Source organism: Cryptomeria japonica, chromosome 7 (assembly GCF_030272615.1).
Source record: "Cryptomeria japonica chromosome 7, Sugi_1.0, whole genome shotgun sequence".
Lineage (NCBI taxonomy): Eukaryota > Viridiplantae > Streptophyta > Pinopsida > Cupressales > Cupressaceae > Cryptomeria > Cryptomeria japonica.
Window position 1 is genome coordinate 405,490,696 of NC_081411.1, and position 72,089 is coordinate 405,562,784.

General features: G+C 34.2%; 2 non-coding genes across 2 annotated transcripts; one reads left to right on the forward strand and one right to left on the reverse strand.

Annotated features, from left to right (window-relative positions):
- Positions 1–13,329: 13,329 nt before the first annotated feature.
- TRNAL-UAG (transfer RNA leucine (anticodon UAG)) lies at positions 13,330–13,409 on the reverse strand. The gene has a single exon. It is a non-coding gene; the product is annotated as a tRNA-Leu (tRNA).
- A 20,397-nt stretch (positions 13,410–33,806) lies between these two features.
- On the forward strand, positions 33,807–33,880 carry TRNAN-GUU (transfer RNA asparagine (anticodon GUU)). The gene has a single exon. It is a non-coding gene; the product is annotated as a tRNA-Asn (tRNA).
- The last annotated feature ends 38,209 nt before the right edge of the window (positions 33,881–72,089 follow it).

Here is a 72,089-nt window from a genome sequence, read left to right on the forward strand (position 1 = left end):
CAAAAAGTTCACTTGCCTTATGTATGCTTCCACATTTTGCTTGTAGAATTCAGACAATAAAAGTACATGTACTTTTTACCTAGGGAGAGAAGTCAATTCCATAAATTAAACCTTCAATGTCATGAAATAATAAAGATGCATCTCTAGAAAGCTATTGTAAACTAGGTAAAATCTGATCATACCTACATATCCCAATTTTTGTTAACAAATTGCCTTTGTTTGTATTAGATGTCAAAATGAAAACAAGTTACAAATCTGGAGAAAGCAGCTAATTCAAAGAAGGCGTAAGTGAGTCTAGGAATTATAATAATTATATCTATAAATTGTTGGATTTCATCCCCATTTCCTATTACAATCGTCAGACTTTGTGGTGCCTGTGGTAGCAGGAGTTGATAAGAGCTACCTAGAGAGCCTGGTCTTATGCACTTGGTCTTCTTGGATGAGCATGCATCATCAACATAAGAGTAACAACTTACTCCAAGCTTCAATACCAAGTTCCCATCAACATCACCCTCTTTTGTTGAATCTTTGCTAGGAAAGAAAGACAAAAATCACATCCTTCTATGATCATGATAAAATACCCACAACCTTGACGAAACACCCACTTCCAAAACTCTCAATAAATAGAAAAGTTGCACCAATACAAGGAAAATGCATGGCATGGGCATTTGAAAAGCCCTATTAAAAACAAACCAAGTCCAAAATCATTGGTACCACCTGGCACGTTGTGGGTGCAAAAATTCTTAGAGGTCAAGTGGTGAGAAGTTCATTGGACCCATCGATTGAATAAGACTCTGAAAATACTAGAAAAGATCCTATATGAAGGTAAGAAAATAGCTGGTGCATTTCCTATTCTCCTTGGGAAACATTTTATGAACGCCTTCTAATAGAAATCTTGGAGCATAACTAATTTTAAGCTACTATGTAATGTGAAGTGCGGTGAAGGTAATAACTGTTGACAGAAATTATCAACATATGATGATCTACCTTTTTTGTGAACAATAATATAGACTTTTCTCAAGCACTTAAATCTTCCAATAGAAACATTTTAGTCAATGTTGATCTGATTGGAATTCCTGGGCAAATTGAGAATGAACTTAAACCAAGATCCTTTCCTATTAGTCTTCAAATCATGATTTGTTACATGAAGCTTTCACCTCATTTTTGTATCTTTACTGCTAGTTATTTTCATGTGATACATTCCATATGTGTCGAGGATAAGGATGAGATTTGTATTATATCCAATAATGATAAAATACAACAAAAATGATAAAATATTTTTGTTTTAAATTTTATGAGCTGACATTCGTATGCATGTAAAATGATTATTGCAAAATTATAATAGATATTCATTCAATTATTTGCAATAAAATACCTTTTAGAATGATTGAAGTACCAAGGTAGCAAAACACCATGGCCAAATATTGCACCTCCAACAACTCCTAGTGGGAAAGATGCAGCTATAAGAGTTGTGATTGGAGTTACATGCAAAGATAGTTAGATCCATCTGAATGAAATAATATTTATCAGTATGAAAACGTGAAATTACATTCAAGGTCACATTACAAATAACAAGGCTTGATGAACTCACCAATTGTAGGAAAAAAGGATTTATCAGCTCATTTTGCAACAAATACTAGCAAAAGTGGTGATGACTGTATTTAATGGGCAAAGCTTGCAGGAAACAAAATGATCATTTCCAAATGTATTGCTTCAATCTTGAGCTCCCTCACATGTATACAAACTGGGAAAGCAATGATAATAGAGTCAAAACATGTAAGCTGCATTGCAAATGCCACTTAGCCACCATGCTGATAGTAGAGTCAAGACATGTGAACTACACTGAAAATGCCACTTGGACACCAAGATTTATTACGTGTAGCCTCCTACAGGTATGCTAAACCCCATAAATGAAAGCTCCAACATGCCTGTTTGTTTTGTCAGCCCTTGGATAGTCGTGCGGTCTCTCGCATGGTGAACCGTGAAGCCTCTACATCTTCCAATCATAAACTTACAAAATTATTTTTTAACAGTCAATAATTAAAATTTGATCGGTTTCTCTTATGAAAGATTATGGTATAATATACCACAAGGAACAATAAATCCATTTTGAACATAGCCTACAACCATCACATTCCATGACATGACATCTAGTTGAGGCATTTCTTTACAAAGATTTAGAGATGAGACCATATTTTACTGGGGCATTTCTTTGAAAAGCTTCAAATTTTTCATACGCATGTTGTAATGACGGAAATTGCAAACCCTACATCACAAACCCCTCTGTATAGTCATGTTTGTTTGTTTGTGCATATTCTGCTATCATTACATTCTATGAGACCACATCTCATTCAGACTATTTTTGAAATAGTTCGTATGCTTTTTTTATGCTTCCACATTTTACATACATGTCTATCAGGGCATTCATACCCATGACATCTGCCAAAAAAAAATGTTTTTTATTATGCTTTGATGGATGTGCATACCCTGTTCCAAATCTCCCATTTTGGCAGATTGGGAGGATACTGGAAAAGGTTGTAGAGTTTGGCTTAACACCTCCTGCAATCATTGAAGTCCATGAGACCACATCCAGTCTAGGGATTTTGCCAAAAAGTTCACTTTCCTTATGTATGCTTCCACATTTTACATACATGAATACAAAGGAACTTGCAACTAGAACATATGACAAAAAACCACTTTCGATTATACTTTGATGGATGCTCATACCCCAATCTAATCTTCTAATTTTGGCACAGGCTGATAGATGCTAGCAAGGATTGTGGAGTTTGGCTTTGAATCTGCAAATTTCACTTGCTTAAATGCCTCCAAGCCATCTTCAATAAATCCATTTTGAAAATAGCCTGCAACCATCACATTCCATGACATGACATCTAGTTAAGGCATAATTTCTTTAAAAATATTAATAGATGAGACCATATTTTACTGGGGCATTTCTTTGAAAAGCTTCAAACTTTTCATATGCATGTTGTAATGACGAAAATTGCACACCCTGCATCACAGACCCCTATGTATAGTCATGTCTGTTTGTGCATATCCTACTATCATTACATTCTATGAGACCACATCTCATTCAGGTAGTTTTTCAAATAGTTCATATGCTTTTTTTATTCTTCCACATTTTGCATATATGTCTATCAGGGCATTCATAACCATGACATCTGACAAAAAAATGTTTTCTATTATGCTTTGATGGATGTGCATACCCTGTTCCAAATCTCCCATTTTGGTAGACTGGGAGGATGGTGGCAAAGGTTGTAGAGTTTGGCTTAACACCTACCAATTGAATTTGCTTAAAAGTTTGTAAAGCTCCTACAACAAACTCATTTTGTGCATATCCTATAATCATTGTTCTCCATGAAATCACATCTTGCTGAGGCATGTTGTGAAACAGTTGATGAGATTTGTGTATGCTTCGACATTTTGCATACATGTCTATCAGGGTATTTGCAATTACAACATCTGACAAAAAATCACTTTTGATTATATTTTGATGGATTCCATCCTCTCTTCTAAAGCTCCCCATTTTTGCACAGGCCGGGACAGTGCTTGAAAAGGTTGTGCAGTTTGGCTTTACACCAGCCAATTGCATTTTCTTAAAACTTTCAAGGCTTCTTCTACAAACCCAGTTTGCAAATATCCTGCAATCATTGAAGTCCATGAGACCACATCCAGTCTAGGGATTTTACCAAAAACTTCACTTGCCTTATGTATGCTTCCACATTTTGCATACATGTCTACAAAGGCACTTGCAACTACAACATCTGACAAAAAACCACTTTGCATGATTTGGATTACCCTATGTTGGGATGGGAGGGGAGGGTAATGTTTGGATATCGGTCGAAAAACAAAGCCACTATAGAAAGAAAATAACACATTATTTCAGAAAATAAAACATTAGTTCAATTATATAGTAGTGAATTTGAAAAAGAATTGGCATGCAAAACTTCACAAACATGCTTGTTGGCATCTATGATGACATAAGGACAACAAAAACATTATAATATAAACAAAAAATGATATTTACAATAAAATAAAATGCAAAGAAGAAATAGTTTGGATAATAGAAGTCTACTAACAATTAAATGAACAATGTAGAAAGATGACCTTTTTCAAAGGGTTTTTTCCTTATTTTGACATGGCAATCATAGTGCTTAGCTTCTTACTTTGACTTGGCAATCATAGTGCTTAGTTGTTGACTAATTATACTTGTAATTTTTAAAAACTTTTTTATGTTTTGCGAGTGCTTATCTAAAAAATTAGATACTAGTCCTTTAAAAAATGGAATTTAGCAATTTTTTTTTGTGTTTATTCATTCTAATTGCTAATGATGATGTCATAATTGACAAACTATAATTTTTTATGTTCCAATTTATTTAGTTACAAAAATTATGATATTTTGATTTATTATCTACACTATTAGATATAATTATATTCTATTGATGTTGATTTGAGGATATTTTTAAATAGTAGATCTCTAAAATAATTGGCTATGTGAGTCCATAGATGAAATACGATTTAATATAGTATATGTAGAACATTTTTAATCATTCTACTAAGACTTATATAATATTGATCTCTCAAAATCGTGGTTGTAGAACTATCTCAACTTTTAATCAGAGCATAAAATAGATTCATGAAATACAAATTTAGGTTGTCTGCTTTCTGATTACAGCTGTTTGAAGCGTTTTGAATTTCCTATTCAATAGTTTCAATTCATTCATTATATATGGGAATTGATAAAGTTGATCTACTATCGAATGCTTGATATATATGTTTTCTTCTTTTGGCCTTCTCTTCTTTTATGACACATTGCTCATTCATTGAATGATGTTTTTCCTTGCTCTCTTTAATGTGTTTGGTTTCTTTCTTATGTTGTGTGTTCATCATATCTGATTTACAAGTTTTCTAGATCACAAAGCACACTGAGCATTGATAGAATCTAATTACACAAGGCATAAAGGGTAGGATACTTTTGCGCTTCTGTTGTGCATCGTACAATTTGAATGTTGCCGTCAAATTTGGTTAATTGTTTGGACTATTTGAGGCTTTGTGATTGTTTTAAAATCCTCATTAATTTAGTTAATGTTCTTAGATTACTTTAAAACAAACAACTTCAAGTCTGCATAAATTATCTGGACTATTTGAGGCTTTGTGGTTGTTTTAAAATTCTCTTTAATTTAGTTAATGTCCTTAGATTACGTTAAAACAAACAACTTCAAATCTACATACGCACGAATGTATATGCCAAACTGCTTTGTTTTGCAACAAAGATATAAATAAACTTTATGCAATATACTTTGTTGTTCAACAAACAACTTTATTCTTGCCTTTTTAAATCATGCTTGTCCTCCTCCTGCAATGCAAACTTTACTTTTACATCTTAATGTATGCCTCATCTTAGCTAGAAGCACTTTTCATTTTTCATGACAATAATTAGGAAATCATTATGCATGCTCCAAGATCGAGGGGCATGGCCTTTGTTGAGACCTTGGAGTTCAAATAGTGGGGTAATTGGCATGAATTTTATGAGTAGAATAATATTGTTGAACTTTTATTGTTAATCGTTTGGTCATTTCTCCATAATGTGCAGCATGGACCATAAATTGCAATCAACGAAACCATTAAAGAACATTATAGATACAGAGAACTATAAACCTTCTATTGTGGACTTGTCAAAAAAAATAATTGACATGGTATTGGGAAACAATAACATGTTTAGGGTGAAATCATTTGTATACAATGTAGGTGATTATATTTTTGACTCTTTCCAATTCTTGTTACACATGCGATACACTTCTACGGAGCTACGCATTGGAACTATTGACCATTTTATGAATTGCCTAGAAATCAATGATCATGATGCTTTATATTCATACGACCATGAGCTAGACCCCCAAGGATTGGATGAAATGTATGGAGTATGTGATGTTGACACTTATCTATGATGCATGCGGCTCCCAAGAATTCCACTGCCAGGTTGTAATGAGAATGGCCTTTGCGGAGATGCATTTTGTATTGGATGGCTAGCCAAATGGCTAAAAATTGAAATATGTGTTTGGTCTTCAACAAGAAAATCAAAGTACTTGCACTTCAATAAGAACTTACAAATAAATGCATATTCTATCCTATTCTATGACCAAAACCCTACCCGTGGATATTTTGAACCGCTAATTAACAAGAAAATGAATCTACACATGATGCAAATTAGATTACTAGACAATTCAAAGACGACTCCGACATCGACTACTAGTTTTGTAAAAGGCAAGTTTGCAAATACAGTGCCCAACTTGTGCAAAGATGCATTGTCAATGTCAGATTGTGGCGAAAAATTGTTCAATACAATATCCACTCTAACAAACAATGAATACGATGGCCCATCTCTTCAACGGTACATGGCTCAATCTTTTTGCAATGCACTACTCTGTAAAGACAATGTAGCAATAGGTTGCATAGAAACATATATCCATTGTGACCTCACGATGAGTTGTGGCATGTCAAGTTGGCAAGCATATATCGCAAAAATTGGAGATCCATATGAGCAAAGCAAGCTTGAAGGTGCAGATTTCTGTTTTGAGTGGCTATCCTACATCTTGCAAGTAAGAGTTAAAGTATGGTCAAGAGTGACCAACATGTGCATACAAGAATATTGCAAATCCTTAACACCTACCAAAGTATACAATATCACGAGTTACAAAGTCAACAAAATGCATACACACTATAGCCCATATGGAGTGGACAATATAGTGGCAACTTAGACTAATGTTGAACAACCACCTACAATGACATTGGTTCAAGCAAGACCAACAACTAATTTGCATAGGCTCAAAAAAATTATTCAGAACAATAAATATACACAAATCAATACATCTACACAATCAAAAAATGCTTTAAACAAAGCTATGCATGCATCAATGTCTACCGAACTGGAAAAAAAATCTACAAAGTTGTTCACAAAAATCACACATGACTCGCTTCGCAAAGTGAAACAACAAATATGTAAAGCAGCTGGATATCAGGGGATTTGAAACTCAACAAGAAGCCCACAAACAAAAATAGAACGTTACGTTGAAAAGATACAAGACACACCAAAACATGTCTATGCAATATATGTGTGACTCCATTTTAAGAAGAACATGAGAAATTAACACCAAAAATGATACAAGCATACCAACACCTACTACCAAACAAACAACACATTTCTAGTCAAAACATATGAAAGTTTTGTAAACATCAACTAGACCAAAAGATTAAACCATCATATGCAACTCCAGAACATATCAACACAAATAAGCCATTAGTACACACGTCTAAACTTTCAGAACTTGAAGAAAGATTAGTGTCACTCCAAATTGCATTTGCACAAATTTGGCAATTAGGACACAAAAGATCCGAAATTGGATTAACTGGAACAATTATTAATGTTCCAATGGATATTAATATTGTACAAGCAGCATTGCCCTGATCATCTGATGAAACATGGACAGTTGTCATTGCATTGAAGAGACATTTGCAATATAAAAATGCATATCAAAAAGGAAGAGTGCATTTGAACATTGTTATGAATTCTCTCAACGAATTGTGCAAAACAACATTATACAAAATGAAAAATGTGAAACTAAACAAAAAATGGCACGACTATTTGTACCCTTCACAAGAAGAGGCACCTAGTAGTGACTCTTCATCAAGTGTCAATGACAATGAAATTGGCAATGCCATGGAGGTTGAGATAGACACCATGATACATGTGTTCACTGAGTCATGAACTATACATTCTCTTCAAGACAAAATGATCGAAATCGCGCCTGCAACAGGGAAACAACCTTTGGGAATATTCGAGGACAAGTATCTAGAAGAGATGAGCTTTCCAACGTTATTTTTTGCGAACCACATGACAAAAAATTCCAAAAAAAAATTCATATCAAAGAATTGCTCAATGGGAATTGCAAAATTCAAATCAATCATTTGCATATTACACCACTAATTTGTTTTTCAAAGCTATCAAAATACTAATTCCTTAAGTGTTTTCTTGCATTTAGATAAGAATCCGCAAAGGAAAGTTAAAAAGGACGACCATTGATAGCAAGAGATGTCAAGTACAAACCAAACCTCGAGAAAATTATACAATCCGATATTGGATATACAGATCTCAAGAAGATAAAAAATTCACCAGACTATTTGCAACATCTCAAGAAGAACGTTTTTGCAATGATACGACAATTAGGAACACCAACATTTTTTTTGACATTCACTAGTGCAGAGCAAAATTGGGCGCCATAGACACAAACATTGGGAGAACTCTACATCACACATAACACAACCACAAGACAAATGCAATTTGATTTGTTGTATGACATTGACATTTCATGTTTTATAAAAAAAGATCCCGTCACTTGTACTCACTATTACAAACATAGAATTAATGCAATGAAACAATTATTTTGTTTAGATGAATTTTGTTTTGGAATTGTATTAGACTACTTCTCAGTTACATAATTCCAAAGCCGAGGAAAGGAACCTATGTAGACTTGAAGTTGTTTGTTTTAAGTAATCTAAGGACATTAAATAAATTAAAGAGAATTTTAAAACAATCACAAACCTCAAATAGTCAAGACAATTAACCAGATTTGACGGTATCATTTGAATTGTACAATGCACAACATAAGCACAAAAGTATCTTACCCTTTATGCCTTGTGTATTTAGATGATATCAATGCTCAGTGTGCTTTGTGATCTAGAAAACTTGTAAATCAGATATGCTGAACACACAACATAAGAAAGAAACCAAACACATTAAAGAGAGCAAGGAAAAACATCATTCAATGAATGAAAAATGTGTCATAAAAGAAGAGAAGCCCAAAAGAAGAAAACATATATATCAAGCGTTCGATAGTAGATCAACTTTATCAATTCCCATATATAATGAATGAATTGAAATTATTGAACAGGAAGACTCAATTTCAAAATTATTTTCAGAATCAAAGAATCTAGCTGAATTTTGTATAGGAGTGGCCTAGAAAACTTTTGAAAATTTATTTTTTAGTGTTAAGGATTCGCTAGATTCCTTGTTGTGTAGTGCAAGTAATGGAGCAGATGCTTATATCAATATTAATACATCCCTTTGGAAATCATTCAAGTCTTCGACAAAGTCATTTGAAAAACAAATATTTGGCCTTTTTGTCGAGCCTGATAAAATAGGAGGATTGACAATTAGTGATGGCATTGAAGCTACGAGTCTATTTTAGATAGGTACATTAGCAAAAAATATTGTAAAAAAGGTTGTGCTAATTGTGGAAGATTCTGTATGAGTTGGTTTTAAGTAATGTCCAGTTGTATAGCATAAATTTATGTCTACGAAGGCCTCACTTCCTTCTGAAGCACAATCATTTTTAGATATGTCAGGAGAGAAATCATCAACAATAATTCAACTCATTAGATCTTTTATTTGGCTAGTAGTGAAGAAGTTTATAAAATTTTCATGGTTTTTTAAAATATTTGGGAAAGTACATTTAAAATTTGAATGCACATACAACATTTTTAATTATATTTGATAATAATCTGTTTATTATCTGATCTCCACATTGTTTATTTGTCTAAACTATTTTAGAGAAGAGTTGTTGGTAGAACAAATGGTGATATTTGTGTTAGCATGTTCAGTCTTGCTAAGTTGATAGGTTTTTTTAACGTAAATTTTCAAAAATACTTATCGATTTCAGAATTATATCATAATGGAATTGTTGTGCTTGGTTTCTTATTTTGGGGATTTCGACTAATTTGTTTTAAATGTCTTTTTTGAATGCAAAATATAACAATAAACAGGTATGTCCTTGTTCTTATGATCATCTTACCACTTAAAATCAAATGTATCATATTGTCCCAGATATATAACAAGGCAAAAAATTATAGTTTCATTAGCATCTTGACATATTCTTATTTGGACTTGACTTTTTTTCTTGGCGGCAAACAGAGGTGAAAGACTTTGATAGTGAGCATGATAAGATAGGTTCTTTCCCTTGTTTCTGTTGTTGTGTTCAAAATGGTTCTAAATAATTGTTCGTATTAACAATTATTTATAATTTGATCTCATCTAGGTTATATTACCAAAACAACAAAGAGAAATCTGAAATTGAAAGGCGTATGTCTCAATTTCTCGGAGTGAATAATTGTTGCTTCCACAACCTAAATGATTATTTCCCTTGGTAGGAAAACATTTGAGCCTGTTGGGGGAAAGCCTTGACATTGTTCTCAGAGAACTAAATTAAACTACTTCTAAAAAACATTATGCAGAGATATATACTCATAAAGACAACCATTCTCTAGTTTTCAAGTGTTTGAAACATTAACTAGCCCCTTTCTGCAAACTCAGTCGTTGCATCCTTGGGCGGGAACTTCGCTACTTTGCAGCTCTTGTTCAATTAGACACGGTAAAAGTTGATTTGCTTATCTAGTATTATACATTATAAGGCTCAACAACACACCTATTAAGGAGTTTGTTATTTGAGCTTGTGTTAATATGATACATTGCAAAGTTAAATGTATATTGAGATATAAAATATTTTATGTATTGATTATTTTCCTCTTTAATGCTATCTCACCTACATTGTTCAATGTAACAGAATAGTGTTATTTCTAGTATCTACACATATAGGGTTAATATTTAGAAAAAAAAATATTTAGAACTTTTTATTTATTTATATCATGCCTTGTAACAATGATGCACATCACAATAAGACTAGTGGCAAGGGGAAATGTGAGGTGGGTTTTAAAACATGTTTTTATCTTAGAAATCAAGTTATTAGAAGATTATGTTGTGGTATGTGAGCATAGGGATCAAATTGGTGAGAAGGGTCTTAAGATCATAAAAAGAAATTGTTTAGAAGAGTTAATTGATTTTTCTTTTAATTTTGAAAATAAAATTGTATTTAATTTAACTTGAACTTGCATAAATCTTTGGAGATTTTTGATCTTGTTCATAGTAATGTATTTAGTCTCGTAGATGTGCTTTTAATAGAAAAATCACTATATTATATTTTTTTTATTCATGATTTCTCTTAGGGGTCCACTTGGCTCTATTTCCTCAAGCACAAATATAAGGTCTTTAGTTAATTAAAAAATCTTAAAGGCTCTTGTGGAAAATTAGATAAGTATAAATATCAAGGTGTTAAGAATTATTGATAATATTGTTCAATTTCATTTGATGGATTGTGTAAAGAGAGTGGAATTGCATAACATAAGAAAAAATCGTACACTACATACAAAAATAATTTTGTAGAGTGCATAATAGATATTTGATGAAGGGAGTGAAGAGTATGCTCAATGGGGTTGGTTTGGATTAAAAATGACGTGCAAAGGTAGTCATCATCACGTGTTAATTAATAGGTCTCCTTTATCAACACTTATGGATAAAAGCCCCTTTGAGTTTTAAATAGTTAAAATTCCTTCTCTCTAGCAGCTTTGAGTATTTGATAGTGGTGCATATGCTCATGCGCCCAAGGAGAATAAGTTAAACATGGATTATAACACAATAAAATGTGCTTTCATTGATTACCGAGTGATGGTGTTAAATAATATAAGAGAGATCTTGAATGTTATATTTAGAGATATTAAGGCTTCTTTTATAGTTGAGCAACTTGATGGGAGTGTAAAGTCTCAATGCAATTAGAACTAAAAATTGATATAGCTATAGCTAAGGTTGAACTAGAAGTTTAGGATAGATTTGATGAAAAGCCTTGTAATGATTGCTCAAAGAGTTTGAAATAATAACCTCCACCTCAAACTTTGAAGAAATCCACTTAATAGAGGAAAAAATCGCTTGATTTTATATGCTATTTTTCCTTGATTACTAACACTAATGAGCAATGAGCTATGAGTTGAGAATGGAGATGGATGATAAAGAGTCCTAAAGTTTGGTCATTGATGGTGAGATGTGATGGTGAGATGCCTTATTTACAAAAGAATGACAGGAAGAAATTTGGTTTAGATGATAAAGTTGAATAGTACAAGACTAGATTGATTATAAAGGGATATTCCCCAGTTAACTAAATCAAAATTATGATAAGAATTTTTTTTCCAAGCAAAAATCCATTTGTTTTATTCTTAACATTTGTAGCATCTTTTGATCTTAAAATTGAACAAATGGATGTGAAGATAGTTTTTCTACATGATGACTTGATTGAAAAAATCTATATGACATGACCTAAATACTAAATGATAAAAGGTAAGAAGTAATCATTTGTAGACTTGAAAAAAGCTCTCTAAGATCTCAAACCATCTTCAAAATTGTGATATCAAAATTTGATTCAAAGGATTTGTAAAATCCACATTTCATTATTTTATATATTTTAATGAAGATGGCACTCGTTTCATTGTTGTCGCTTTCTATGTGAATAAATAAATGGTTATCTTCCATTATACTTTCACATGAAAAAGTTGAAAGCTGCTAAGTAAACTAATAACTGACATAAGATCGTATGTTAGAACTTTTATGTGAAGAATACCTGTAAACTGTATTATATCAAAGCATTTGGAATACGCAAGCTTGTCTCTCGTCTTGATCAGTCTGCACCATGCATCAATGCATTTTGGCTAATGATAATTTGAGAGTTTGTCACTTTTAATTTTGTTTGAGAACTATGACATTGGGCTAGCAAAGGAATACCAGAGTAGGTAAAAACCAATCTCTATTTTTATATATTATGTACTTGAAATCCTTCTAACGTATTCTACTTAGCATTTGATAGAGCACAGATTTATGCTTTGTTCTACTAAATGGTGTATCAGAAATAAGGTGCATTCAATAATTGATAAGTTTGCTAAATGTAGCTTTCGATCTCCTGCTGTAACTAGACATGTATGCTCGTCTTAATTTGACATCATCTGAGGAGTAGTTGCATGGCTTATTGAATTTTCTACTGTCAAACAAGTTTTTTTCAATTTTCTATGGCAAATGGTTACTGGAATCTTTGCATAAGGTCTCTTTGATAAGCCTCTAAACTGCACATATGTTGCAGAAAACTGCGGCTGTTAAACACAAGGTCGGAGGTTCGACCCCTCCCTCTAGCGTTTGCCTTATACCACTGAGAACTGTACTATAGATATTTGTGGTTAAATTTTTCATTTTAACGTTATAACACTGTAAAAGTTAATTTTCTACGTTATGAAAGCATATTGTGCTGTGAAATGGATTGATAGTAAATTGGCTTTCTTACTCAACTTCTGTTGATCCAAGAATGATGATAAAAGTTCAACTGGAAAAATAACACCATATTTAAAATGGTCATAAATAAATTTAGCAAAACGTTTGATCAAAGTTGACAGCTGTGGGATTTGAACCCACGCCCTTTCGGACCAGAGCCTAAATCTGGCGCCTTAGACCACTCGGCCAAACTGTCACAATAAATTCTATACAAATCAGTTTTTATCCTTTTCCAAGCAGAAATCAAATAAATTTTGAGAAATGCTCTTCAACCCCTAACTTGGAATACTCTAAGATCTTTGGTTCTTTAAATCACATTAAAATGGAGATGAGGAGCTCAAGAATTTAATCAAATATCTCCATCACCATCACATGGCTTTTGTTGATGAGATCTATTATTTTTTAAATAGTTAGGGCAAAAGTTGACTAGCTTATCTTGTATTTTTGAATTAGAAGGCTCACCAAACTCTTAATAAGTAATTTCTTATTTAAATTTGTTTTATTATGATGCATTAAAAGTTGATTGCATGTTGCAATGATCAATTTTTTTATTTAGAAAGATGATATTTATGTGTACACCTAAAAATGGTCTAAAGATAGTTAACTAAATACGCAGATATTTGATTAATTCCCCTTCCCAATTAATTGAATTCACAAGCAATTTAATTAATTTTTCTACTCATCTACTAGTAAATAAATCTAAATGATTTATTTATATAGTTTATCTCACATCCCCCTTTGATTAATTAATTCTAAATTAATAAATATCTCCCCATATTAATCAATTCTTCTAATCCCTAATTAAGATTAATAAGCTCAAGTTTGTTGAGATTAATTACCATTTTCCAATTATTTGAATTTCTAAATTCAAATGAGCACATGGCTCCTAACTTTAACCACCCAACCTAACCATCCCCTAACCTAACCCATTCCACCTAATCCTAGGTTTAACTAACCCTATCCTATCTTGCACATTCTAACCTCCTTATCCTAACCTCCCATGGTGTGGATATTCTCTCCTTGAGACACATGGCACTTTTGCCACATGTCTCCTCCCTTGGACACTTTCCCTCTCATGAGAAAGGCTCCTTGACACTTGCCACCACAGAGATGACAAGTGTCCCTTCCTCCAACCTCTTCTCCAACTTCCCCAATCTTGGCCCTTGATATCTTTAGATCAGATCTGGACCGTCGATTCCTGCCACCTCAGCTTTGGCCTTGGAATTCCTATAAATATCCCTCATTTTGGAGCAATATGGATCCCATCTCATATCAATTTAGGCATCATTACTGTAGGCAATTTGCATTTTGATTATTTAGTAATTAGATTTGGAATTGATCATAGCATGTTAATCTAGTTTCTTACATCATGCATTTCATATCATCTCCATAGTCAATCATGATCAAATAGCTACTCAACTCTTAAGTTGTCACTTTGGAGGTCATTGCTCCGCTGAGAGCCCATCAATCCAACACCTTCAAGGTCCTCAAGAATAGAGGAAAATGGGACATTTCAAGGAAGGCTTATGGTTTGCATCTTTGATTTAGTTTTGAAATTAAGCTTTTCAATTATGTTTTTATTATCTCATTATATGTGTATGCCTCTTATACTAACAACATTTTTAGCATCACATTTATTGGTGCCCACCGTGGGGCGTAGCCCCTTTGATATTTAACAAGTTTGCTTGCAGGAAATTTCATTGACAGGTTGATTAGCTCTTTCGAAGTGCAGATTAGCTCTCTTGGGATCCCGAATCGCGTTTTTGGCATCTTTTGTGGCATTCTGGTACCTCAAATGACATTTATGGGAGATTCCTCAACTTTTTTTTTATGTTTTTCTGTAGTTTAGCACTTTTAGTCTGCACTTTAGTATTTTTGGTATGTATGGTGGCATTTTTGGCAAATTTGTCAGCGTTTTCAGTCTGTTTAACATCGTTTCTAGTTTGCAGAACAATGTTTCTGGTTTGCAGAGAAGCGTTTCTAGTGTGCAGAGCAGCGTTCTTGGCACATATGATGGCATTTTTGGTCAATTTGATGGTGTTTTCAGTTTTTTATTAATTTTGCAAATATTGTATGTTGCATTCCTCATTTCTGCTTCTGGGCTGTCATTTTCCTGAATCTAATTTGCAGATTGTTGGTTTTGCGGGTACTTATTTCGCTATGAAAGACCAGAGTCATAAACTATTTCGCCATCAAAGAATACAATATAAACTACTAACTTTGTTTGCAGCCGTAGGATTTTGCACTTATATTTGTTAAATTAGGCACATAGACTAATTACAATGGAAATTAACAAACATGTCTTATGTGTCTTGATGATAGGTGAGTATGCTCTCACCTTTCTTAGGTGATCAGAAAGCTAGACTCATCCTTTGCTTTCAATAGTGCATATCTTTAGCAGGCTTATCACAGTGGGAAAAAGTAATCACCCTGTGAGAACAACCCAAGTGAGTATAGCTGGACTTGAGCATTCCAACTCACTATAATAAATAGGCCTTTGATGATTAAAGTCTTAGAGGATGGAATTATTTGAGTTTTCTCTTTAAGATCTCTCATATCGGGCATTTTGTAGGGCCTCGCGGTCTCAATCACGTTTATGTGACTACAACTTGTTTCGGTATCTTGTTGGGCTATAGGCCTCAATCATGCTTACATGACTTCAAGAGGTAATTTCAAATGGAATTCCTGACTAAGAACCATAAAAATAGAAGCTACCCGATTCACCTCCGAAAGGGTGATAATCTTTGTGCAAGAGAGATAGTAACTCTCCCAAGACACTTGCCATATCGTGCCCCCATTAGCATTTGGAGTCAGATAATACGGTGTTGAGAATCCATTACGTGAGACTCAGTGGCCGTATTCTGATTAGCTATTGGGTGTGTACCTAAGTTAGCAAGCAAAGGTTTTCATTCTCAGCCAATCTCCTTAGGATAGACTGATTGGTGTGTTTTTAATTGTTAAAAACCTTTGAAACAAAAATATAATCTAATTTCTGTGTTTGTAAGTCAAGTCAAGATATCATCCATTAAAATACAACAAACATTGAAAACTCAAACTAAAAACTATCAAATTCGCAAGTTTTACAGTAGATTAGCTCTTTCAGTCCAAACAGTCGCATCTACAGTCCAAACAGTCGCACATACAGTCCAAACAGTCGCATCTACAGTCCAAATAGTCGCATTAACAGTCCAAACATTAGCTCTTTTAGTCCAAACAGTCTCACATATGGTTCAAATAGTCGCGTTTACAGTTCAAACATTAGCTCTTTCAGTCCAAATGGTCGCACTTCAGTCCAAACAGTCGCATTTTCAATCAAAAGGTCAGCTCTCTTGGTGTTAATGTCAAATTTCTCATATTTCAACATTAACTCTCAAAGGTTGAGCATATTACAGTGTTGGGTCAAAATTGTAATCTCCTAAGTTCAAACACTCAATTTGCTAAACCTACATATCATTATTTGAACTTTAGAGTCACTGTATAACAAAACAGAGTTCCTGGTCTATAAGTCAACATTTCTGGTCTGTATGTCAACGTTTTTGGTCAGTATAGTAGTGTTTTTGGTAAGTTTGTCAGAGTTTCTGGTCTAAACGACATCGTTTCTGGTCTAAACAACAGAGTTCTTGGTCTAAACAACATCATTTCTGGTCTAAACAATAGAGTTCCTGGTCTAAACAACCGCGTTTCTGGTCTAAACAATAGAGTTCCTGGTCATTTTGTCAGCGTTTCTGGTAAACTGCATCAAAATCAGAAAACAAAAACAACCCATTTCTTAAACAATAAAACATAGAGAGTAGGTCATCTTGTTGGGTCATTCAATCAGGTTATCTTTTGTTAAAGACAGATTTAAGAGCAAGACACACAAAAGTCTCAAGTATTCACTTCAAACAAGTTAAAGATCAAACACCTTAAAGTGTAACACCACATTGTCTTTGATCGTTCGAACATAGTTTCTCATCAGGATCTATCATCCTTTAATCACGAAACTACAATGATTGATCAAAATTACCTCATTCTCTATCATAGGATATATCATTCCTATTTGAACTTGGTCATATCAAAAATCACAAAATTTGCACTCCAAAATTAAGATCGAAAAACATGCAAACAAGCAAATACTTGAAAAAAATCATTTTCTCAACAATTGATCACTTATTTGGGCACATTAAGCAAGATTTAATCACAAAAACATTCAAAACACAATGCCCATTTTAATTACAACGTAGAGACATAAGATCGCTGAAACATTAGAAATACCTGAAGATCATAGAAACATGGCATACCAAAGCAAAAGACAAGAACACATAACAAGCCAACATATTGGAGAAATCAAACAAGTCCAGAATGAAAATCCAACCATGTCAAAACTTAACAAGGATTCAAATACATATCCAAAGAATGGTGGCTCTTTTATGAAACTATTAAAAAGATCCTTAAAAGATGATGAGAAAGATCACAATCACACACCTATATGTAGCAATGGTTCATCCCCCCATAAGCAAATTAACTCTCCAAAGGCATCTATTCTTACATTTCTTAAAAAAGTGCAAAAACCTTCCATACCATCCTCACCAGACAATACACCCAAAGATGATGTTCCCCAAGGGATATCCATAATGGCCATCAAACCTATTTCAGAGGATCCTATTCAAAACCCATCCACTTCATATCCAAGCATTGATTCCTTGCAACATCCCCATAGCGCTTCCTTGTAAATTGAAGTCCTCATTCATAAAATGCTCGTTAAACGTGTCCTAATAGATGGGGGAGCTAGCTTAAATATTTGCTCATTGAGTCTTGTCCGTGCTCTAGGTTATTCAGAAGATGCAGTTGATCCCCTGAAAAAGATCAAAATCAAAGCACATAATGAAGACGAGAATTCCTCTGAAGGAGTTGTGGTATTACCCATCATAGTGGGACCTTTGCAGAAGGACATAGCATGCCAAGTTCTAGATTTGGACCTACCCTACAATATACTCTTGGGGAGACCATGGATTCAGGACATACAGGCTATTCCATCAACATGTCATTAGTGCTTAAAATTTCCTTACAATGGACAGGAAATCACAATATCAGCCGACTTAAATCCAGTGCAGTGTGGTAATAAACTGAAATTAGATCAAGTGATCATTGTTTCACATAATAGAGAAGAAGCATATTCAAACACACAATCCAAGGAACAATCATTTGCATCAATTTTGTCAAACATGGAAGAACAACTGCAGCTAAAAGATCAAGGGAACAAAGAATATTCATTATCATGGAACAACAAACAAGAGAAACTTGAAATTGAAAGGGAAGAAGTAGATGTAGGTGTTGATGTAGATCACATGTATGCAGAACAAACATTAGGAACTAGCCTACTTGAATCAGAATCACATACGGTTGACATGGACTTAACCGAAGACGACCAGGATTTTCTTGTATGAGGTCATTCTGATGAGAATATCGTCCTAGACATGGAAATACCTACTGAAAGCTCTGACATCTCTATCATGGCTCCCAATATCTCTGAAACATATCAACTGGAAGATCCTTTATCCTTAAGCTATCCCGAACCTATGGACTGGGAAAATGAAGGACATACTGACATTGATACCTTACCTAATGACCATGCCATATCCTTATATCTTAATGAAATCAAACCTACAACAACTTTCACTAGGGATTCTGCTAATGTATCTTCAAGTCAAATAGGTGCCAAATCTCCTAGTCGCAAAAATGAAAATAAAGAAAACAATATCAGGTATAATGTTGAAAACCATTTATTGGCAACATTAGACCATGAAAAAGTAAAAATAAAGGATGCATCTATTGATGAAAACCTCCTCGAGGTGCTGAAAGATGGGAGATTTGACACCTTACATGTGTACTATCAAGAGAAGTCATCTATCCTAATAGAACTAGCAGTTATCATTGACACAATCTATCTACATCCAGCAGCAACTTCTCTATCAGAACTAGCAAGGCAGAATTATTTGGAATCCTTCAAAAGATGGCAAATCAATTTTACCTGGTCATATACAAACATTCCAGGGTTCAATCTAGATCTTATAATACATCACCCGAATATCAGTCTAGGAGCAAACATCAATAATGGAACACAACATGGATCAAGAGCAGACATCAATAGAGTAACACAACATAAATCAGGAGCAGGCATTCTATTTATCAAAATGGCTACAAAATGGAACATTAAACAACTTCAAGTCTTGGGAGACCCTCAGCTTGCCATTAATCAAATCAATGATGACTATCAAACAAAAGATGAAAAGTTGATGCCTTACAAAAAGATGGTGGATGATATCAAGAAGTAATTTGTTGAAATCACTTTTGAGCAGATTCCCAGAAATGATAACAAAGCAGCAGATGCCACGGCAACACTTGCTTCTTTATTACAAACATAGGAAAATCAAGAGCGTTATGAATTCCTGGTTGAAGAGTTGTCATACCCTTCTCATAATTGTCCAGATTCCCAAACCATTTGCCAACTTATTGGACATAATAATTCTTCCCGCTATGGCCAAACTTACACATACCTGAAAGACAACACATTACCTCTTGACCTATCAAACCAAAAGAGAAACTTTATTCGCCAATCCTCCCATTATACTCTTGTCGCAGATACCCTATTTAAATGAGGTCTAGACGGTACTCTTTTAAGATGTTTCGAACAAGAAGAATCTGAGAAGGCCTTAAAGGAAGTCCATAACGACATTTGTGGCACTCATTCAAGTGGTCTTACCCTTTCAAAAAAACTCATATGCTTGGGCTATTATTGGCTAACTATGGAACAAGATTCTTTTCAAATAGCTAGAACATGCAAACAATGTCAGATCCATGGAAATTTGATCCATGCACCAACACAAGAACTTCATGCTTTAGCAACATCTTGGCCTTTCTGCCGATGGGGACTTGATCTAGTACTAAAGAAAAATCCTCAAAACTAGTCAGATCGAGAAAAGAAAGGAAAATTTGAACCAAACTGGTTAGGTCCATTTGTGATCACAACAGTAATTGGGTTAGGGGCATGTATCAGCTATTGACACAAGATGGAGATCAGCTCGAGTAATCCATCAATAGCATGCATCTGAAGAAGTTTTATGTCTGAAAAATCCAAAAACAGTGAAAAAGAGAAAATCCAAAAACAGTGAAAAAACAAAAAACAAAAAAAAAAATCAAAAATAAGAAAAAGTGCAATAAAAACAGATGGTGAAAACCTGGCAGATAGATGCTATTTGTCGGCTAGCTCTGCCATCTATTGGTTTGCGCTTTCTTCTGCTTGCATTCTTTTCCATCAGTGCTATTCATATTCATCATAAAGCCTTTTGTACATATGCAGGCATCCCAGGTGATTTCTCGTCATGGTTTGGATCATTGACTATATCATAATAAAGGTTTGTTTCTAGGCTGGGGGCAAAATCCTGAACTTGGCTGGGGGCAAAAGGTTTTGATCATTTTAAGCTTAATCAAAGCAGGTAGAATAACAGTCAGACAATGCTTGTCAAGTGAAAAACTAAGATACATCCAACATTAAATATAAGATCACATTGTCAACCATTAACTATCACATATCAATGGATGATATATCTTGACTCATGATCTTAACACTTTGGCAATAATGGTTCAACTATTTTATTTGGATTTTCGCTATCATGATTTCTGAGTAACTCCAGGATGTCTTTGACTAGAGGAATGAGGAAGGAACATGATATTTTTCTTGTCTACTATCTGTAAATTAATCATTAATATGTGCAAAGTTGTCTAAGGAAATGATCATCAGAGTATCATGGAAGACATTTCGGACTCGCATATAGAAATGGTTAATACTGCCTGTTTTATGCAAGCAACACTCTGGTCATCTTGGTTCAATTATACCTTGATGCTTGTGCTAACTTGCAATATCAAAACCCAGGAAAGTAGTGCTCAGGTCATCATGGTTCAATTATACCATTGATATTTGCACTCACTTCCCACATTTTAGAGGCTCAATGATGAAACAAAGCAATGACTCCATGACCAGTCCGATCATCGCACTGCATTTCATTCGCATCTGCATTTGCATTTTAAAGTAGATTTGCATTTCATTTTGCATGGGATCACAATGCTCATCTTTTCCAAGTCCAAATCAAATCATCAGCAATCATCAAAAATTGAAAAGTCCAAAATCACCAATCATCAAAAATAAAAAATCATCATCAATTCCAAAAAACCAAAAAAATCAAAAAATTGAAAAAATCATCATCAATTCCAAAAAATTGAAAAAGTCAAAAATCGAAAAAACCGAAAAAAAAAAATTGCGAAAATTTAAAATTGCAAAAAAATTTTTTAATGGCATTTTAAAAATATTGCGAAAATTTAAAATTGCAAAAATGACATTTTTTTTTTTGAAAATTGCGAAAACCAAAAACAAAAATAAAAAATAAAATAATTTTTTTTTATGTATTTTTTTGGAAAATACATGCATGCATAAATAAATTTTTTTGGGAGGCGTATGGAATTTTTTTAAAAATCTGGAAAAACCCAATGCAAATCTTATGCTACTCCCCCAAATATGCCAACATCAACATATATATATCTTCCTGCAACATGATATCAACAAACTGCCAATTCTTTATCCAATCAATCTTATCAATCCTATCAATCCATCTTATATGATCCTTTCTATCAGGTATTATACAGGATGAATCCTTCCTGGAACCAAACGTTTTGATCAAGTCTTATACAGGATATATTGTTCCTGAAACCAGATGCTTTGATCATCTTTGTCTTATACAGGAGGTGTCATTCCTGAAACCAGACTTGATCTCGATCTCATCAATCTTATCAATTCAATCAAACTCTATCAATCATCACATCAAGAACCACATCAAAGTGATCGAAGAACTCGCACTTTCATCAACCACAGTTGTAGGAATCATCCAATAGTTTATCAGGAAATCAATTTCGCAAAGATCCAAAAAACTCCAGAGGTCAATTATCTCAATTGATCTCCCGAGGGGGCATCCTCGCATCAATATCTATCAATCAGCGTCTGGGGCATCATATCGACATCATATCATCTCAAGCATTGAATCCACATCATATCGACATCATATCATCTCAAACATCGAATCCACATCATATCGGCATCATATCATCTCAAACATCGAATCCACATCATATCATCTCAAGCATCGAATCCACATCATATCGGCATCATATCATCTCAAGCATTGAATCCACATCATATCGGCATCATATCATCTCAAACATCGAATCCACATCATATCAGCATCATATCATCTCAAACATCGAATCAACATCATATCGAGATTTATCATCTCCAAGATTGAAACAAAATCATATCGAGATTTATCATCTCCAAATCAAATCAATATCATTTCGAAACCAAATCTGCATCAAATCAAGATCAAATCTACATTCTATCGAATCAATAACATCATCAATCGAGCTTTCTTTGAACCAACGCGTCATCATGCATCGCTTCAAAGAGGGGCAAAATGTATACACCTAAAAATGGTTTGAAGATAGTTAATTAAATACGCAGATATTTGATTATTTCCCCTTCCTAATTAATTGAATTCACAAGTAATTTAATTAATTTCTCTATTCATCTACTAGTAAATAAATCTAAATGATTTATTTATATAGTTCATCTCACATCCCCCTTTGATTAATTAATTCTAAATTAATTAATGTCTCCCCATATTAATCAATTATTCTAATCCCTAATTAAGATTAACAAACTCAAGTTTGTTGAGATTAATTACCATTTTCCAATTATTTGAATTTCTAAATTCAAATGAGCACATGGCTCCTAACTTTAACCACCCAACCTAACCATCCCCTAACCTAACCCATTCCACCTAATCCTAGGTTTAACTAACCCTATCCTATCTTGCACATTCTAACCTCCTTATCCTAACCTCCCATGGTGTGGATATTCTCTCCTTGAGACACATGACACTTTTGCCACATGTCTCCTCCCTTGGACACTTTCCCTCTCATGAGCAAGGCTCCTTGACACTTGTCACCATAGAGATGACAAGTGTCCCTTCCTCCAACGTCTTCTCCAACTTCCTCAATCTTGGCCCTTGATATCTTCAGATCAGATCTAGACCGTCGATTCCTGCCACCTCAGCTTTTGGCCTTGGAATTCCTATAAATACCCCTCATTTTGGAGCAATATGGATCCCATCTCATATCAATTTAGGAATCATTACTATAGACAATTTGCATTTCGATTATTTAGTAATTAGATTTGGAATTGATCATAGCATGTTGATCTAGTTTCTTACATCGTGCATTTCATATCATCTCCATAGTCAATCATGATCAAATAGCTACTCAACTCTTGAGTTGCCACTTTGGAGGTCATTGCTCCACTAAGAGCCCATCAATCCAACACCTTCAAGGTCCTCAAGAATAGAGGAAAATGGGACATTTCAAGGAAGGCTTATGGTTTGCATCTTTGATTTAGTTTTGAAATTAAGCTTTTCAATTATGTTTTTATTGTCTCATTATATGTGTATACCTCTTATACTAACAACATTTTTAGCATCACAATTTAGATTATGTTTAAAATAATTAATTTGGAAGTTATAATCAATTATTATAGTATGAGTTTTCTACGATTATTGTTTTTTATTTAATTGTGTTTATTTTTAATCATGAACATTATGTGATAAAAGATAAGTAATTAGCTTATAGATTGAAAAAAAAACTTATATGATCTAAAATTTCATGTCTTGAGGTTGGTATCTATAAGTTCTAGATTTCATTTCATTGTTATTACTTTACTTTATATGTGGACAATATGTTGATATTACAGTAATAGTAAATGGGTGGTTTATGATCTAAAGTCTTCATCTCTCATTATAATTATAATTTGAAAAAATTAACAGACATAAGATTATATGTTATAAACTGTACATGATGCTAATGGACCTATAAATCTTTATATATATATATTTTAATATTGAGGAGAAAAATTGTTGAAACTGTCAGCCTACATCAGCCAGTTGGTTAGAGCATGTGGCTGTTAACCACAACATCAGAGGTTTGACCCCTCCCTCTAGCGCTTGTCTTATTCAGCTGAAAATTTTAGATATTTCTTGTTTGATTTCTTTTATTCATTGATCTAACACTGTAAAATGTTCACTTTTCAGTAAAATACTTCACACTAATTCCAAATTTATGATGTGCTCAGAATAAACTTGCAACAAAATCATACACAAACAAATTTGATGGCCACCCTTGCCTGTCATATAATTTTTTGATGACGGTTTAGTCATTCTAATGCCTTTCGTTTTACGTTTTAAAAAAAATGTTAAGTGTCAATTTTTTAAAAATTTGTGAATATTTTAATATAAATTATTTAAGCTTCATAGAATTGCTATGAAAAGAAATAATTACATGCAGAAAAAAGTAAAATTTTAAAAAACAATGATAAATTAGTAATGCACTAAAAAATCTTAAATTTACTTGCAAGTTTATAAATTCACACCCAAAAATCTTGTTTATTATAAAAATAGAAATTGTTTTAGATTTTTTTATTACAATATTTTTAAAAATTAGAAATGATTATATCTTATCATTTCAATTGTTAGAAGTTTTTATATTGATATTTAAGACAATCTTATAAAAATATTAAAAAATAAATTGACAAAGTTTCTAAATGTATATAAGAAAAAACATACTAAAAATTCATATAAAAATAATATAAAATTAGAAACAATTCTATCTTAATCCTACCATTTCAAAATATTCTAAATAAGTTCATATATTTATAATAAACATTGTAAAATAATATATATCAATATATATTACCTATTATAATTTTTTACATCTTATTAATAATTTTAAGTATCATATATATGGTTTTTGAAAGGTACACTAATTTTATTAGTTGTAATATAGGGTCTAAAAGTGCAAAAATAGCTAGGCCTGCTCCCGTATATGGCCGCGTAGTATTTAAATAGTCATAACATTTTTAGCATTTGTCATGACACATAACAACTATCTAAAGCAATTAAAGGACAAACTTATAATATGTGTCAACCCAAACTTTGGTATGTTAGAATTTAAAATAAAAAAGATAAAATGATGGGTGCATGCAACAATGTTTGGTGAAGGTGAGATTTCCCATGCGTGTTTGTTTTTTAATTGATTTATCAACATGAATTTCCCTATATTATGTTAATCGCAATCTATTTATATGTTTATCTGTAAATTAATAACATTTTCTAGATGTTACGTAAATGCTAATGACATCCTAATTTTGTTAATGTGACCAAATGTAGTAGGGCTGAGGATGCCAATGAAGACTATATTTCAATCAACAACAAATTTGTAAACAAAATTGAAATGCATTTCTCATATTCTTGATTATGTGAACTTTAGGATTGCATGCTTTCACTGCAATTAAGTTGTTTAATGAAATCCAATAAAATAAATGTTCTAACTAGTAGCTAACTGAAGAATCAATTGTGCTATGAAGATGCATGCCATTTGTCTTATTCGACAAGACTTATTTATTTGCGTGAAGCCCCCCATTCATCCTGCCTAAATATTTCTTCCACTCCCTCCCAAACTAGAGTAGATCAGCCAAAATGATCAGTTGAGCACGTAATCCTTGTGTTATTATTGTCTATGTGCTCTATTTGTATCTGCAATTGTATGTTTAAATCTCTTTTGATGAAGGATTGAAGGGGGAGAAGAAATAAAAGGAAACAATCGCAATAATTATATTGATAAAAAACAAAGATTAATTACAAACTCTCATCTCTGAGCTTTGGCTCATTCCAAATAAACACCATAGATTGAAACATCTCATATCATATTACAACTTTGTGGAGCTGGAATTTGCTAAGAGAGTGGATACAAAACACTGGCCCATACAATTTATAATAAACATTGGCCTATACAATGTATAGAAAACTAATTTGAAATGGACGAATAGTTATGTATGATATTATCTCCACTTCCATCTTACACGTATGACAGTTGTGGGATTTGAACCCACACCCTAGACCACTCGGCCAAACTGTCTACTAATAATTAATTTATACTTATTTTAGTGGCTTTACTGATGCGATTCAAAAATATTTTGAGCATCATTTGACAAATGCCCTTCCAACTTGGGCGCTCTTAAGTTAGAATATATTCTTCTTTTAATCAAAACCAAATTGAAGATTGATGGTCTAAGGAATTTCATCAAACATCTCTATCAAATCAATGTTATTCAATTAGACAGGGTAAAAGTTGATTTGCTTATCTAGTATTATGCATTATTAACTTTTCACTTAACTGCTCTTAAGCATAGGGCGGCTAAAAGAATATCCAAACTATCCTGCAGTAAAGGCATCCTAACAGAGGATAATGATATTAGGAAGGAAGCTCTTGAGCATTTTAGCTCCTTGCTGGGAGAAGTGGATAACTTGGATATCAGATATCAAAATACCTTTTTACAAGCAATTCCTTCTATCCCGACTAAAGTTGATAACAACCTTTTATCCAGTATTCCCTCTAATCAGGAAATCAAAAAGGCGGTGTTCTCTTTTCAGGGTGATAAGTCCCCTAGACCGGATGGTTTTCCAATGTTTTTTTTTCCAAAATTTTTGGCACATCGTGGAGGCTGACATTTGCAATGGTATTAAAGAATTATTTGGCTCTGGAAGGCTCCTTAAAGAACTAAATGCTACCTTCATTGTCCTTATCCCAAAAATCGTAGGTGCTGATTCTCTCAATAAGTTTAGGCCCATTAGCTTGTGTAACTCCGTGTATAATATTTTATCCAAGGTTCTGACTTCCAGGTTGTTGGATATTCTTCCAAGAATAATCTCTATCTAGTAGAATGGCTTTGTCCTTGATAGACAGATTTTGGATTCCATTATTTCCATTCATGAAAATATCCACTCCTTGAAAGTGGCGAATAACTAGGGCTTCTTCCTGAAGTTAGACATGGCTAAAGCTTTTGATAGAGTGAACTGGCAGTTTCTCCTTAGGATTATGAAAGCTTTCGGTTTTGGTGGCAAAGTTATTCAGCTTTGTTCTCAACTTATGGAAACTTCCTCATTTGCCGTTATAGACAATGGTTCCTCGTTCAGTTTCTTCAAAAGCACTAGAGGTCTTAGACAGGGGGACCCCATATCCCCTATCCTGTTTACTATTCTAGCAGAATGCCTGGGTAGATTTATTCTTAAAAATGTGGAAGATGGCAATCTTAGGGGTTTGAAACCTTCTTCTTCTAATGTTGTTTGTTCTCATGAACAATTCGTTGATGATTCTATTACCATGGGGGAAGCAACCATCTTGGAAGCTAAAAATATGAAGAATATCCTGAATACTTATGAATCTGCCTCTGGTCAAAAAATCAATTGGGATAAAAGTTCTCTGTTCTTCATCAATACCCCTGTCCAAAGGCAACTAAGGATTGGTAGAATTCTTGGCTACACCATTTTTGAGCTTCCCTCCACTTATCTGGGGCTTCCTCTGTGTCTCAAGCCCAAGGATTCCTTCTGGAATAAGTTGATAGACATACTTAACTCGAAACTTGCTGGTTGGAAAGGGGCTATCCTTAGTCAAGTGGGCAAAATTACTCTGCTTAAAGCCACTCTCCAAAATCTTCCTGTTTATGCTCTCAGCTTGTTCAAAATCCACACTAAGTTTTCGGAAGCCATTGAAAGAATCCAAAATAAGTTTCTTTGGTCGAGAGTAGAAGTCAAAAATAGAATTCCCCTTATTACTTGGAATAAAATTTGTTCCCCTAAGGCCTTTGGTGGGTTGGGCTTAAGAAATATCGGTACTATGAATAAAGCTTTATTAGCCAAGCAAATATGGAGATTGAAAGGAGAGGAAAGAGAATGGAACTCAATCTGGTAAAACAAATATCTTTATATGCAACCTTCTGAGGAAGAATTCCTTGATAATTCTTTCATTGTTGAAGGTTTGACTATATGGAATGCTGTTCAATCTACTAAAAGCTGGGTTGTTGCTGGTCGAACTTGGAACCTTGGGGATGGGAGGAGAATAAGATTTTGGGAAGATAGATGGATATTGGACAAACCCCCGGAGGAAGTCCCAATCCTTAAAACTAGAAAGACTGGTTCAAAAGAAGGTTTGGTGAGCTGGTCAGAGATTACTGGAGAAATGGGAACTGGATTGATTTTAGCCAACAATGTCCGGGGCTCAAGTTCCTTCAGATTGCTCTTTCTGCTAAAATCCCTATAAACAACAAAGATGACAGATTGATATGGAGGGAAACCCCAAATGGGAAATATTCTGTTTCCTCAGCTGTGGCTATTCATAATGATTCTATGGAAGAAATTCCTATCTGGGCTAAAGTTTGGAACGAGAAGTTAGTTCCTAAGGTTAACATCTTCTTTTGGATTTTCATCCAAAATAAGGTTTTAACCCTGGATAACCTTCAAAAGAGAGGTTTTTCCTAATAGGTGTTCTCTTTGTTGCAGGGAAGAAGAGATGGCTTGCCATATTCTCAATCAGTGCACTTTTAGTCAGGATATCTGGAAAATCATCTTAAGCAGGTGGAACCTAAGTTGGGTTTTCCCGAACTCCCTAGGGGATTCCTGGCAGCAATGGCATTGCCCTAATTCTAATCCTAAAATTGTGGAGACCTGGAGACTCACTCTGCCGATTGTTATTTGGAATATTTGGAAAGAGCGTAACAATAGGATTTTCAGGGATAAAAGGGCTATTCCTGAAGTGGTGGCAGATAAAATTTATAGGAGTATATTTGAATGCCTCTATGGCACTTATCATGGACTAGCTGCTAAAGATGACTTCAAAGACAGGTGGAACCTCTCCACCACTACTACTAGCAAGGAGAAAGGAAGAGAAGGTCTTGTTTGGTGTTTTCCTCCTCAGGGGAGGATTAAGGTTAACTTTGATGGGGCCTCAAAGGGGAATCTGGGTAAAGTTGGATATGGGGGCATTGTCAGGAATTTTGCTAGAAGTTGTTTAAAGGCGGTGGCTGGTCCTTTGGGGAATCAAACTAGTCATTTTTCCGAAGCCTTAGCTGCCCTGAACACCTTAATTTTAGCCAAAAGTCTTAATTATGAAAAATTATGGCTCGAGGGAGATTCACTTAATATTATTAAGTGTCTCAAGGGGGAGTCAGAGCCATCTTGGTCAATTGAAAATATTATCATGAAAGCTAGGGAGATCATTGCAAGTTTTAAAGAAATTATTATTCAACATGCCTTTAGAGAGAAAAATAGTGTGGCAGACTATCTAGCAAATATAGGAGTTTACTCTAACTCCCAATCGATTTGGCAAGGGGAAGATCTCAATTTAAACATGAAAGAGCTCCTTAGAAAGGACCGTCATATGGGGAGAGAAGGACAATATAATCATGACAGGTATTATGAATAATTTATGCCTTGATGGAAAGGTCATCATTACTTGGCAAAGTGGTAGATCCCCAACAATCTTTAATATTTTTCCACACGCTTTGTGGGTTTCCCAGTTCAAAATCTTGAGAAACTTTGGGAAAGAAGGGCTTAGTTTGCAGAGAAACAGAGCAGATAGTTCAAATCCGAAGATGGGAGGAGACCTAAGAAGGGAGGAACCAGAATATACATCGACTTGGAAAGAGATGCCGAAAGTGTGGGCAAAACTAGAAAAGGGTTCTCTCACAAGCTTCATGGAGAAGCTCGTGGACTATGATAAAGGTAGGGTAAACCTCGCCATTTCCAAGATTTCTAAAAATTGGTCTAATGGCTCCTTTAAAATCTATGGAGTTAAGTTCAAGTTGGACATTGGGCTCATAGCTATAGTGAATGGTATGCCCCACACTAGGCTTAATTTCTTTCGAGACCTTAAAGTCTCCAACAATGCGGTCAATCTGCTCCTGCGGAAAGAGACAGAGAGAGTTAAATTTGGCAAAGCCACTGGGGGCTACGACGAAGAAGCTAATATTAAGAAAATTTGGGGATGGGTTCTGAATGCAATTATGGAATACATCACGGTTGAGGGTCGATTCTCTAGGGCCCACACCTACCACTTTGTTCTCTGAAATCATTTCAAACATGAAAAAAAGGTATCTCTACCCTACTACTTTTTTAGGTCCCTTTCCATGTCCCTCAATAAACATAGTAAAAATCCCTCTAGCCCGATTCTCCACTGTGGGCTTTTTCTTCTCATCTATGAGCATTGTAAAACCCTTGCCCTACTGGAAAACAATAGGATATCCGCCTCTCCGAGTAAGAGAAAGATGGAGGGAGGAGACTCTAGCAAGGAGAAGGCGTCCTCTAGCAAAAAAGAAGAAGTGCCCCTGGGATGGAAACAAAGGAAATTGATAAGGAATGCAACGAAATGGAGACTGATGACTCCAATGGTGAAGATAGCTGGAATGATGAGGAGCTAGGTAATGAGGAAGAAAGTGATGATAATGAGCCTGGAAATGAAAGCCCTATCCTCAATGATTGCCCTGGTAAGGACAACAACCATCCTATGGAGGATGTGGATTTCAAGGATAATGAGGAAATTGATGTGAATTCCGAGAAGGAAATGAACAAATATTCTGAAAAGGACCTGACTAAGGACAGAGTTAGTGAGGCTAAGGAAAGTGCAGATAAAGGGCTTCTCTTGGATAACCTCAAGAGACTCACTGAGGCGAGAATGGATTATGACAGATGAATTCCCCGCTCCAGAAAAACCTAGAAAAAAGGGGAAAAACATGGATGAGAAGAGGGAGGAAGAAAACAAAGACTAGATAAATTGGAAGCAGAATATGGAGGATAAGGTTAAATTGCTGGAAGAAGGGAGAGAGGCGATGAAAAATCTAATGGGCGTTATCCTGAGTATCCTATCTGCTGTCACTAAAAACCTGGAGGATATAGCTAAGGTCATTGATCATACCAACTCTCCAAAACGGGTAGTGGAACTTGACTTGGACAAAGAGACTATCCAGATTGTTAGCGGTGAAGTTACTCTGGTTGGTGGCATTGCGAAGAGGACCAGGGCTAGTGTCAAGAAAGTTGTGGCTGCTTCTGCAAAGGATCTCCCTAATATCAAGGATAACATCAAAGAGCTACATGAAATTAGCAACACCCTGGCGAATGCCCTGGAAAAAATCAACTAGTTTCTCTCTTGGAGTCCAGCTAGCTTGCTGGCTTTGTGGGGCTTTTTCTGGGTTTCTTTGGTTTTCTGCTGGCTTTTTGATGGTCTATTCCTTTTTGTATCTCTTTGTTTTTTCTATTTAAGTTCTGCTTATAAAGGGTTTCGGGGCCCCTTCAAAACCTGCTTTTACCTTAATAAAAAACACACCTATTAAGGAGTTTGTTATTTGAGCTTGTCTTAATATGATGCAATGCAAAGTTAAATGTATATTGAGATATGAAATTTGTTATTTGAGCTTGTCTTAATATGATGCAATGCAAAGTTAAATGTATATTGAGATATGCAATATTTTATGTATTGATTATTTTCCTCTTTAATGCTATCTCACCTACATTGTTCAATGTACATAGAATAGTGTTATTTCTAGTATCTACACATATAGGGTCAATATTTAGAAAAAAAAGAATTAGCTATATCATGCCTTGTAACAATGATGCAAGTCACAATAAAACTTGTAGCAAGGGGAAATGGGAGGTGGGTTTTCAAACATGATTTTATCTTAAAAATCAAGTTATTAGAAGATTATGTTGTGGTATGTGAACATATGGATCAAATTGGTGAGAAGGGTCTTAAGACCATAAAAAGAAATTGTTTAGAAGAGTTAATTGAATTTTCTCTTAATTTTGAAAATAAAATTGTGTTTAATTTAGTTTGAGCTCGCATAGATCTTTTGAGATTTTGGATCTTGTTCATACTAATGTGTTTAGTCTCGTAGATGTGTCTTTATTAGAAATATCACTATATTATATTTTTTATTGATGATTTCTCTTAGGGGTACACTTGGCCGTATTTTCTCAAGCACAAATCTAAGGTCTTTAGTTAATTAAAAAATCTTAAGGCTCTTGTGGAAAATTAGATAAGTATAAATATCAAGGTGTTAAGAATTATTGATAATATTGCTCAATTTCATTTGATGGATTGTGTAAAGAGAGTGGAATTACATAACATAATTAAAAATCTTACACTACATAGAAAAATAATTTTGTAGAGTGCATAATAGATATTTGATGAAGGGAGTAAAGAGTATGTTCAATGGGGTTAGTTTGGATTAAAAATGATGTGTAAAGGTAGTCATTATCATGTGTTAATTAATAGGTTTCCTTTATCAACACTTATGGATAAAATCCCCTTTAAGTTTCAAATAATTAAAATTCCTTCTCTCTAGTAGCTTTGAGTATTTGATAGTGGTGCATATGCTCATGCACCCAAGGAGAATGGGTTAAGCTTGGATTATAACACAATAGAATGTGCTTTCATTGATTACCAAGTGATGGTGTCAAATAATATAAGAGAGATCTTGAATGTTATATTTAGAGATATTAAGGCTCCTTTTATATAGTTGAGCAACTTGATTGGAGTGTAAAGTCTCAATGCTATTAGAACTAAAAATTGAGATAGCTGCAACTAAGGTTGAACAAGACTTGTTTAGGATAGATTTGATGAAAAGCCCTATATAGATTGCTCAAAGAGTTTGAAAGAATAACCTCCACCTCAAACTTTGAAGAAATCCACACAATAGAGGAAAAAATGAAAGAGGTATATAGTTCGGTTGATTTTATATGCATTTTTCATTTGATTACTAACACTATTGAGCCCTAAGCTATGAGTTGAGAAATGGAGATGGATGATAAAGAGTCCTAAAATTTGGTCATTGATGGTGAGATGCTTTATTTACAGAAGAATGATAGCTTGGAGTTCAATTGCCAAAAGGTGGAAATCCTATTGATTGCAAATGAGTCTTTAGGAAGAAATTTGGTTTAGATGACAAAGTTGAATAGTACAAGACTAGATTGATTATAAAAGGAAATTCCTAAGTTAACTGAATCAAAATTATGATAAGAATTTTTTTTCAATTACCAAGCGAAAATCCATTTGTTTATTCTTAACATTTGTAGCATCTTTTGATCTTAAGATTGAAAAAATGGATGTGAAGATAGCTTTTATACATGGGGACTTGATTGAAGAAATCAATATGACATAACCTAAATACTAAATGATAAAAGGTAAGAAGTAATCATTTGTAGACCTGAAAAAAACCTCTCTAAGATCTCAAACTGTCTTCAAAATTGTGATACCAAAATTTGATTCAAAAGATTTATAAAATCCAAATTTCATTATTTTATATATTTCAATGAGGATGACACTCGTTTCATTGTTGTCGCTTTCTATGTGAATAAATAAATGGATAGTTTAGGATCTAAAAACTTATCTTCCATTGTACTTTCACATGAAAAAGTTGAAAGATGCTAAGTAAATTAATAACTGACATAAGATCGTATGTTAGAACACCAACATGATGCCTTAAACATGCTCTTTTGTGTGAAGAATACCTGTAAACTATATATGATGATAATGCAACTTCATTCATAATAGAATGTGAATATATTTTATTTTCATCTGATATTTTAAAATTAAAAATATTAAATATTTTGTAAAATGTCAGCCAACGTTAGCTGGAGTAGCTTAGTTGGTTAGAGCATGTGGCTGTTAACCACAAGGTCAGAGGTTCAACCCCTCCCTTTAGTGGGTTTTCCTTTTCAACTGAGAACTGTACTTTCAAATATTTGTGGCTTGATTTATTTTATTCACCATAAAATATTCACTTTTCCAAGTTACAAAAGCAAAATCATACTGTCCTATGAAATGGATTGATAGTATTGGCTTTCTTACTCAACTAATGGTGATTGAAGAATTGCTTCTGCTAAAAATTCTAAAATGCAGCAATGTAAGAATGTGCATCAATATAAGATGTACATTGTTAGTAGTTTTGTTCATTGAAGCACAAAAACCTGCAACACAAAATATGTATGTATAGTTAAGTTTATTTCGCCGAGAGGCGACCTACAATGGGATTCAAGTTGTTTATAAACAAAATAATCAATTTCAGATAAAATTTATGGTTACATACCAGTTTTCTAGATGTACAAAATAATAAAAAAGCCGTTACAAATGTGTTTGTGGCTGACATTGAATGTTTTGTGCCAGAGCTATTACTGTCGTGCCTATGAAGTGTGATACTGTAGCTGCAACACAAAACACTCAATAGATCATTACAAGCATGGTTAGAAAATAATAAGAAAACAAAGATGAACCATGACAAAGCAACCTATCGCTTCCTAAGAGATGCGAGTATGGATTTTCTCTTAGATCTGGATAAGTAATCTTAGTGACTTGACTACACCTAGACGAAGGATTTGAAATGATAATGATATGCAAAGATGAGATTGATTATGCTAGATTCATCCAAGAGACTAATTAAGCTAATGATATACATGATTAAGATATGATGATGATGCAAATAAGCTATAAAAGAGATTGATTAAGATACATGATTCAACAATTATGCTAGAAAATGATCAAATTAAACTAAATCTAAGATGCAATTGCTTATAAAAGCAATGCTCAAATGATATGCCTATCGTAACAATGCCTAAATTGATAATGAGACGGGATCCTTATTTCTCCAAAATAGGGGATATTTATAGGATTTCCAAGGCCAGGGGTGAGGTGGCAGGAATCAACGGTCAAGATTGAGTCTGAAGATATCAAGGGTGAAATTGGAGGAGGTTGGAGAAGAGGTTGGAGGAAAGGACACTTGTCATCTCTATGGTGACAAGTGCCAAGGAGCCTTGCTCATAAAAGGGCAAGTGTCCAAGAGAGGAGACATGTGGCCAAAGTGCCATGTGTCTCAAGAAGAAAATATCCACACCATAGGAGGTTAGGATAAAGAGGTTAGAATGTGCAAGATAGGATAGGGTTAGGCAAAGCCAAGGTTATGTGGAATGGGTTAGGTTAGAGGGATGGTTAGGTTAGGTGGTTAGAAGTTAGGAGGCATGTGGGTAATTTGAATTTAAAAATTCAAATAATAGGAAAAGACTAATTAATTCTCAACAACTCATAAATTGATTTATTTTAATTAATTAGAGAATTAGAATAATTGATTACAATGGGGGGGAAGATTAATTAATTTGAATTAATTAATCAAAGGGGACTATTGAAATGAACCTATTAAATAAATCCTTAGATTTATTAACAAGTAGATGAAAGGGATAAATTTAATCAAATTGCCTAAAGAATTCAATTAAATTAGGAAGGGGGATTAATTAATAATTGCTTATTTAATTAAATATTTTTAGACCATTTTTAGGTGTATAGATTTTGCCCCTCTTTGAAGCGAGGTGTGATGACACATTGATTAAAATAATAATCTCATTTTGATGATGATATTAGTTCGATAGGATGCCCGAGACATTGATTGATAAGTTGCGGTATGATGATGCCCCCTCGGGAGATGAATTGAGATAATTGACATTTGAAGTTTTTGGATCTTTGTGAAATTGATATCCTGATTAGAAATGATTTGATTTCTGCAACTGTGGTTGATGAAAATGCGAGTTCTACGATCACGGTGATGTGGTTTTTGATTATTGATAAAGCTTGATTGATTAGATTGATAAGATCGAGATTCAGTCTGGTTTCAGGAATGACACCTCCTGTATAAGACAAAGATGATCAAAGCGTATGGTTTCAGGAATGATATATCTTGTATAAGACATGATCAGAATGTCTGGTTTTAGGAAAGATACATCCTATCTAAGACATGATAGAATCAATTTAGATGTGATCGGCTGATAGAATTGATAAGGTTGATTGGATAAAGAACTGATAGTTTGTTGATATCAAGTTGCAAGAAGATTTAGATATGTTGATGTTGGTTCTGTTGAGGGTGGAAATATAAGATTTTTGCTGGGTCGATAATATCTGGAGAGAGACGAGTCATTATTCTGATTGCGTATACACCCATGATGATACATTGATGATTCCTGCTATAGATTTAACCTTGGATAGAATGAGCATGCAGGATCCCATGCAAGAATGAAATGCAAGCTAAATGCAAAGCCAATGTAAATGAAATGCAAAGCTATGACCGGACCAGTCACTGGGTTATTGCATTTTGTCATCATTGAGCTTTTTAAAATGTGGGAAGTGAGTGCAAACATCAATGGTTTAATTGAACCATGATGACCTGAGCACGACTTTATTGGATTTTGATATGGCAAGTTAGCACAAGCATCAAGGTATAATTGAACCAAGATGACTTGAGTGTTGCTTGCATAAAACAGATAGTATTAACCATTTCAATACGCAAATCGGAAATGTCTTCGATGATACTCCAATGATCATGTCCTGAGACAAATTTGCACATATTAATGATTAATTTACAGATAATAGACAATAAAAATATCACGTTCCTTCCTTGTTCCTCTAGTCAGATACATCTTGGAGTTACTCAGAAATCATGATAGCGAAAATCAAGATAGAAAAGTTGAACAAGCATGCTAAAATCATTATCCAAAAGATATCATCCATTGAAAAGTGTGTAAATGTGCTTAGATTGACTTTGTGATAGTTTGATGGTTGATAATTTGATCTCGTGTTCAACGTTGGATGTGTCTTAGTTTTTGTTTGATGAGTTTTTTAACTATTGTTCTTCCTATTTGATTAAGCTCAAAATGATCAAATATTTTGCCCCCAGCTAGGTGCAGGATTTTGCTCCAAGCCTAGAAACAAATTTAGTATGATATACCCAATGATCCAAACCATGGTGAGAAGCCATCCGGGATGCATGCGTATATACAAAGGCTTTATTATGGATATGAACAACATTGAATGAATACAAGCGGAAGGATGGATGAACTAATAGATGAAAGAGCTAGTAGACAGATAATGCCTCTTTGCCAGGTTTTCACCATTTATTTTTATTGCACTTTTTCTCATATTTGATTTTTTGGATTTTCTGCTTTTTCAAATTTTTTTTGGATTTTTTGCTTTTTTCAGACATAAATGTTCTTCAAATGCATGCTATTGATGGGTTCGTCGAGTTGATCCCCATCCTATGTTGATAGCTAATATGCTCCTGACCCAGATACTGTTGTGACCATAAATGGACCTAACCAGTTTGGTTTGAACTTTCCTGTCTTTTCTCAATCTGCTTGGTTGCATGGATTTTCCTTTAGTACTAGTTCCCCAACTTGAAAGACTCGTGGTTTGACCCTGTGATTATAACTTCAACACATTATTTGCTGGTATACCTTTAAATGATCAAAGACATTTTGTCTTTGTTCATGGATCAATTCTAACTCCCGCAATCTAGATACTCTCTGTTCTTCATCTGGGATAAGACCTTTTAATGATACTCGTAGAGAAGGTATCTTTACTTCTATTGGTAGTATTTCTTCTGATCCATAGACAAGAGAGAAAGGTGTGGCACTTGTTGGTGTGCGAATACTAGTATGGTAGGCCCATAGAGCAAGGTTCAATTGAATATTGCAATCTCTGCCAGCATCATTCATTGTCTTTTTGAGGATTTTCAAGTTTTGTTTGATGCTTCTGCTTGCCCATTCCCTTGTGGATAGTAAGGTGTGGAAAATCTGTGTTGGATCTTGAATTTCTCACATAGCTCTTGTACATCCTAAATCTTGAATGGTCATCCATTATCAGTGATAATGGTCATAGATATTCCATAGCGATAGATGATGTAGTTTAAGATAAATGTAGCAATTTGTTTTCCAGTGATATTTGTGAGAGGTACTGCCTCAATCCATTTTGTGAAATATTTTGTAGTGACAAGGATGAATTTTTGACCATTAGATGAAGAAGGATTTATCTTTCCTACTAGATCAAGACCCCATTGGCAGAAAGGCCAAGATTTTGCCAAAGCATGAAGTTCTTGTGCTGGTGCATGAATCAAATTCCCATGGATCTGACATTGTTTGCATGTTCTAGCTATCTGAAAAGAATCTCGTTCTATAGTTGGCCAATAATGGCCCAAGCGTATGAGTTTTTTCGAAAGAGTAAGACCACTTGAATGAGTGTCACAAATGCCATTATGGACTTCATGTAAGGCCTTCTCAGATTCTTCTTGTTTGAGACATCTTAAAAGAGTACCATCTAGACCCTGTTTAAATAGGGTATCTGCGACAAGAGTAAAATGGGAGGATTGACGAATAAAGTTTCTCTTTTGATTTTTTGATAAGTTAGGAGGGAGGATATTATATTTCAGGTTTGTGTAAGTTTGGCCATAGTGGGAGGAATCATGCCCAACAAGGTGACAGATAGTTTGGGAATGACGACAATTATGAGTAGGGTAAAACTACTCTTCCATCAGGAATTCATAATGCTCTTTATTTTCCCGTGTCTGAAGGAGAGAAGCAAGTGTAGCCGTGGCATCTGCTACTTTGTTGTCATTCCTTAGAATATGCTGAAAAGTTATTTCTATAAAGTATTTCTTGATATCATCAACCATATTTTTGTAAGGCATTAACTTTTCGTCCATTGTTTGAAAATAGTCATTGATTTGATTAATGATGAGCTGAGAATCTCCAAAGACTTGAAGTTGTGTAATGTTCCATTCTATAGCCATTTTGATGCCTATAACCAAAGCTTCAAATTTTTTTTGTATTGTTGGTGCATGGAAAGCTTAATTTGTATGCTTTTGGAATTGTATGACCTTGTGGTGTGATGAATAGAATACTTTCTCTTGATCCATGTTGTGTTCCATTATTGATGCCTTTTCCTGGATTGATATTCGGGTGATGTATTATAAGATCTGGATCAAACCCTGGAATTTCTGCGTATGACCAGATAAAATTGATTTGACATCTTTTGAAGAGTTCCAAATATTTTTGTACTTCATGTTTTGATAGAGAGATTGCTGGATGTAGATCAATTGTGCCAATGTTAACTGCCTCTACTTGTTCCATCAGGATAGATGACCTCTTTTGATAGAATTTAGGTAAGGTGTCAAATCTCCCATCTTTCAGCACCTCGAGGAGGTTTTCACCATTAGATGCATCCTTTCTTTTTACTTTTTCCTGATCTAATGTTGCCAAGAAATGGTTTTCAGTATTAGACCTGATATTTTTTCTTTATTTTCACTTTTGCGACTAGGAGATTTGGCACCCACTTGATTGGAAGATGCGTTAGTAGAATCCTTGGTGAAAGTTGTTGCTGGTTCAATTGCATTAAGATATAAGGATATGGCGTGGTCATTAGGAAAGGTATCAATGACAGTATGTCCTTCATTTTTCTAGTCCATAGGTTCAGGAGGGATTAAGGATAAAGGATCCTCATATTGGATAGTTTCAAAGATATTAAGGGTCATGATAGAGATGTCAGAGCTTTCAATATGTATTTCCATGTCTAAAATGATACTCTCATCAGAATGACCTTTCACAAGTAGCTCCTGATTGTCCTCAATTAAGTCCAAGTCAATCGAATGTGATTCTGATTCAAGTAGGCTAGTTCCTAACATTTGTCCTGCATATGCATGAACTAGATTGACATCTACATCTGCTTCTTCCCTTTTAATTTGAAGTTGCTCTTGTTTTTTTTTCCATGATAGAAAATATTCTCCGTTCCCTCGATCTTTTAGCTGCATTTGTTTTTCTATGTTTGACAAAATTGATGCAAATGATTGTTCTTTGGATTGTGTTCTTGAAGATGCTGCCTCTTTGTTATGTGAAACAATGACCTCTTGAGCTGATTTTAGATTACTACAACATTGCAATGGATTTGAGTCCGTTGAGATCGTGATTTCTTGCCCATTGTAGGGAAATTTTAGACACTGATGACATGTTGATGGAATAGCTTGTATGTCATGTATCCATGTTCTTCCCAAGAGTATGTTGTATGGTAAGTCCAAGTCTAGAACTTGGCATGCCGTCTCTTTCTGCAAAGGTCCCAATTTGAGGGGTAATATCACAATTCTTGTAGAGGAATGCTCCTCTTCATCATATGTTTTGAATGCGATCTTTTTTTAGGGATCAACTATATCATTTGATGGGTATATTGTTTGGTGAGGACACTATGGAAGATTCTTGCAAGTTTTCAAGAGATGTAGGAATAGATGCCTTTGGAGAGTCAATTTTCTTATGGGGGAATGAACCATTGCTAGACATAGGTGCACGATTTTGATCTTCTTTAGCAAAATCCTTTAGGGATCTCTTTAAGAGTTGCATAAAAGAGCCGCCTTTCTTCGAAGATGTATTTGAATCCTTGTGAGATTTTGACATACTTGGATTTTGATTTTGGAATTGTTTGATTTCTCTGATACATTGGCTTGTTATGTCTTCTTCTCGTATTTTGCTTTGGTATTTCATGTTGTTATGATCTTCATCTATCTCAAAAGTTTTGATTTCTGTCTATGCGATCTTTCATTTTTGAGCCCTAGTTAAAATAGGCATACACGTGTGTTACATATTATGCTAGGATTCGATTGTCCAAAAGTTGTTTTGATACGTGATCAACTATTAATGTGATAAAGTTATATGACACAAAATGATGATTCAAGTGTTTAAAAGTTTGCAAGTTTTTCGATCTTCGGTTTTGGAGTGCAATGATGATGATTTGATAAAAACCAAGTCGAATAGGAATGATATATCCTACGATGTGGGACAAGGTTGTCCTGACCAAACATTGTAGTTTCGTGATAGAGGATGATAGATCCTGATGAGAAACTATGTTTTGAGTGATTAGTTTATCAAAGAAGGTGATGATGCACTTTGAGATGTTAGATCTTGAACTTGTTGAATGTGAATGCTTGAAAATCTTGAGGTGTCTATTTCTAGAGTCTGATTTGACAGATGATAACTTGACCAAGAGAACAAAGGAGACAATCCAAGCACAAAATGACAGATAAAAGGTGTTTATGCTCACTGTAAACTGAACAAGCAAATATGACAGATCTGAAACATACATGCAATAAGAGAGTTTTGGACAGATAGAGACATAAATTCGTACGATAGATTACACAACCCTGAATGACAATTTAGATAGGCTCATACGACAAACCATAAATTTTGCACAACATAAGACATAAACTCGTACGATCTTTCTCACAGATCTAGATGACAAATAATGACACAAAATTCCATACTAAATTAGCTCATACGACGACTCTCACTAGACCGGATGATAAAAGATAACCATAATTTTTCTGCTAAACTGGCTCGTACGACAATTCTCACCAGACCATATGACAAAGTAGATGCCTCATACAACAAAATAACAAACTCGTACGACAGAGAACAGAACAGAGACAAAAATGTTTGTTTGGCAGAATTTTGATTAATGAAGTTTGATGTTTTGCTTTTGTTTTCTAGTTTTAAAGGTTTGATTTTTTGTTTTAGGTATGAAGACACAACAAACACGTGATATGATAAGTGATGTCAAGCACATTATGCTACATAAGGAAATTGGCTAAGAGAGAAAAAATTTGCTTGTAAGCTTAGGTACACACCCAATAGCTAGTCAAAATATGGCTATTGAGTCTCACGTAATGGATTCTCAACGCCGTATTATCCAACTCCAAGCGCTAATGGGGGCACGATATGGCAAGTGTCTTGGGAGAGTTACTATCTCTCTTGCACAAAGATTATACCCCTTTCGGAGGTGAATCAGGTAGCTTCTAATTTAATTGGAACTAGTAAGGGATCTATTCGACGCATCGGGGTATAAATTCAATTAAGAGGTCTCCCAGCCTTGAAAACCAAGGTTTGATATACCCAAAGGTACGAAGGAGATCTATTCCCGAGCACTATCATTGACTTGATTTTCTTCAAATCACATTTATTTTATAGTGGGTTGGAGTACCTGGTGTAAGTCGTTCCCACTTGGGTCGTTCCCCTCTCACTCACCTTAATGGCTTAGAGTTATTAGCTCCTCGGGAGGGCATGCCCACTAAAGATATGCACTATTGAAAGAAAAAGATGAGTCTAGCTTTCTGATCACCTAAGAAAGGTGAGAGTATACTCGCCTATCATAAAAACACATAATACATGATTGTTCATTCCCTTTAGCAAAAACAAGTGTGCTTAGAACTGCCGAAAAACTCACAAACAGACCAGGGTTAGCATTAGTAATAACTAAATTGAAGCATGAAAACCCTAAAATGTAATCTATTTTGAAAACACAAAAACACAATTTCATACGACAATTCTCACCTGATCGTACGATAATTCTCTCTGCTCGTACGAGGACAAAAAGGAACTCATACGAGGCAAAAAGGGAACTCATATGAAATTCTGAATCAGACCCAGCCAGAAACCTGCTAAATTGGAAATTTGATGATGCTAAGAGGCCAGAAATGAGGTTTTCGGCCCCACGGTGGGCACCAAAATGTCATGCCTGTGAAGTGTGATACCTGCAGCTGCAACACAAAACAATCAATAGATCATTACAAGTATGGTTATAAAATAATAAGAAAACAAAGATGAACCATCACAAAGCGACCTATCACCTCCTAAGAGATGCGAGTATGGATTTTCTCTCAGATTTGGATAAGCAATCCTAGGGACTTAACTACACCTAGACAAAGGATTTGAAATGATAATGATATGCAAAGATGAGATTGATCCAAGAGACTAATTAAGCTAATGATATGCATGATTAAGCTATGATGATGATGCAATTAAGCTAGAAAAGAGATTGATTAAGCTACATGATTCAACAATTATGCTAGAAAATGATCAAATTAAACTAATTCCAAGATGCAATTGCTTATAACAACAATGCTCAAATGATATGCCTATAGTAACAATTCCTAAATTGATAATGAGATGGGATCCTTATTGCTCCAAAATGGGGGATAATTATAGGATTTCCAAGGCCAGGGGTGAGGTGGCAAGAATCAACGGTCAAGATTGAGTCTGAAGATATCAAGGGTGAAATTGGAGGAGGTTGGAGAAGAGGTTGGAGGAAGGGACACTTGTCATCTCTGTGGTGACAAGTGTCAAGGAGCCTTGCTCATTCAAGGGCAAGTGTCCAAGAGAGGAGACATGTGGCCAAAGTGCCATGTGTCTCAAGAAGAAAATATCCACACCATAGGAGGTTAGGATAAAGAGGTTAGAATGTGCAAGATAGGATAGGGTTAGGCAAAGCCAAGGTTATGTGGAATGGGTTAGGTTAGAGGGATGGTTAGGTTAGGTGGTTAGAAGTTAGGAGGCATGCGGGTAATTTGAATTTAAAAATTCAAATAATAGGAAAAGACTAATTAATTCTCAACAACTCATAAATTGATTTATTTTAATTAATTAGAGAATTAGAATAATTGATTACAATGGGGGGGAAGATTAATTAATTTGAATTAATTGATCAAAGGGAACTATTGAAATGAACCTATGAAATAAATCCTTAGATTTATTAATAAGTAGATGAAAGGGATAAATTTAATCGAATTGCCTAATGAATTCAATTAAATTAGGAAGGGGGATTAATTAAATAATTGCTTATTTAATTAAATATCTTCAAACCATTTTAGGTGTATACAGTTACAATTTTGCATGTGGTTGGTAGTGAGTTAATTGTGGCAGGTTGCGGTTGCCACTTGCATTCTCCAATTGAAAACTTTGGGTTGCGGGGCATCATAAATATGCATGATATAGATGGCTAAAGATGACATTTAATTTATATAGCAAGAGAGTGTTGGTAGGGTAGTGGAGGAGTAGGCAATAAGATTTAAATTCCATACTTTTGTTCTCACATTTTTCATTTGAGTGAAGATTTTAATGGAGATTGCAAACTAGGGGCTAAAGCAATCATACGACCCTCAGCAACCTAGGATTTTCCACAACGTGGTATGAATTTAAACCTATGCGACTTTACAAACAATGTAGCTACAGATTTATTGTAGAAGCCAAGCTTGACTCCTTATTTTGTGGCCTCATGTAGGCCAAAATTATTGTTTGACAATGTTGTTGTCTTCATTTTTTGCTCTTATACAGATTTATTACAATGAGTTCTTTATAAAAGTGCTGGGCAATAGATATTGCACCATCAAGATAGCTATTACATTTTAATTTTTCTATCGTTTCAATAGAAAAATAGACAAGTTCAAACCTAGGCACCAAGGCTTAGATGGTAGACCAATAGACATTTTGTGTTGGTTTAGATCTAATGAAAGATTTGTTATTGCATGCATTTGTGTGGAGGCTGGGAAGACACAAGAGGCGATGGCTCTGTTGGGACAAGACACAACCATGAAACTTCGTCAAACACATATGGGAGCAAACTAGGAAGAGATTCATCCATGCTAAGATCATGTTCTCGAAAAGGCCTCCTTTCTAAGATCTCTCTATTTTTGTCTTTCATTACTCTATTTTTCTGCATTCTCTGTTGCATCTTCGTTTTTAGTAGCTTTATAAAATTGTCGAAATAAAAAAACTCAATTGCTTTTTCATGTTTAGAAATAGTAGCTAACAAAAGTTCCTAGATTCAAAGTTTGATTTGATGTATTTTTTATGATTTATTTCTTGGATAAAAGGAGCAGGTAAGAGCCTCATTGTTGGTCATCAAACATATATGATTTTATCAAAATAAATGGCCACAAGAATCTAATTGCAGAGATATATTTACTAAATATTTACTTAACATTTGAAATTTTCTATATATTAATATATTTTTTCTGAAGTAGTTATGATGCTTTGGAAATAGACAATCTGATTTGTGTTGTTTCAACATCATATTTCATGGTTTAATTAAAAACATTGACACGATGCATTTTCAAATATTTTTAACCACAAATGAATTTATCAGTTTTATTATGTAAATATCCTTATGTTTCATTTTCTGATTACAGACAACACATTAATGTGGGACATGCAACATAGAAGTAAAATAGTTGCACTGATAAAAAAAAGTAGGTATGTTTGAAAAAGTCTGTGCACTTATTCCAATCTCCATTTAAAAAATTCATGTCTTGTCCTTTAAAAATGACTAATCTCAAGTAGTTTTGAGTGATTTTCCGTGTGGAAAGAAAAGTGGCAATAAAGCATAGGAAAGGGGAAGGCTCAAGATTTGTTTCTAATATCATTATGGAGTGATAGTTTCAAATTTGTTTTTAATATCATTGTGGAGTTATTGTTTCTAATTATGGAAAGATTATGGGAAGGCTTAAGATTTTTGAGACAAAAAATGTGTTAATTTTTTTTTATGTAGAACTACTATAGTTCGTACGGTGGAGCTCATTATCCACAAATATTGGTAGGCCTAGGAATGATATCAAATCTTGCATTAATTTGTATTACAAGTATACTCAAACGTTATGCTCAGACATTACAATGAAGGTAACCCACAAATGAAAGCTAATGTGAATGCTCAAAGATATCCAGTGATGAGGATTGTGATGATTTGATTTTAGCAGCTATTTTATTTAAGAAATGATTTTTCACTTAATTATTTAATTAAAATCACTTCATTAACATTTTGTTTTTAACCCATAACATTTTTTTTTATCGAAGGCGCTGATTACAAAATAATGAAAATTTGAAAAACTGGTAAGATTGGCTATTTTGCATTTCTTTTTAATGTATTATTTGTATGTTTATTAATTAAATAATTTAATCAATATTTAATATTTAATGTAGGTTTAATAAATAATATTGGTATTGATTATTTGGATAATTATTATTTAAAATAGTTTTATTCGAAAGTTGTTCATAAAATATATATTTTTTATAATTTGTATTAGAAGGCATAAATATTTATTACAAAAGATTTCATCAAATATCTAATATTAAAAGATTCATTAAAAAGGTACATTTTTTTTCAAATTAAAGAAATGAAATTCAAATACACATCAATATTATGAAAATAATGATAAACGTGAAGTCTTGATGTGTGCAAGTTTAAAATGATATATCAAGTGTGTATACTTGAATATGTTAAATATATCAATAGTATTGTAACAATTTTTAATCAATATATGCCCAAATACTACTCCATTCTCTATTTAATATATTTAATTGTTACAATAATTAAAATCATAATCTTTCTAAATCTTAAAACATAAAATTATAATGTTTCTAAATTCAAAAAATCAAAATTACATGCCTATACAAATATTTCAAAAATAATATATAATTTTTAGTTTTCAATTTTGAAAGACCAACAAATTTTTTTTCATGTTTCTAAATTTCAATGATAAGGTTATAATGTTTCTAATTTCAAAAAATCAAAGTTATATACATACAAAAATGTTTCAAAAATAATATATCATTAAAGTAATTTCTAATTTATTATATAGATGTGATTTTACTATAGATTTGTATGAACAAAAATATTTTTTATGTTTCTAAATTTTAATCATAAAATTATAATGTTTCTAATTTAAAAAAATCAAAATTATGTATATGCAAAAATGTTTTAAAAATAATATATCATTAAAGTAAGTTCTAATTTATTATGTTAAAGAATAATATATAATCTTATATCATAGACTTTATTTTTAATACAAATAATTGTATTAATATATTAGTATGATATTAATATATTTAATAATATGTAACTAGATTAAGATAACATATTATTTCATATAAAAGAATAGTATAGTATTAATAATAGCATGATGGCTAGATTAGCATTGAAGTAGGAGGTAGGGTTTAAATATGGATAAATTAGGCTTTGATTATGGTTGGGGTTAGGGTTTGATTATGATTAGTTTGAAGTAAAATTAGGATTTTATTTTGGTTAGGGTTTAATTATGGCTAGATTAGGGTTCAAGTTGGAGGAAGGGTTTGACTATAGGGTTAGAATTAAGTTTAGGGTTGGGTTTCAATTATGGTAAGATTAGGTCTAGTGTTAAAGTTAGGCTACAACTAGGGTTATTATTCTAGGATAATGTTTGTGGTAAAGACTGAGGTTCAATTAGATTTAGTTTGATGATTAGGACTAGGGTTCAAATAGTATTAAGGTTATTACAAAAATTAAATTAGGGTTAGAGTTAGTGTTAGGATTCAAAAATGGTTTGGGTTTAAGGATAAAGCATGATGTTAGGGTCAAGGTTCTATAATAAAGCCTAGTTTCAAAGTTAAGGTCTAATTAGGGTTATTAATTACATTAGCATAAAGGTTCAATTAGGGTTGGGGTTAAATTAGGTTTAGATTAGGGATAGCTTTAAGGATAGGTTTGGTTTAGGGTCAAGGTTACTATAGTGTTTGGGTTTACGCTCAAGATAGTCTTTAATAATGGTTAGGGTTAACTTAGGGTTAAATTGTTATAACGTTTCAATTATAATTAGGGATGGAGTTTAATTAGGTTAGAAATAGGGTTATGATTCAATTACATTAGGGTTTGAGTTAAATTAGTATTAGAGTTAAATTAGGATTGGGGTTTGAGATAGATTAAGGTTAATATTATAATAGGATTAGGGTTCAGTTATGATTAGTGTTAAATTAGGGTTAGGGTTAAGTTTCATGCTATAGTTTGATTAGAATTACAACCCAACTATGGTTAGGGTTTTATCATCTTATGGGAGATTGTTGGCTATCTTCGTTTGGGGGAGACTTGTTTGGCATTTCTTAGCACTTGGATATTTTTCACATCTAGTGTTGCCATCAATGCTAAAAGGGGAGATTGTTGGCAATTTGGAGGAATTGATTATGTGTTGCATTGATGTTTTATCATTGATGGCAACACCAACAATTGTGGTTGTTGATCGGTTTTTGATAGAGTGGTTGGTTTATGATATTGATCCGGTATGCTCTAGTATGATTTGGTTTGGATCTATCATTCATGCTATTGAGATGTGTATCATGATTAGATAGTTCAGGATTTAATGACTTAGAGCTATCATTTGTTCTAGTAAGCCTTTTGGTCACCGATAAGGGTTTCACCGGTAGAGCTTTGTTGAACATATTTTGATGCATGCGATAAGTGGTGTTGGTGCAACTTCTAGATGGCTTCCAGGATGTTGATGGTTATCCTGTTCATGTTCTCATTGATCGGTGGTGTTGGATTTGGTTTATGGCAACCTATTTTGGGTTCGGTGTTATCTAGGTTTTGGACCATTTTATGTAATGTGTTGAAGGATGTTCCTGATGTGTTACCGATGATATTTAATGATTGGTTTACATTGTTTTCAGCCTGAGATGACTTGGTTGATTATTGGATTATGGGTTTATGTTATGAATTTATTTTATTCTTTTAGGTGGTTGACTTAATTGTTTAGGTCCTGGGTTGGTATAAATATGATGTAAGATCTCTTTGTAGATCATGGGCTTAAGGGATTATGGGATATAGGATCATCTATGTGCGAATAATGTTGTAATTATATGAAGAGGTTTTGGTCGATCATAGGTGATCGGATTGGGTTTGTAAGAGAGGTTTAAGACATCCAGTATTGAGCTTAACTAGAACTATACTTAGGCATAGGAGATTCTATACTTGTAGTTCAATCTTCATTTTGGATTGTAGTTCGATGTTTTATGTAGTTAGTGAGGCTCCTTTGTGATGAGTAGTGTGCCCTAGGTTGTTGGTCTTCCTGCATGTGCAGACTCCTTCATATTGTAATCACATACTTACTGCAAAAGTATCATTTGACTATGGGTAGGCTTCCCACCATGGTTTTTCCCTTTACCAGGTTTCCACATACAAATCTTGGTGTGATGTGTTATGAATGAATGGAAACTATTTTGTGATTTATATTTATGTTTAATTTCTATATCTGCTATTCGGGTATTGAGTTTATGTGTTCCGGTAATAAGGATTTTAATGTTTAAAGTTCTATAATCCAGTGACAACTAATTCACCCCCCCCAACCCCTCTTAGTTGTCCTCTTGTTATTTGAGCTGTCTAATAGGACCAACCTCCACCATAAATTCATCCACCTAAAAAACCATCACATTAACACCCCTCACCTCAAAAAACCCTTTCAAAAACCCCCCATTGAAACCCCTACCCCAATTACCTAATGAAGATTTCTTGTGAGAAAAATAAAATAAAATATAAACATTCTTAAAGAATAAATTATTTTCACAAAAAATGAGCCTAACATGACCCCATGTATAACGGTTTGTGTAGACACCAAAAACTGTCTCATTAATTGTATTATAATCATTCATCTATTTAATTAAGTAATTCTTTAATTATTTGATTAAACTAACTATTTCTTCTAATCATCACCCTTCAACACTTCTAATTATTCTATTTCTATTCTCAAATCATTTTAATCAGTTAACCATTTCTAAATTATTTAAATTCCTCCAATTCCCCAAATTATAATTCCAATTAATTTCATCGAATTTTATTTCATATTTTCCCCAAATTCAAATTTCATATCATTTCATCTTTTTCCAAATCATCAAATTCACATTTCACCAAATCTGAATTTTAGTTAATTTCATATCCATTTTAGTATTTGAATGGTCAAATTCAAATGCAAATTGAAAATGAAAATCAGATTCAATTTCAAATTTCCACAACACATGCTAAAATCAAAACTGATTGATCAAATCAGTTGTCAAATCAGTTAACTCAGTTAACTCTTCAATCATCCTTTTTAACTCAAAATCAAATTTTTATGACTAATCCATCAATTCAATCATCTCCCTAGTCTATTCAGTTCACTAATCAATCAAATGAGTTTACTAGCCAATCTATTCAGATCACTCTCCAATCAATCTAGTTGACTACTCAATTAAATGAGTTAACAAGCCAATCAAATGAGTTAACAAATCAATCAACTCTGTTAACTTATCAATCTAAATCAGTTGTCTCCCAATCAACACTTGAGCTCTATTTATCACCCCCTTTGTGTTGAAAATCTATAAATTAAGCATCATTTTCATCAATTCAATTTAGTATCTAGATTTTTCAGAATCATAGTGTTTAAAGTATTTGTATGTAGAAAATTGGTGCAATACCTGAGAGCCACCAACCACTCAAATTGGAGAAGCACAATCACTAGTACATTTGGGCCTAATTTTTGACGGCTAATTGTCAGAATTGCAATGACACCATGTTGGACTTCTAACCAACTGTACCATTGAAAACTTGTCATTGGGTTTCCCAACGATGCCATTTGCGTCGGTCGTCTGATGAGATTATGAACTCCTCTAACGATGGCTATATTTTTTCCCCTGACCAAAAATTTCAGAGGATTACCGTCGAAATTCTGATGAATGCTATGTTTACTCCTCGACGACTGTCCAACATGGAAGTGACGTCAGATATACAACATCCTTGTCAGATTATTCTTTAGTTGTCGTTGGAATTCCGACGATGAGAGATGATGTGGGTCAAATGGCTTTGCTGTCAGTGCATGAAAGCATTGAATGAGCTTTACTTTTAAAAATTGTGTAAAACATTTATTATTTATTTGATTTAGTGTTATTTGCAAAAAAGGATTATCAATGATGTTTCCTTTCTCCAAGAATTATCTAGGATCTTTCCGTCAGATAATATGTAACATCGAATGACTAAATATTTTCTTTGAAAATGCTTATTTTATTTAATTATTATCTGAGTGAATTAAAATTTATATCTGTACAGAAGCATAACATACAAGCTGAAGAGTCATCTACAAGTAAATTTCGTAAAAGAAAGCAAGCAGGCATTATCTTGAATGACATGGAAACAAGCTCATCGGCTGCCTAGAAGAGAGCAATTGGAGAAAAGAAGAGGAAAGTGTTAAAGGGTGATAAATACATAGAGAGTATGCAATACTAACAAACAATGTCTAGAGTGTGTGATGTGACGTCTCTAATCTAGGTTCGGATGGACTAACTGGTTTTGGAGTTCCTACGAAACCTATTGGGCCACGCTTGGAGGAAATCAATGTGTTCATGCAAGGAGCACCTTTTTTCTATTATGAGAATGATGCTTTTACACCGAAGGATATTTGGAAGGCAATATCCAAAAATTTCTATAGTGTGGAACCAGAGTTGGCGGAGTCGAAGTAATTTTCATCTTTCAGAAGACCAAGAGGTTATGTACACAATCTCCCAATAGAAGGGTGATTTCAATCATTACCTCTCCCCCCCATGACTATTCAGGAAGCACTTCTTCAGACAAAGGACTATTGGTCTCCATGGGATCAAAGAAAAAAATTGAAGCATAGACTCTAGACGATGTGGTGGTGTCCTTTGTGAAGAACTCTGCACTATAATTGATAATTCATGAGGGAAACTGCAAAATAGTGAAGAGAAATACATTCTTGAAAAGTGGGAAGAATGGATCTTGGTTTGGGTGGGGCCAAGTCAGGTGGCTCCTCTAGAGGTTAACGAGATTGAAATCATATTAGGATTTGGAAAAGATCACACTCATGGAACTTCGTGTGCAACTGATCGATTGTGCTATTTGGGTAATGCATTCCAAATAGATACAGTTGCATACCATTTATCTGTCTTGATTAAAGCCCTTTATCCTGATGGCATTAAATTAAATTACTTTCTCTTCTATTTGGTAGTGGTGGAGAAGAGGTTGCATTGCATCGACCTAAAATACATATTTCTGCAGATACAACACAAGTTAAATGTATCCCAGGTCGATGCAAAGCAACCTCTTCTCCACCAATACTAGATAGAAGAGAAAGAACTTTAATTTAATGCCATTAGGATAAAAGGATTTAATCAAGATAGATAAATGGTATGCAACTATATCTATTTGGAATTCATTACCCAAACAACGCAATCGATCAGTCGCACATGAAGTTCCACAAGTGTGATTTTTTTCAAATCCTAATATGATTTTTATCTCGTCAATCTCTAGAGGAGTCACCTGACTTGGCCCCACCCAAACCAAGATCCATTCTTCCCAATTTTCAAGAATGTATTTCTCTTCTCTATCTTGTAGTTTCCCTCATGAATTTTCAATTATAGTGCAGAGTTCTTCACGAAGGACACCACCATATCATCTAGAGTCTATGCTTCACTTTTTTTCTTTGATACCATGGAGGCCAATAGTCCTTTATCTGAGGAAGTGCTTCCTGAATAGTCATGGGGTGGAGAGGTAATGCTTGAAATCACCCTTCTATTGGGAGATTGTGTACATAACCTCTTGGTCTTCTGAAAGCTGAAAATTACTTCGACTCTGCCAACTCTGGTTCCACACTATAGAAATTTTTGGATATTGCCTTCCAAATATCCTTCGGTGCAAAAGCATCATTCTCATAATAGAAAAAAGGTGCTCCTTGCATGAACACATTGATTTCCTCCAAGCGTGGCCCAATAGGTTTCCCAGGAACTCCAAAACCAGTTAGTCCCTCTGGACATAAATTAGAGACGTCACATCACGCACTCTAGACATTGTTTGTTTGTATTGCATACTCTCTATGTATTTATCACCTTTTAACACTTTCCTTTGCTTTTCTCCAATTTATCTCTTCTAGGTAGATGATGAGCTTGTTTCCATGTCATTCAAGATAATGCCTACTTGCTTTCTTTTACAAAATTTACTTGCACATGACTCTTCAACTTGTATGTTCTACTTCTATACATATATAAATTTTAATTCACACTTAGATGATAATTAAATAAAATAAGAATTTGTAAAGAAAATATTTAGTCATTCGATGTTACATATTATCTGATGGAAAGATCCTAGACAATTCTTGGAGAAAGGAAACATCATTGATAAACTTGTTTGCAAATAACACTGAATCAAATAAATTAAAAATGTTTCATTTAATTTTTAAAAGTAGAACTCTTGCAATGCTTTCATGCACCGATGGCAAAGCCATCTGACCCACACCATTATCTATAATAGAACAAATCAATATAATAGGCTATTATAAAGAATATATACAAAAATACGAAAGAACATTAAATTACCATTACATACCCATAAACCATTAAATAGTGAAAATAGATATAAATTTGTAAATGTCTCCCTACAAACACCACAACCATAACCAAAACAAAAAAAATTCTTACCCGCAAAAACTATGTAGCTGGTGAGTTGCAAGTCTACAACATCTCTCAGATGATCGAACTGTTTCTTAATTTTGTTCTTCTGATTAGTCAATGGATTTAGTTGCATGTACAAGTTTTCTATTTGAAGCCTTTCATTTCCCTATATTTGAGACTTAATAAAATTCTTGTGAGTAGAATGGTGAATTTTATCACCCAAACAAATCATATGCAAGGGAGACAATCAATTAAGGTCCATCTAATCTTGAGACATTGATGCCCACTTTAGCATGTCACATCCTAAATTGATAAGACTTGTGATTGGGACCCAAAATATGACCCCTCATTTATTGCCTCATGTGTGAGAAAAAAATCAAACACTTTATGTATGATTAGCTATAAAAGGAAGCCTACCCTATCATTTGAAGGGGTCTACCTACAATTCAAGTGATCTCTTAACTATAAAATCAATTAAATTCCAAGTAAACAAGAAATCAAGCATTCATCAAGCATTGAAGGAGAATTCAAGTTAAAGCACAACATTCATGATCAACAGTCTGCATGACATCCTAAAACCTTGTGTGAGGATTCAAGAAAGATTCATCAAGGTATCATGTTCAATTTTAAGCATTTTTAGATTAGATCTAAATGGATCATTTTAAAGAGGGAGGAAGATATATTTTCCTAAATATGTCTACCTCCAAAAATAGAGGAGATATTTAATAAAGATATCATCTTTTAAATTAAGAAATGGGCAAGAGATTAAGAATACAAACCTTCCATATTGCACACTTCAAGGTATATTCAAACCTATTTTCATCATTTTGTGTGTAGGAAATTGATTTAGGAGTTACGTGAGAAGAATTTGGCAAAGTAAATGATGACAATCAAACTCAAATTTTATCTCTTGAAAGCCTTTTATCCTGATTGCATTGAATTAATTTTCTTTCTCTATTTTCTGGTGATCTCTGGATCAGAGGTTGCTTTGCATTGACCTGGGATACATTTAACTTGTGTTGTATCTACGGAAATATGTATCATAGGGTGATGCAATGCAACCTCTGCTCCACCAATACCAGATAGAAGAGAAAGTACTTTAATTTAATGCCATCAGGATAAAATGCTTTCAAGACATATATTAGGTATAAAAGGAAGCCTACCTTGTCATTTGAAGGGGTCTACCTACAATTCAAGTGATCTCTTAATTATTAAATCAATTCAATTCCAAGTGAACAAGCAATCAAGCATTGAAGGAGAATTCAAGTTGGTGCAGGTGCATTTGGAAGACCAAAGGACTCAATGAAGCCATTAAATACTTTTGAAGGCCTTAGGAGTGAAGAGCCAATCAATTATGATGTCTTAAGGTCCACTATGGCCTTTAATGATGAAAATTGTAATAAGTTTGTAATTTGTCCTAAAGGGCCTGGTAAGGACCTTAGGACCAACAAAAAGATGTAAAAGGAATTTATGGCTTAGGGAGTCTACAAGAGTTTGGGAAAGTTAAATAAATCATTTCATGACCTTGTGTGTCAGAAATTAAGAGTTTTTGATTAAATGGTTGATGTAATGCTTTGTATGGCAAAGAATGCTGGTGTACGGACTAGGACAAGCAATAACAACAAATTTTTGTTTTCTTGAATTTTTTTGGTGTTTTGGCTTATGGTAACTTTGTCTTGAGTGTGTATTCAAATTCATAATGCATTGAAGAGACCTTGAACATCTTATTTGTAGGGAAGATGCACTAATTATCCATTTGTCTCAGACTTTAGACTAGTTGCATTGACTATTCTAACAGATTTGTGCAATTTGGCATTTGATTTGGTTGATTTACAAGGAGAATGATCATTCCATGAATTTAAAAGGCCTAATATTCATGGGATGGCACTACTCTAACATGTACAATAAATTAATAATAGGTTAATGTGCAAATTGGGTGGAGAACTGGGGTGATCACCAAAACAGCGAATGTAAGAGTGGAGAAATTGCTTGCTAAGGAGCAGTAGTAGAAAATCCGCCTTAAGGAGGGGCACATTTTATGATTGATAGTGTTTAGAAATTTCAAATGAAAGGTTATTCCATCATCATTTGGATGGTATAGTGTTTGGAAGAGGGGGTATATGAGAAACCCTACTTTTAAGGGTTTGTGAGAGGCTAAATAAGGGATTTTGCATCTAAGAAGGTTAAAACTTGTAAATAATTGCATTTCCTTAGTTTTGAATCATATTGGATGACTTTGGAGAGTCTGGGAGTCTAGGAGTTAAAACATTATATACTTCCATTGTAAAACTGTCATTTTTGGAATCCAAAAACAATGCATAGTTACAGGACAACATATACTTTTCAAAGCAACCATATGCAATATTCTGGTATGTTGAAGAGAAGACAAATGGGTGTCTGAATATCCAAAAAAAACTTTATTTGTTTAGGAAAGTTGAGAGAAAACAATTCATTTTCCTCGCTGGAGGGCTAAATGGGCAACTACGCCTAGAAGGCTAAAAAGAGGGCTTTGCACTTAAACAAGTTCTTGGAAGCACAAAACCAATTAAAAAAACTTATTTGGAGGTAGTAAAAACATTCCATACCTTTGGAATCATTTGAAAAAGTGTTGGTTTGCATTTGACCTATTTGAGCCATTTGGGTGCTAGTAGGCCTAGGGGTTTGGACCTTGTATTTCCCTTATAAATATTAAAGGTTCATTTATCACATCCTTCCTCTGCATCACAAGTTAAAGCACAACATTCATGATCAACAGTTTGCATGACATCCTAAAAGCTTGTGTGAGGATTCAAGAAAGATTCATCAAGGTATCATGTTCAATTTTAAGCATTTTCAAATTAGATCTATCTTTTCCCTCAAAAGGAAAACATTATACTTCAAGGTTAATTCACAACCCGAGGTTTGACCTAGGAAATCCACCATCAAAAAACCTATTTTTTGTCATTTTGTGTGTAGGAAATCAATTAAGGAGTTACATGTGAAGAATTTGGCAAAGTAAATGATGACAATCAAACTCAAATTTTGATGGCATGAAAAGCATAAGAGTAGGCCATTTCACACCTCCTAGTCCCAATAATTTTTGACAAACTTTTGATAGTTTATTCTATGTACCATCCTAATCCAAAAAGCATTCATTTTGTCTACATCCGATAGTCATTGCTAAAATCAGTTTAAAGTGTATTCATTTAGGGACCTTTCATAAAATATTCTCAACTTACACATCATAAAAGGATCTTAAAATATTCATTGTTTATAATGAGAAGAATTTGGTTGTTCCATACACCTTCCTTTACTATTTTAAAAATATCATCGACCAAAATATTGTGCAGCAGTAGTATGGAGTGCATTTCATCTATTTTATGCCCAAATATTTCATCATACCACTTTCTTTTCAAAGGCGACTGATCGATTGTGCTGTTTGGGTAATGCATTCCAAATAGATACAGTTGCATACCATTTATTTGTCTTGAAAGCCTTTTATCCTAATGGCATTAAATTAAAGTTCTTTCTCTATTTTCTAGTGATCTCTAGAGCAGAGGTTGCTTTGCATCGACCTGGGATACATTTAACTTGTGTTGTATCTGCGGAAATATGTATCCTAGGTCGATGCAATGCAACCTCTTCTCCACCAATACCAGATAGAAGAGAAAGTACTTTAATTTAAATCCATCAGGATAAAATGCTTTCAAGACATATATTAAGTATAAAAGGAAGCCTACCCTATCATTTGAAGGGGTTTACCTACAATTCAATTGATCTCTTAATTATAAAATCAATTCAATTCCAAGTGAACAAGCAATCAAGCATTCATCAAGAATTGAAGGAGAATTCAAGTTAAAGCACACCATTCTTCATGACATCCTAAAAACTTGTGTGAGGATTCAAGAAACATTCATCAAGGTATAATGTTCAATTTTAAGCATTTTTAGATTACATCTAGAGGGATCATTTTAAAGAGGGAGGAAGAGATCTTTTCCTAAAGATGTCTACCTCTGAAAATAGAGGAGATATTTAATAAAGATATCATCTTTTAAACTAAGAAATGGGCAGGAGATTAAGAATACAAACCTTCCATATTGCACACTTCAAGGTATATTCAAACCTATTTGACCTAGGAAAGCCCCCATCAACAAACCTATTTTTGTCATTTTGTGTGTAGGAAATTGATTCAGGAGTTATGTGTGAAGAATTTGGCAAAGTAAATGATGACAATCAAAATCAAATTTTGATGGCATGAAAAGCAGAAGAGTAGGCCAGTTCCATACACCTTCCTTTACTATTTTAAAAATATCATCGACCAAAATATTGTGTAGTAGTAGTATGGAGTGCATTTCATCTATTTTATGCCCAAATATTTCATCGGTGTATATATCACTTAACAAACCACTTGATACTTAATTGACGTGTATATCACATGTAAGACAACTGATACTAATCGTTATGTATTATTTAAGCCCGATAACAATCAATGTTCATAGTTAATATATTAACCGATATTAATTAGAGTGCATTGGTTAAGCCCGATAACAATCGGTGTTCATAGTTAATATGTTAACCGATATTAATCGGAGTGCATTGGTTTTTATGTAAACTGATACCAATCGGTATTCTATGTATGAGATTTAAAACCGATGATTATTGGTAGTTAAGCATTGATTGAAATTTTCAAGTACGGTTAAATATATACAAATTTAAGAATGTTCATCGATCAAATGAAGGAACAATAGCTTGAAGTCTTCATCATAGTTTATCAATAGGATAGATGATTGAATGAGAGACTTCATTTATCCCTCATTCAATCATTTATCTTACTGAGGCTATCATGCATTAACAGGATAGAGGGACCTTATATCAAATTAAGGAAGGCATTAGAGTGATATATGTATTAGTGTAATTATTATACTTTTTGAATATTTATCCTTAGTTACATTCAGACCAAATTACAAGTTACATTCAATATAGGACCACAAGTTACATCACCCTATCTACAAGTTACATTCAATATAGGACCACAAGTTACATCACCCAATTAGGGTCAGACCAAATTACAAGTTACATTTATAGGGTCTGTCCTATTCGAGCTAGCTACTATTTCAACACATTCTAACACATGTATCTATTTCTATGCAATAATTAGTAGTAGCTACATAGACTAGCATGGTACATAATTTCTTTTGTAATAGTTCCCTTCATATGCAATTCTTTTAAGATTATTTAGTTGTATCTACCTTCTTAGGTTATGCAAATGGAGATTAGATTAGGTTATGTATCTACTTTCTTGCTCTGTAATTCTCATTGTGTTTAATAAATTTTTATCCATTTGGTGAAAAAAAAGGAGGTTGATGATAAATATCTATGTTGTCTATTAGTTGATTCCCATGACAATAATTGGTTAATGCTGATACAAAGTAACACTAATGAGAAAATTTGATGACAATCTAATACACATCACTGTTGAACTTACCCCTGTCTCATATAACCCTATGTTGGCTAGGCCCCACCATAATTAGAAGATCCTAATTACTATTGTCCTAAAACATTGCATTGACCATCACAATTTTACAGTGAGTTGAGTTAGTATTGAGTTAGGTGTTGGTGGAAGGTTTAAGGAGGTACACTATCATCATAATTAATGTTAGAGAGTATTGTGTGAAGAAGAATGGCCATGAAAGGAGTGACTGTCCTAAGTGCTTGAGACTGTCATAAAAAGTGAGTGTTGCAGCAGTGAATCTTCCTTTGACCTTTGGGTGTTTGGGAGGGTAAAGACCCATGGTGGTATATGTTGAGTGGCTGGGAGGGTAAAGACCCACATATCAACTATCTACTTTGACATCCTAGGATGGTGTCCACCTACTCTAAAACCTTGTGGGAACTCTTTGTTTGATACTAACATATACATTACATGTGCTTCTCATATAACCCTATGTTGGCTAGGCCCCACCATAATTAGAAGATCCTAACTACTAAAAACACTAGATTCTCCCCTAAAAGGTTGTTGAGTCATAGAAGGCCTAGCTTGATAGCCCTATAGTCTCTCATACCTAAAATATCCTTGTGTCGATGATGGTCACATATGACTACCCTATGGCCCCTACTATGCTCTAGACCTTTGTCCCTTATATTGATACTATTGGGTTTTTCTTTGTAAATCATATAGTAAGTCTAAATTATCCTTTGAAGGATGGGGAGGCCTATGGACACTTTAGTCCCTTCATCAAGGTTACAAACTTCTCTCATGCCTCTTGTGTCCTCCCATGTACCTCCTTTTTCATAAGAGACTTTGCCATAGCAACCCTAAAGTCATTTGGATTGGCCATGTGTAGGAAAACTGAAATTTTGGGCTTTCCACCCCTAATGAAATAATTGACAACTAACTTGTCTTGAATGTAATCTACAAACTACAAGAAATCCAAAAACTAACTCTCATGTTGAGCCACTATGAAACCTTATTATGTAAATTGTGAAACTCATCTATGCATCTCTGTCAAAAATATTTTGAAATAGAACACACTTTGAAGCACTCAAAAATGGTATCTGGAGAGGGTTTCCAATGTGAGTTGGTGCATTTTATCCTCCCAGTACCACAAGGTGGAAGCAAGTCATCTCAAAAATTGCATTGAGAATTATGCCTTTAGGTTGCTCACATATAGATGCAACCCAAAGCATAAGTCCAAGCTAAGTAACCAAGACTTATCCTCAACCCCATTTGTGGATCTTAAAAATGTAGAGGATTGGAGATGAAGCAACTCTCGAATATGATCCTTTGGCTCATGATATGTGCTTGCTATAGTCTATACCTCTTGTATTTATGCATGATGAGGCTAGGTAATGTGTATTGATCAATATTCTATCTCCTCTATGTGTATTTCCCAAATTCAAGGCAAACTCCTAATAAGATCCCAAGATACAAGTATATGCTCCTCTACTACAAGTGGATCCTCATGGCTTGTAAGAATTGAGGTCCATACTCGGGCTACTCATCTTGGTGAAAACTCTCAAAGTGATATGACCCTTCCTTCCATTTCCTACACCCTATTTTCTAACCCACACCTCATAACCTTTACCTCACTTCCTATCATTATTACCTTCCATCTACCTTTCATATGCCCTATTTTAACCTCTTCCACTTTCCTACATCCTATCCTAAACCTTAACCTCATACACACTTACTTTTACTTCACCTACCTAACCCCATTCCATCCTTCACATCCTTTTATCTCCCCCCATTCACTTTCCTACCTTCCTAACCCCTAACATATCCTAACATACTCTTTCACCATTACATCCTTCATCACTTACCTCCCTATCTTATCCTAACCCACACCTCATAACCTTATACCTCTCAGCTTCCATTTTATACCACCCTCCTAACGGTACACTTATGCTCGCTTCCAAAACACTGACAAAAAATAGCACTCGATCACTACACAGTGCTCTCATGGTTCTGCAGCAGGGATTTTCTGTCACAACATATATACCAACATCCATAATTAGGATATAGTTTACATAATGGCACTTGATCATGTAGGTTTAGGTCATCCCTCTCCTTAATTAGGATATATTTTATTGTTCATTATTTAAAATAAAGTGTTTAATTAATACATGATTGTAGGATTGTTCAAGGGTTTAGGTCTTGTAAGAAATTCTTCTTTTAAATTGATCATATCATATTATAGAAACCTCTCACCATCTCTTCTATTGAAAATTAATCTGATAAATCTATAATAAACTTTGAATCTAAATATTTGAATATGTATAACAATGAATTGGCTGATTATACCCTACCTTTTTTCTTCAACTGGATCTTGTAATGCCCAATTTAGAGTGAAGTGATGATAATTGAAATGGTCGCCTTGAAAAACACATCCTTTGGCTCAAATGCGAAAGGAAAGGAAAGTGGCGCTACGATAGCTGGCCATTCCTACATCCTGCAACGATTAAACCCACATGTTCCCTGCCTGAGGAGACTTATCCAAGCTAGAGCTTTTGTAATGGTAGAGGTCCATGGGACGAAGAGGTGGGATTTTGTAATGGCATAAGTCCATGGGACAAAGAGGCAGGATTTTTTAATGGCAAAGGTCGATGAGACAAAGAGGCGGGATTTATGAAATGACTTGGTCTTTTTTTTTTTTTTAAGTAATGCCCGTGGTCGTCGAAATTTCGATGAACGCGGGCACTTTTTATTAAAAACACAAATGTCCTTGCCAAATACTTCTCTGTCAAAACCAAATGTTGCATTATTGTTGGAATTCTGATGAAAGCGGGCATTTTTCAAGAAAAAATCAAATTTGATCACAATATACCTTCTCTGTCGGAATTTTAGGCCAAATGTATTAGTGAATAGAAGCAAAGATTCAAAATGAGGGAGTTTATTATTTGAATTCATTCCTTATTTCGTATTGATTTTCATTGATTATGTTTGTTTGTTTGTTAATTAGTTAGGAATTGGTGATTCATTCTTATTTTCTAATTAGCTTAATAACACATGACATTCAGGAGTAAAAATAGTTTGCATCTTCGATGCAAACTTTGTTGATTTATTTAGGTCCATGGATGTAGAAGTAGATAGATTCCTCCTTTTGAGAGAGGAAAATAGGAAATTCTATGTAGATGGACTCTTATATTATAGAGCGATCATATATCTTCATATTACTAAACAATCCATATCCCTATAATTTATTGACCTTTCCACAAATCAACCAATATCTCTAATGAAAAAAATAATTTCAATTCGGTGGCATAGGAATCCTTGAGTTTCTAAATTTTTTTGAGAGTGATGGTGGATGGTCTTTGATAATCCACCATATGCTAATTGTGAGGTACCATTCTTATTTTTGAGGAAATTATGGGAAAAATTTGAAATGGTTTTAAACCCAATAATTTAGCCATTAGATGTCATAACCCTTAAAACTTTATCTCTATTTTTGAATAATATCATAATTAGAAGACAATTAGAAATAATCTATTTTATTTATTTATTGTTAGGAAAATTTATTTATTTTATCATTGATATTGTTAGAGTAAAAGGTTAATTTCACTTGATTAGTTTATTTAAGTCACCTTTTATTCCTTCTTAAGATTCTCTTAGTTATGCATTGTACGTATTTAATAATTATTCTAATTATTAAATACATTCTCATTTAGGATTGGAAAATCTCCTTTTATAAGGATTGTATTGTATTTCTTATTTATTCCCTCTTTGATTGATAATTTCCTTCTTCAGAGCCATTCTTGGTTTTTTGTCTCCATTCTTCTCTTGTGACACATTTTCTTGCATACAGGTGATCTTGGGTTGTATGAAGTTGGATTTCTCAACTTCTTCATGGTATCAGAGCTCAAATATATTGCAGCTTGTTCTTGATTTGTTGAAGAATGTTTTGGAGCTTTGAGGGTTTCAGATTTAAGAGGCTTTCTATGAGATCTGGGGGTAGCCTTTTTTTTCTGGGTATTTTAGGCTCAAATGGACCACACAATTTTTTCTTAGAGCACCCAAACACCCCTATTTCCATATATAATTTGTTCAATTTGGGCAAATTTGACTTCTGGGGCAAATTTTTTTGCTTAGGGCTGTACAACCCCCTTCTGCATGTAGATCTAGGCGGATTTTTTTTAAAAAAAAATGTCTTTCAGTAATTTAACGACGTGCCAAGGCCAAAGTGGTTAAATAACCATCGCGATGACTGCAGTCACTGCCAAGTCTGCTGCCTTTGGCAGTTTAATAGCTGTTGCGGCTAGACACTGCTTTGGCAGTTTGTTAACCGCTGTGGCTAGCGGTATCCAGTGCCGCTGACTGCTAGTGGTATCCAGTGCCGTTGACCGCTAGCGGTTTGGTCGCTAACCGCAGCCACTAGCACTGTCATCGTTGACGCACCACCTCCATCTCTGCCCATTTGCCACCATCGCTCGCTAGCCGCTAGTGCTCAGCCACCTTGCCACCAGACCCTTTTTTACATGCCTTTTGATAGGGTGGTGGTGTTTTGGCCATAACTTGGGCAAACAAAGGCCTTTTTAGATGTATCATATATCATTGAAAAGATCTTTTTGATCACTATCTAAATATAAAGTTGAGGCTTAAAGATTTTTTTTCTTTTTGTGCCTTTTCTTTCCGTTAAAGTCAAATCTCTTTTTTGCACTTCGAGAGCCATAACTTGGGAAAATGGACTCCATTTTTGGCAAACGAATACGCGTTGAAAAGGTATTGGAGAGCCCTATCCAGATTTAGGGTTCATTGTTTCAACATTTTTACCAGGTACAGAAGATATTGTGTGAAGCAATTTTTTTTCTCTTTGGCTCTCAGATTGTACTAGGGTTTGGTTTTTCATCTTGTGGGGGAGTGCTATTTTATACTTTCTATAATTTACTTTAGAAACTCAAAACAAAACCCCCTTTTGCATCCTCTATCTAGTCTAAAAGATCACTTAATTAAAAAACACAAGAACATATATAGGTACAGGTACATATGGAAGATTCTTTAGTTGATCTTCTTACATCACATAAATATCACCTTTGGAAAGCTTGTGTGATGAGGCTTCTCAGATCAAGAGGGTAGTGGTCTTGTTTGGATGAGGCTCAACCTCAGTTGCAACATTCTTTAGAGATTCTTCAGCACAGGAATAAGATGGATGAGGCTATGGGTGTCATCTCCTTACATGTTTTAGATAACTTTCTTTTTCACCTTGATGGTTTGCTCACTCCTCGAGCTATGTGGTCCAAGTTTGCTGATCTTTTTGTACCATCAATGAGTTTAGAGCATTTCAGACTGAGGTGAACCTCTCTTCTTTGTTACCTGAGTCCTTTCCTCACATTGAGGATTTTCTAAACAAGTTTAAATCCACCAGATCTATCCTCCATAGTTGTGCTAAAAATAAGATAGACACAGAGTGTATCTACCTGATTCTCTCTAAGTTTAGAGGTCCCTATCAGATATTTTCTTCTACATTTTATTCTACTATGGATGCCTTGGGTACACATTTTACCATGCATTCATTTGATGTGTTATGTGTTTGCTTGACTCATGAGCAGGCTCACCTATCTCAGTTGGACTCTCTCACAGGATCACAGAACAAAGCGTTGGTTGCACAGACATCTAAAGAGAACAAGAAGCAGAAACTAAATCCTAAGAAGGATTCAACTGGCAGTGAGAGACACTCCAAGCCACCACCTAAGTCTGATTCTAAACTGAATTCTGATCCCAAACAAGAGAAATCTTCTAAGTATGGTGGGTCTTCCTCCAAGAATAAGAAGAAATCAGAAAAAACTTTGTAGTTTCTGTGGCAAGGAAGGACATCTAGTTTCCTGGTGTTGGAAAAATTTAGAGGCTTTGGAGGAATCCATGCAACATCATATTTCTTCTCCTCAGCCTCCTTCTTCCTCTTCTATAGGGAAATGATATTCTCTTTCTGCATGAGATATTACTTATGCATTCACTTGAACTATTGATTCAGGGGCTTCTCACCACATGACATACTCTCAGCATCTTGTTACCTCAGTCCATCACAATGATACTTTACAGATTGCAGTTGGTGACTCAGCACAACTTTCAATTTTAGGGTCAGGTATTGTTCCATTGACAGGTGGTTGTATTCAAGATGTTCTTCTAGTTCCCGACATTTTGACAAACCTCCTCTCTGTTTATCAGATTTTTCATTATGGCTTTGGAGAAACAGTTGAGTTCTCACCACATGATGTGGTTATTAGAGAGCTCCATGATCCTGATTTGGCCTTCAATTTCACTTCCACTCTATTTCTTGTCCATCGATAGATTACATTTATGCTTGGTACAGAAAGCACACTAATATTTTGTCTTGCCTTCCTGTTTTACCTACAGTCAACAAATAGATTCCATGAAGCAGCAAAATCCCAATCCCCATTCCACCAAACAACAAAATCCCAATCCACAGCCACATACAAGAAAGAGGTAACCCACGTCAATCCTAATAACAAAGGAAGTTCTACCTTTTGAAATTTACATTTACATTGGAGTTTGGCTTGAATTATTTGACTTTGATTCCTTGATACCTTGTGAAGCCCCTCAAGTCACTAAAACAGCTTTGGTACTTCTTCTGTAGATGCACCAACCAAATGGAATGCGATCAACAAGAGAGTGGTGTTGAGGCCTTGCATATAAGCAAATGGTAAATATGCCCAACGTAGTAACAAGACTTACACTTACACAATGTTTCTTTTTAATTGGAGAGACATATTAAGGATTTGGACTTAAGTGTCGTGATTGTTGCAATTTGTCCTATTTGTCCTATTGTTGCAATTTGTCTATACTTCACTTCTTATTTCTTTTATGTTTTTATGACACTTGCATTTTGTTCTTATATGTTCTCATCTTTTTGATATGTTTTTTTCCCAATATCTTTATATTTGACTTTATTAAACTTCTTTATGTTCCTCCATCCATGTTTTTTATTAGTTTGTCATTAAACTCAATTGAAAATCAAAATTTGCAACTATGTTGTTCTTTTCCATCTGAAGATTTAATATTTCTTACATCCATAACTAAGCCCTTTTAGTTTTGAAAAATGGAAGCTAGTCTATAATCTTTACAAAGAAGGCTTTTGATATGGTGTCCACTTTCTAGTTCCTATGTTGTTTTTAACCTTTCCTTGAAACACTAATTCAAATTTTTTGGTTTCATATGTTATTTTCATTTTATTTTGCCAAGGCAACTCTTAGTTACTCTTCAAATCTAACTGTGTTAGTTCTATTGGCATCAATATTAGTCCTTAATGTTGACTGCCACAAATATTGTTTTTTGCATGGGATTTGTTCGATTTAGTTGTTTCTGCATTTTCATGGTCTTAATTATGCAGTCCTGTAAATTGTGCAATATGGTTTACTATTTCTCTTTCATTGATTCCCTATTGACCCTTCCTTGTGTAGCCTCTCTTTAGCACCGCCAAAACCCAACACAATACTAGACCTGTGTAGACAACGAGTTGGTTCTATGTTTGAAGGTGACATTCTTGCTATATATGGACCTGCCAAGTACACCAACACACAAAACAAAATAGAGATATTGCATGTGAACCTGATAGATTGTAAAGGCCATATGACAATCACAATGAATAATAGCAACACATTGGTGGAAATTTTTTTGCCACGCTTAAGCATTGGATCAGGCATCCACCTTTCTAACTTTACAATTAAAAATAAATCAGAGTATGAGAGAGGCGATGTAGATTGTTGCATTGCTCTAACTGCAAAAAGCACCTTTGAAACTATCCCATGTGTTTCTACCGAACACAAACTAGCACCTGATTTTACAATCTCACAACTAAGTGAAGCTGACTGCAATTATTCCGTTGGTTCATTCGAAGCAATTGGTACCAGTTACCATTTGATCAAAACACACCTTGAAGTACATATAAAGGATGGTGATCTATAGGAAGATATGGCCACTGTACATCTTAAACACTTTGAATTGCACCTTCTTCTTTTTTTCTCCTATCATGTCCTCTCTTGGCCTTCCCACTAACATTTGTATTTTGCAAGTTCTCATCTCCACCACCTACACAAAATTGTGTGCAACTTTGCAACACCTCTTCTCGGTAGCAGATATGCCTTTTATACTGTTCAAAAATAATGTGCGTAATGGTCCCCAGGGAACCCAGTCATTTTGCCCATTGCAGTCTACTTTCATTGAAGAGCTTAATGACCAGTGCACAAAGGCACATTTGGAAACGCTTGCCAAATGTAATATCTAGGTGATCACACGTACCTTTACAACTCTGCCTTTAGCTTTCTACTACATAGCATTTGCAATTCCTTGCTTACTGTATACAGTGCAATTGCAGGTTGTCGGTGTCCTGAAAGAAAAGAATTCCTATTTGCGACCCTATGAAATATCTTGCTCAACATTCCACCACTCCCTGCCATTCAGCACTGTAATTGACATGGACTTTGTCCATTGCACATATTGCAATGCTGACACACAAGCCTCTTGCCACCATAACATAATTTCCACATTGAATACACAAGAAGGCAATATCGACTGCTCCATGCAAGGAGAGATCCTTGAACAAACTTACCTAGATATCATAGATATAACATACGAACAATGCCAACAAGACATCTCACCAATGGTGTTTATGTTGCGTAGGCTCCATGTCTATGGCACTTTCACATTAGCTGTGAACAACACCATTATTGATATTGTAAAGCAATACGAATTTTGATGTAATTGTGTTTTAACACTTGTTTGCAAGTATGGGTTTTGTAATCCACACTAAAAATTTAGAACAGTTCCATATGTAGATATATCACTTCGCTATAGCCATACTAGGTCCATGTTAATGGATATTGCAAACTTGAAAAATGCTTCAGCCTTTAAACTTTGTGAATCTTATTACTTTTTTGGGTGGGAATGGCCCTACAAGCTATGATACTGCCTCACTGTCATAAACTCTATTATAGTGTTAATCTAATGTGAATATAATGTTGCTTATGCTATGAGTATAATGTGAATATAATGTTTTATGTGTGGAAAATTCATACAATAATGTCTATGCTCACATTTGAATATACCGATTGTTTCTGAAACCATCTTTGTATACATGATTTGCGCATCATTTGTAAAAGACCGAACATGTATTCCTCAGTTGAACATTAACCAGCACTGTCATAAGCTCTTTTGTTAATTCATCATTACATCTGATCTTTTCATGCAAATTTTTATTTTTATTTTATAGAAAAATAAGTTGTTCAGATTTTCATATTTGTATTCATGGTCTCATCCTTTTGTCATTTGTAGTTTTGTGACGGGAAATCATTCAAGTCTTCGACAAAGTCATTTGAAAATGAAATTTTTGGCCTTTTTGTTGAGCCTGATAAAATTGGAGGATTGACAATTAGTGATGGAATTGAAGTTACAAGTCCATTTTAGATAGGTACATGAGCAAAAAATGTTGTGCTAATTGTGGAAGATTCTGTAGGAGCTGTTTTTTCGTAATGTCCAGCTGTATAACAGATATTTATATGTCTACAAAGGCCTCACTTCATTCTGAAGCACAATCGTTTTTAGATATGTCAGAAGAGAAATCATCAACAGTTGACTCATTAGATCTTTTATTTGGCTGCTAGTGAAGAAGTTTATAAAAGTTTCATGGTTTTTTAAAATATTTGGGAAAATACATTTACAATTTGAATGCACATACAACATTTTTTATTATATTTGATAATAATCTGTTTATTATCTGATCTCCACATCGTTTATTTGTTTAAACTAATTTAGAGAAGAGTTGTTGGTAGAACAAATGGTGATATTTGTGTTAGTATGTTCAGTCTTGCTAAGTTGATAGGTTTTTTTAATGTAAATTTTCAAAAAAACTTGTCGATTTCAGAATTATATCAAAATGGAATTGTTATGCTTGGTTTCTTGTTTTGGGGCTTTTGGCTAATTTGTTTTAAATGTCTCTTTTGAATGCAAAATATAGCAATAAACATGTATGTCCTTGTTCTTGTGATTACCTTACCATTATAATAAAATCTATTATATTGTCCCACATATATAACAAGGAAACAAATTATAGTTTCATTGGCATCTTGACATATGCTTATTTGGACTTGACTTTTTTTCTTGGTGGCGAACAGAGGTGAAGGACTTTGACAGCGAGCGTGATAAGGTAGGTTCTTTCTCCTATTTCTGTTGTTGTGTTCAAAATGGTTGTAAATAATTGTTCGTATTAACAATTGTTTATAATTTGATCTCATCTAGGTTATATTACCAAAACAGCAAGAGAAATCTGAAATTGAAAGGTGTGTGTCTCAATTTCATTTTGTGAATCATTGTTGCTTCCACAACCTAAGTGATTATTTCCCCTGGTAGGAAAACATTTGAGTTGGCAAACTTCCATGTTTCAGATCATCCCATGTTCTTTGATCCCGTCGATGTTAACTTCCCATTGGATTACTCGCCGCCCTACAAATTCATTACAGACAGCATGGTGGAAAGTGCCTGCAGTGCAGAGGTTCATGAAAATAAGTTCACAGAAATCTGGAATTGTACAAGGGGAAAACTCAATGCTGCGAATTAATAAGGTCAATATTGGAGTATTGGACTTTGGAGGGAATACCAAATTGGCAATGCAAGGGCCCAGTAGAGTATTGTAACAGGGTTGGTCCTTTCTCCAATCAAGAGGGCTTGAGCAACTCTGGGATTATTATTCGAAGTTTTCAATGCTTTGAATTCGTTGAAAATTCAGATATCAATATCAATGCATCTAATGGTGTTGTGCCTGAAGTAGACAACACCGGGAGATCTGGATTAGGATCAGTCCGAGAGGACCAAAACACAATGTGGATCCAAGGAAAATGGAGAAAAGATTCCCCATGTAAGATTTGTATGGTGGGATGCTTTGCATCTACCCCTACCCCTGCTTGTGATTTCCTAGTCTGTCTCTACATTCCAAAATCTCTTTCTCTCAAGCAGCGCAATATGGTAGTGGGTTTTATATCTAGCATTCACAGGGACTCCAAGGCCTTTTATCCTTTCCTTTGAGCACCCAATACAACCTCATATATCTCTGCCTTATGGTCTCTACGGTGAAATGTCATACCATTACGCCAAGAATAATATTGCAGAGTCTGTCATGGAGAGAAAAAATTCAAAGAGTCTTGGTAATCTGATACGGTGGTATCTATTCAAGTATCCCTGGAAGGAAATAGGACGATCGAGGGGTAGTTTTTATGTCTTGGGTAGAGATCTTCCAGTGCATTCAACCATCGCTTCGAGTGGAGTAAACTCAAATACTATGATGAATTTGGATATCATAGCTATGGACAAGTTTGTGGGGATGGATTTATCAGATACATCATATGGTTTTAACTATGGGGATGCAAGAGAAAATCTCTCAAGAGGAAAGGTCGTTTCTCAAAGTGACAACACAGCTCAATTTGGACGGAATTTTTCCTACATTGTTAAAGCTATAGGTATGTTTTCAAACTTTAATATGGCTTTAATCATTAACTAAAACCCACTCCTCTGAAATTTCAAATTCCAATGATGAACAAACTTCAAAGAGTTTTCTGACTTCCAGGCAATGGAGGGGTTGACGAAAGGCACTAAAATTATGGGACATGTAAGGGTGGAGATTTATTTCAGGGAGCTTGAACTGAATTATAGAGAAGTCGTAATGTATGTATATCACCCCGTGTCAAAAATTCTGACAAGAATCTCTATCCTCTTTAGGCATTAATCTTCAAACTAGCAGTCCATAAATGCCACATTCTTAAAAATTTGCCCATATATCTCCTATTCCAAATTTGAATCAGAAAAATCAGGTGTTCTGAGTATTTGGGTATTTGGGTGTGTAGACAGGACTTAATATTGTATCAGTTCGCCTAAAATCTGCCGGTATCAATATAAGTCGTCCTTAGGTTTTTCTAGTTCTCAATTTTGTGGGGTTACTTCTCTCTACATTGTAACTGAAGTAGATGGTTCACAAACATTTTGAATCAGTGTTTAGTGGAATATTTAATGGATATTTTTTAAATGCTTATGAAGAAACGTGAAGTTTGCAGAAAATCCAGTTGAGCATTCCAGGTACCCAAATCCTAAAATCTCAAAAATCATGTATTGGAACTTCTATTTATAGGATTTAAATTTCTTTAAATTTCTAAAATTATAGACGTTAATCCCTCATGTTCGCATTGGAACTCCTAAAATTGATATTTATTTATTTTTATTTTCCTTTATGCAGCATATAAATCTTATTAGTTTGGATTCATGATAAATCAGATTATTAGATTCAACAAATGTATGAAAAAGCACTGTTTAAATTTATGAGGCGATCCCATTCTACATTTTCCAAGATTATCTTGTATTTATTTTTCTTTAGTCGTTTTAGTTTTTATTTTATGAAGTTATTTCTAATTGTCCAACATTTTTCTTTTTCCGTTTTAGGATTATTGCTTGTAGAACAAGTCTATGCTTGTTTTTGAAGTTGGTTGCATGCTTGCTGTTTGGAAAAACCATATGTATGTGTGTTTTTGCTATAGTGTTATGAATATTTGGAAGGGAGTTAATCCTTTTTTTTAACCCTTCTTTTCCCTCTTTAGTTCATTTTCTTTCACTTGTGAACTTGTTTGTCTATCGTCTTTTTCATTAATATAGATTTTTCATATTTTGAAAACCCCTTTTATAAAGGGACTAGAGAAAATACTTCACTCAAATTTATTTATATACATAATGCTGCTTTGTTGTTGATTTAGAAGTTACACATTAGATACTGCATTATTGTGGTTGGCATGTCCATTCCATTTTAAACCTTGGTCCTTGTGGTGGCAAGTGATTCAACTTGCCAATACTGCAAGCGTTCACATCTTTAAAGTTCCAAATGGTAAAAAGGTATATGACCTTTTTGCTTTCAAATTGTAAAAAGGTATATGACTATTTTGAAAGACAACCTTGTTTTTACATATATTGAGGTTTATTTTCATGTCTTTAAAAGTGTAGGTTGTGACCTTACTAGTAAAGTGTCTATACTACACTAGGTGGAGATTGAAAATATTAACTAGTTTTGATTCCTTGTACATCTTTTCTATTACATGCAAAAATTTAGTGTCTAGAAGCAAGTTGAGTTCATGACTTTTTTCTTTCATTTGTGAAATATTTGTATAGGATTTGAACTAGTCTCATGTCTGTTTATTTTTTGTCACACTAAATTTTCAGCTTCTTTGGGTCTTGTTTTGTGTTCATCATTGCAGGCTTTTGAGCTCATGCCTTCTAAAGAACCGAATTCCTTAGAGGCCATGCGAAGTTGGTCAAGCCAGGATGGTTTGGGAATGGCTCAATTCCATTTCTTTTTCAAAACAATATAATGTTCTTGAGTATGTGGTACCTTGAATACAACTCTTACTTGATGCAATACATGTTTTTGTTGGTGGATACATGAAATATTATGAAAGAGGGAAGTTAGTGCAAGAATTGTAGATCTAGTGGTTGTCATGATCACTTCATGTTGCTTGAACCTCAATTCTTTTGCATGTGTGATTGAATTTTTAAAAATAATTTTACTATGATTAGTGAAGGTATTTACTAACTAGTC